Source organism: Eriocheir sinensis, chromosome 68 (genome assembly GCF_024679095.1).
Source record: "Eriocheir sinensis breed Jianghai 21 chromosome 68, ASM2467909v1, whole genome shotgun sequence".
Taxonomy (NCBI): Eukaryota; Metazoa; Arthropoda; class Malacostraca; order Decapoda; family Varunidae; genus Eriocheir; species Eriocheir sinensis.
Window position 1 is genome coordinate 2,128,946 of NC_066576.1, and position 72,089 is coordinate 2,201,034.

General features: G+C 44.2%; 1 protein-coding gene and 1 long non-coding RNA gene across 2 annotated transcripts; both read left to right on the forward strand.

The window, feature by feature from the left end:
• Positions 1-9,221: 9,221 nt before the first annotated feature.
• LOC126988284 (uncharacterized) lies at positions 9,222-36,607 on the forward strand (the record flags this gene model as incomplete). Its single annotated transcript, XM_050846346.1, has 7 exons — positions 9,222-9,365; positions 23,712-23,760; positions 29,824-29,939; positions 31,719-31,827; positions 32,897-33,008; positions 35,343-35,468; positions 35,796-36,607. Coding segments are annotated over 7 exons (768 nt in total), but the record flags the coding sequence as incomplete, so codon positions are not given.
• On the forward strand, positions 12,105-13,039 carry LOC126988113 (uncharacterized). Its single transcript, XR_007741464.1, has 2 exons — positions 12,105-12,383; positions 12,748-13,039. It is a non-coding gene; the product is annotated as an uncharacterized LOC126988113 (long non-coding RNA).
• Positions 36,608-72,089: the final 35,482 nt, after the last annotated feature.

Below are 72,089 nucleotides of genomic sequence, written 5' to 3' on the forward strand. Positions count from 1 at the left end.
CACTCTCTCCAGAAGAGATGTGTGGGTGGAGCCCCCCCACACGTGAGATGCATATTCCATACAAGGGCGGACAAGGTCCCTGTATATGGATAGCAACTGCGCGGGGGAGAAGAACTGGCGGAGACGGTACAGAACGCCCAACCTCGAGGAGGCTGATTTAGCGAGAGAGAAGATATGAAGTTTCCAGTTGAAATTTTGAGTTAAGGAAAGACCGAGGATGTTTAGTGTTGAAGAAGGTGACAGGTGAGTGTTGTCGAAAAATAGTGGATAGGTGTTTGGAAGATTGTGTCGAGTTGATAGGCGGAGTTTTTTGAGGCATTGAAGGACACAAGGTTCCTTCTGCCCCGATCGGAAATGATAGCAAGGTCTGAGGTTAAGCGTTCTGCAGCCTCCAGTCTGGAGTCGTGTACCTCATGTTTTGATGGTCATCTATTGAAAGAAGTTGAATAATGCAGAGTGGAGTCGTCGGCGTACGAGTGGACAGGACAGTTTGTTATGGAAAGAAGATCATTGATGAAAAACAGGAAGAGAGTGGGTGATAGGACAGAGCCCTGTGGAACGCCACTGTTGATAGGTTTAGGGGAAGAGTAGTGACCGTCTACCACCGCAGAGATAGAACGGCCGGAAAGGAAACTGGAGATAAAGGAACAGAGAGAGGGATAGAATCCGAAAGAGGGCAGTTTAGAAAGCAAAGACTGGTGCCAGACTCTATCGAAGGCTTTCGATATGTCTAGCGCAACAGAGAAAGTTTCACCGAAACTGCTAAGAAAGGATGATCAAGAGTCAGTTAAGAGAGCAAGAAGATCGCCAGTAGAACGCCCCTTGCGGAATCCATACGGGCGATCAGATAGAAGATTAGAAGTGGAAAGGTGCTTTTGAATCTTCCGGTTAAGGATTGATTCAAAAGCTTTAGATATACATGAAAGTAAAGCTATTGGTCGGTAGTTTGAGGGATTGGAGCGGTCGCCCTTCTTAGGCACAGGCTGTACAAAGGCATACTTCCAGCAGGAAGGAAAGATAGATGTTGATAGGCAGAGACGAAAGAGTTTGACCAGGCAGGGTGTCAGCACAGAAGCACAGTTTTTAAGGACAATAGGAGGCACTCCATCAGGTCCATAAGGCTTCTGAGAGTTGAGGCCAGAGAGGGCATAGAAAACATCATTTGGAAGAATCTTAATAACAGGCATAAAGGAGTCAGAGGGGGGATGAGTAGGATGAGTATGCCCAGAATCGTCCAAGGTGGAGTTCTTACAGAAAATTTGAGCGAAGAGCTCAGCCTTAGAGACAGATGAGACGGCAGTGCTGCCGTCAGGGTTAAGGAGAGGAGGGAAAGAGGAAGAAGTGAAATTAGAGGAGATATTTTTGGCTAGATGCCAGAAGTCACGGGAAGAATTAGAAGAAGCAAGGTGTTGACATTTTCTATTTATAAAAGAAGTTTTTTTTAAGTCGGAGAATAGATTTGGCACGATTCCGGGCTGAAGTGTATAGATCAAAGTTAGTGGGAGTTCGAAGTCTCTGGAACCTTTTGTGAGCTGCCTCTCTATCTTTATAAGCACGAGAACAAGCGTGATTAAACCAAAGCTTTTTAGCATGAGGAGTAGAGAAAGTACGTGGAATGTGTGCTTCCATTCCAGAGACAATCACCTCTGTGATGCGCAGAGCACACACAGAGGGGTCTCTCTCCTGGAAGCAGTAATCATTCCACGGGAAATCCGAAAAGTACATCCTCAGGTCGTCCCACCAAGCTGAAGCAAAATACCAGAAGCATCGCCTCCTCGGTGGGTCCAGAGGATGTACAGGAGCGATAGGACAGGATACAGAAATAAGGTTATGATTGGAGGAGCCCAACGGAGAGAACAGTTTGACAGAGCAAGCAGAAGGATTAGAGGTAAAGAAGAGGTCTAGAATGTTTGGCCTGTCTCCAAGACGGTCGGGAATAAGAGTAGGGTGCTGAACCAGCTGCTCTAGGTCGTTGAGGAGAGCAAAGTTGAAGGCTTGTTCACCAGGCTGGTCAGTGAAAGAGGATGAAAGCCAGAGCTGGTGGTGAACATTGAAATCTCCCAAGATAGAGATTTCAGCGAAGGGAGAGTGGGTCAAGATGCGCTCCACTTTAGAGTTCAAATAGTCAAAGAATTTTGCATAGTTAGTAGAGTTAGGTGAGAGATAAACAGCACAGATGTATTTAGTAATAGAATGACAATGAAGTCTTAGCCAGATGGTAGAAAATTCAGAAGAGTCAAGGTCGTTGGCACGAGAGCAAGTGATGTCGTTGCGCACGTAGGCGCAACATCCAGCTTTGGATTTGGATAGAGATGGTAGGAGGGAACAGAGTAGAGGTTGCTGTCAGTAGCCTCAGAAACCTGTGTTTCGGTGAGGAAGAGAAGGTGAGGTTTAGAGGAGGAGAGATGGTGTTCCACTGAATGAAAATTAGAACGGAGACCGCGAATGTTGCAGAAATTGATAAGGAGGAGGTTCGAGGAGTTATCAGGACACCTCTCAAGTCGGCAGCCAGAAGGGGAGTCCTCACTGGGGGAATTTATGCCCCCCCTCCCCAGGCGGGGACTCCGAGGCAGTTATTTTTTTCGCCATGTTGAACTCTGAATTTTGGGTAAAGGTGTGTGTGTTTTGTGAATGTAGTGTGGTGAAGAAAGAGAGAGGAACTGTCTTTAGAGAGAATGCTGAACTGCTCTCTGGTGTTGATGAGACAAAAGGGAAACGGTAAGTGAGGACATGGGAAGGGTCTTTGAAGGGCTTCAACACCCTCCTCGTTTCCCATATGTCCTCACCGGGAGTAGCTCCCGCCCGTTCGGTAGGTGTCTTCCTGTGAGCCGAGTATGCTAACCACTGCACTACGAAGCCCTCTAGGATGCAGAAGCAGAACATAAGAACATAAGGGGTTTGCAGGTGTAGGGGAGGCGGTGGCTGAATGGATAGCGTGACGGCGCCGTGTTCAGGCATTGACGTCTCGATAGAGAAGGCCTGGCAGCTTGCTGGAGTCTTTGGCGATGAGTCAACCAAGTAAGGCCGACTGTGTCCCGCGCACCTCAAATAAAATGTTTTTTTTGTGTGTATTTTAATGCATAGTTTTGTGTTAAATATATTTTTTCTGTGATAAATAAAAGTTTGCCAACATTAATATCTTATAAGCATCATCAAATTAGACACAGAAAAGCGGAAATAAATAAGATTTAACATAAGGAGAGGGAGAAATATTCAGATAAAAAATCATATAAACACATTGACAGTCGTAACAGAGTAGACCCCTATTATTTTGATTTGTCACCGTTTCTAAATATCTCTGACATTCCAAACGCTCTCGTTACAATTACTATATTCAACAAGCCGATCCTCCATCCCTATACTAGGCAACCAGTCACCTGCTATCTGGCAACGTCTTCTTCTTCTTCTTCTTTTGACCTGTAACGCCTAAGTCTATATATACCAAGTCAAGTCACTCTGCTTCAAAACTGCGACCGGTACGCGCAGGAGGCGGTTTGGGGGCGGAGCAACGGGATGACGTCACTCGTAGCCAAAAAAAAAAAAAAATACCCGCCAGTTCAGAGGTGACTAAAGTTGGGGCCGTATGTGCACTCTGGATGTGCATTCTCGCCTCCTTTTACAGCGCGTTCAGTCAAGCCACTGACGAAAAAATATGCCTTTTTATTGTGCTATTGCGTGACTGGAATTCCAATGACTACAAACGGCGGTGTGGGGTGTGAGGGAGGGCATGTTGAAGCGATTGATTTAAAATAGTACGCCTTTCCTCGTTTTCTCTAAATCCCTGTTTCTTCATTCTCTAGTTTGGCTAGCAGTGTCACGCATAAACCACGCCTCGGCCGTGTCTCCTCCCACAAACCTGCGTCTGACTTGACTTGCTATGTATAAAGACTTAGTGTAACGCTTTGTAACGCTTATCAGGTCCTCCTCCTAGCGTTCCTCTTTTCTTCTTATTCACACACGTTCCTTCTCAGTATTGTGTAACTTTCCTACCTGCAATAAAGTCACTTATTTTCACTTATTCACGCATTTGTTCTCGCATTTGTTCATTCTTCTTCTTCTTCTTCTTTTGACCTTTAAAGCTTTGTAGCACTTCTTAAATCCTCCTTCTCAGCACTTCTATACATGCTTCACACCATGCACTAGTCACTTCAGTGCAGACTTATACATTTCACCCTGAACCTAGGTGTTTTTTTGTTCTTTTCTTCCCGTGACTTTGCTTTTCTATGCACTTTTGTTGATTGTTTCCACTATTACGGGGTTGTAGCAGTCGTAGTTGCCAGATACCAGGTGACTGAGTTGTCTAGTATAGGGATGGAGGATCGGCTTGTTGAATAATAGTAAATATAACGACAGGGTTATGAATGCCAAAAAGAGATGTTTAGAAACGGTGACAAATCAATCTAATAGGAGTACCCAGCTACGACTGTCAATGTATCTATTTATATGATTTTTTATGTGAGTATTTATCCCTCCTTATACATATTTATTTCCTCCTTTTTATGTCTAATTTGATGATGTTTATAAGATATTAATGTTTGAAAACCTTTATTTATCACAGAAAAAAATATGCACTAAAAACACTCGCCTGCGCCAGAACGGGCTGGGCCGACCATCAGGCCCCACCGGGAAGAAGCCTTGGGCCGACCATCAGGCCCCACCGGGAAGAAGCCTTGGGCCGACCATCAGGCCCCACCGGGAAGAAGCCTTGGGCCGACCATCAATTCCCACCGGGAAGAAGCCTTGGGCCGACCACCAGGATCCACCGGGAAGAAGCCTTGGGCCGACCATCAGGCCCCAACGGGAAGAAGCCTTGGGCCGACCATCAGGCCCCACCGGGAAGAAGCCTTGGGCCGACCATCAGGCCCCACCGGGAAGAAGCCTTGGGCCGACCATCAGGCTCCACCCGGAAGAAGCCTTGGGCCGACCATCAGGCCCCACCGGGAAGAAGCCTTGGGCCGACCATCAGGCCCCACCGGGAAGAAGCCTTGGGCCGACCATCAGGCCCCACCGGGAAGAAGCCTTGGGCCGACCATCAGGATCCACCGGGAAGAAGCCTTGGGCCGACCATCAGACCCCACCGGGAAGAAGCCTTGGGCCGACCATCAGGCCCCACCGGGAAGAAGCCTTGGGCCGACCATCAGGCCCCACCGGGAAGAAGCCTTGGGCCGACCATCAGGCCCCACCGGGAAGAAGCCTTGGGCCGACCATCAGGATCCACCGGGAAGAAGCCTTGGGCCGACCATCAGGATCCACGGGGAAGAAGCCTTGGGCCGACCATCAGGATCCACCGGGAAGAAGCCTTGGACCGACCATCAGGATCCACCGGGAAGAAGCCTTGGGCCGACCATCAGGATCCACCGGGAAGAAGCCTGCCGGCGCAATAGGCCACGACGTAAAAAAAAAAAAAAAAAGGGGGTGGGGGGGGGGGAAGAGTGACGCCCCTTTTTGTGTTCCGCAGATGGATATTGTAGCTGCGGCCAAATCGAGTGCAAGACTGGAGGGCAGTGTATACATCAACAACATGTTTGTGATGAAACGAATCACTGCCCGGACGGCTCGGACGAGGACAGCAAAATATGCAAGGTAATCACTTGTCTCAACAACACTATAACAGTCTATACATTAGGACAACGCCACTCACCGTAGCCTAGTCCCAGCGACTCCACTTTCCCCTAAGTCTATATATACCAAGTCAAGTCACTCTGCTTCAAAACTGCGACCGGTACGCGCAGGAGGCGGTTTTGGGGCGGATCAGCGGGATGACGTCACTTGGAGCCAAAAAAAAAAAAATACCCGCCAGTTCAGGGGTGACTAAAGGTGGGGCCGTATGTGCACTCTGGATGTGCATTCTCGCCTTCTTTCACAGCGCGTTCAGGCAAGCCACTGACGAAAAAAAGATGTCTTTTTTTTATTTAGAGAAAACGAGGGAAGGCGGACTAATTTAAATCAATCACTTCAACATGCCCTCCCTCACACCCCACACCGTCGTTTGTAGTCATTGAAATTACAGTCACGCAATAGCACAATAAAAAGACATATTTTTTCGTCAGTGGCTTGCCTGAACGCGCTGTGAAAGAAGGCGAGAATGCACATCCAGAGTGCACATACGGCCCCAACTTTAGTCACCCCTGAACTGGCGGGTATTTTTTATTTTTGGCTCCAAGAGACGTCATCCCGCTGCTCCGCCCCAAAACCGCTTCCTGCGCGTACCGGTCGCAGTTTTGAAGCAGAGTGACTTGACTTGGTATATATAGACTTAAGGGAAAGTGGAGTCGCTGGGACAAAGCTACCGTGAGTGGCCTTGCCCAAATGAATTGACTAACGTCGTGTTTCAATATCTCTCAAGAAAATAATATTACTTTTTGGTTACAAAGGAATTGCAGCTTGTGATATAGACAGCCAAATATATATTTTAGTTCCCTGGCCGTCGAAAATTCGCTGCGAGGAACGTTTCAATCACTGTTGACAACACCCTTCAGATACAGGTTAATGAATAAATAACTGGATAAGTAAATATCTAAACTGTATTTTATAAGTTAAGAGTTTTTTCCTTAATATTCTTGAACGTTACAAATCTACTTCGTGATATCTTTACCTTACCTCCATTAGGCTAACCTCGCTTTCTTTGTTGTGGTGGATGTGAACAGAGCATTACACATTAAAAATATGTTATTCAAATTTTCTAGTGGTGGCCCCCAAGGAGCAGTAATTGTGTAACTAGACCTCAGCATCAAAGGTTCGACTACGCTGCGGGCTGCTACACCGTTCATCAAATGTGCACCGACAGGGTTAAGGCTGCAACCCTAGACCGAAGGATCTGTAAGGTATGATTGATTGATTGATAGTTTATTGTTGCAAGTAAACAACAAAGGAGAAGGTAAGACTTTTTACATGATTCAATTTAACCCGGTAGCAGCGACGGACCAAATTTGTGGCGTTACCGTATAGCAGCGACGGGCCAAATTTGTGTCATGATATAAGCCCCAAAAATAAATGATACATAATCTGATCGCAAAAGCTTTGATATATATTATGACATGGTTCGTGTGAGGGGTGATTTTTTTCTCATTTTTCTCGCTTGGAGGGACCATTAAGAAGCATGATCCCCGCTGTTACCACCACCGGGTTAAAATCAGAGTTCAGGTGATTTTGTTTTCGTCAGCCATGGATGATTTGCAGAAAGTTAAATTTTAATCACTGCGTGTAACACATTTCAAATATTGATAGATAAACACATGGTAGGCGGTAGGCGGTGGCTGAGTGGTAGCGTGCTGGGCCCACATTCACCACGTGATGGACGACGCGACTTTGAATCCCCACGCTATCACCTGTGATTTTTCAGTCACCGCCGAGTGGCTTAAAACTACCCACATGCTGTCCAGAAGACCACCCATCAACCCGAACTCTAGAGGAAACCGTCCAAGTGAATCAAGGAGTTCCGGGGGGCAGCATGAGCCAAAAGAAGATGGCGCCACTATAAACACGGGCCTGCGCCATGACGGGCTGGGGCCGAACACCATCCAGGCCCCTCAAGCAAGCCTACCGGCGCTATAGGCATAAACGTAATAAAAAAAAATCAATCCTGCTACTACCAACTCTCTTGCTCCAATGCTCACTCACCCTATTGATCCACTTCACAGGGTGTCTTCCCCTGACATCCCGTTCCTCAATCCTTCCCTCATACACTCTATTCACGAGTTCATTCTCCCCCATTCTTATCACGCGTCCAAACCATCTCAACGCACCACGCTTCACCCACTCAACCACTCAACACTCCCATATTTTCGCTGGCACACCCATACCAAAGCGCTCTTACACACTTTCATTACTTTCTGCATCCCATCCTGAAACACCACATGCACCTCTTATACGCATATCTCTCATTTCCACAGTAGGCCTATGTATCCTCGATTGCTGTGTTCCGTTCCATGTCCACGTCTCTGATGCATATGACAGAGTTGGCAGGATAATAGTGTTCCTAATTCCCCTCTTTACCCCCATGCTCACACTTCTCTTTCTTTAAAAACTTTCTCCAATGCATCTACTATACCTGTCTGCCCTTCACTACTCTTTCCCTCCCCTCACCTTCCATACTTCCATGCTTACATCAAACCGTCCCTAAATATTTTAACTCAGTCACTTCCTCCATTCTCTCCTCCCCTAACCTTATCTTACACTTCTTTGTATCCTCTGCTCTAACTCTGTACGTCTATTATATATGGATGTATTTTTTTTTTACGTGTACGCCTATAGCGCCGGTAGGCTTGCTCGAGGGGCCTGGATGGTGTTCGGCCCCAGCCCGTCATGGCGCAGGCACGTGTTTATAGTGGCGCCATCTTCTTTTGGCTCATGCTGCCCCCCGGAACTCCTTGATTCACTTGGACGGTTTCCTCTAGAGTTCGGGTTGATGGGTGGTCTTCTGGACAGCATGTGGGTAGTTTTAAGCCACTCGGCGGTGACTGAAGAATCCCAGGTGGTAGCGTGGGGATTCGAACCCGCGCCGTCCATCACGTGGTTAATGTGGGCCCAGCACGCTACCACTCAGCCACCGCCTACCCTGCTGAGAGGGAGTGCCAGAACAGGGAGAGATGGACACACTTCTGCCGCGGCCACCCCCTGGAGGGAAGTTCACCTCACCCACCCTACGACGCCAAGTCCGAGGGTCCTTCCGGGCCAATTTCCATGCATGTCCCCAGCAGGATCTATCGACTTGCTCAATCCACGAACTCCGTGGGCGTCCCCTTGGCCTCCTCCACTCAGGATTGCTGCCCGATGAGCAGGATAAGCTTCTGAGCAACGTGTCACGTGCCCGTATCGCAGTAGCTGGCGTTGACGGACTATGCAGGTAGTAGAAGTCCAATCGGTCTCACGGAGTAGTCGCCGGTTTGACACAAAGTCATTCCAGCGATATCCCATGATTCTGCGTAGACATTTATTACCAAAGGCATCAATCCGCCTCTCCAAGTCCCAATTAGTGTCCATGTCTCACAGCCATAGAGTAAGACAGGGAGCACAAGGGACTTCAAGATCCGGATCTTTGTCCTTCTACACAGGTACCGACAACGCCATATACTCGTGTTGAACGAGTCCATAACACCGTGGGCCAGACCAATCCGCCGTAAGACTTCCTGGCCAGACTCACCGTTCTTATGAACTACGATACCAAGTAAGATCTCAACATCCTCGACACACACATGAACAGACTGTACTGTTTGATCTAATTAGCCTCCAAACACCTGTACCTTGGTCTTGGCCCAGAAGACCTGAAGGCCCAAGGGCTTCGCCTCCTCGTGCAGTGCTTCGGGAGCCATCATCAAAATCTCCAGCGACTCCGCCAGGATAACTGCATCATCGACAAAAATAAGGTCAGTGACACTGTTATTGGCATTGAATGCTCTAAAAAAAATTTACAACAAAGGAGACAGCACATGGACACAAAAAAAGAAAACAATAATTAAAAAAAAGCCCGCTACTCGCTGCTCCCCCCCCAAAATCAAAAGAGGTGGCCGAAAGAAAGGTCAATTTCGGGAGGTGAGGTGTCCTGATACCCTCCTCTTGAAAGAGTTCAAGTCGTAGGCAGGAGGAAATACAGATGAAGGAAGGTTGTTCCAGAGTTTACCAGCGTGAGGGATGAAGGAGTGAAGATGCTGGTTAACTCTTGCATAAGGGGTTTGGACAGTATAGGGATGAGCATGAGTAGAAAGTCATGTGCAGCGGGGCCGCGGGATGGGAGGAGGCATGCAGTTAGCAAGTTCAGAAGAGCAGTCAGCGTGGAAATATCGATAGAAGATAGAAAGAGAGGCAACATCGCGGCGGAATTTAAGAGGTAAAAGACTATCAGTAGGAGGAGGAAAGCTGATGAGACGAAGAGCCTTAGACTCCACTCTGTCAAGAAGAGCTGTGTGAGTGGAGCCCCCCCACACGTGAGATGCATACTCCATAGGATGGCGGACAAGGCCCCTGTATATGGATAGCAACTGCGCGAGGGAGAAGAACTGGCGGAGACGATACAGTACGCCCAACCTCGAGGAAGCTGATTTAGCGAGAGAGGAGATATGAAGTTTCCAGTTGAGATTTTGAGTTAAGGATAGACCAAGGATGTTTAGTGTTGAAGAAGGTAACTGCTGAGTGTTGTCGAAGAATACGGGATAGGTGTTTGGAAGATTGTGTCGAGTTGAAAGGTGGAGAAATTGACTTTTTGAGGCATTGAAGAACACAAGGTTCATTCTGCCCCAATCGGAAATGATAGCAATGGCTGAGGTTACGCGTTCTGCAGCCGCCAGTCTGGAGTCGTGTACTTCCTGTTGTGATGTTCTTCTATTGAAAGAAGTTGAATAATGCAGAGTGGAGTCGTCGGCGTACGAGTGGACAGGACAGTTTGGTATGGAAAGAAGATCATTGATGAATAGCAGGAAGAGAGTGGGTGATAAGATAGAGCCCTGTGGAACGCCACTGTTGATAGGTTTAGGGGAAGAGCAGTGACCGTCTACCACCGCAGAGATAGAACGGCCGGAAAGGAAACTGGAAATAAAGGAACAGAGAGAGGGATAGAATCCGAAAGAGGGCAGTTTAGAAAGCAAAGACTGGTGCCAGACTCTATTGAAGGCTTTTGATATGTCTAACGCAACAGAGAAAGTTTCACCGAAACGGCTAAGAGAGGATGACCAAGAGTCAGTTAAGAGAGCAAGAAGATCGCCAGTAGAACGCCCCTTGCGGAATCCATACTGGCGATCAGGTTAGAAGTGGAAAGGTGCTTTTGAATCTTCCGGTTAAGGATTGATTCAAAAGCTTTAGATAGACAGGAAAGTAAATCTAAAGAGCGGTTGTTTGAGGGATTGAAACGGTCACCCTTCTTAGGCACAGGCTGTACAAAGGCATACTTCCAGCAGGAAGGAAAGATTGATGTTAATAGGCAGATACGAAAGAGTTTGACCAGGCAGGGTGTCAGCACAGAGGCACAGTTTTTAAGGACAATAGGAGGCACTCCATCAGGTCCATAAGCCTTCTGAGACTTGAGGTCAGAGAAGGCATAAGAAACATCATTTGGAAGAATCTTAATAACAGGCATAAAGGAGTCAGAGGGGGGATGAGTAGGAGGAATATGCCCAGAATCGTCCAGGGTGGAGTTCTTACAGAAAGTTTGAGCGAGGAATTCAGCTTTAGAGACATATGAGACGGCAGTGCTGCCGTCAAGGTTAAGGAGAGGAGGGAAAGAGGAAGGAGTGAAATTGGAAGAGATATTTTTGGCTAGATGCCAGAAGTCACGGGAAGAATTAGAAGAAGCAAGGTGTTGACATTTTCTATTGATGAAAGCAGTTTTGGTAAGACGGAGAATAGATTTGGCACGATTCCGGGCTGAAATGTAAAGATCAAAGTTAGTTAGAGTTCGAAGGCTCTGGAACCTTTTGTGAGCTGCCTCTCTATCTTTAACCCGTCCGCTGCGGGCGACGACACAGTGTCGTCGGTAAACAAATACTCAAAACTGCGGGCGACGCACCGTTTGCGTCGGCAAATTAAAATATTCATAGAATATTCCCAATGCGTTCCCGAGCGCTCAAATTTTGACAGAGTCATCCCTGAAGGCTGCCTGTGCTTTGTGTATGTGGATGCCATCTGGCGAGGCCTATCTCGTGACTCACGCCGCGGGCCACGTGTCCAGTGTTGCCAGGTCAGCCAATTTCTGGCTAGATTTAGCCGAATTTTGCTGCATGTAGCCAGAAAAATAATCATCTAGCCGATAGCCAGAAAGATAGCCAAAAACTCATAAGAAACAGCCAGTTTTTAGCCATTTTCTATCTGGCAGTAATGGTATATATATATATATATATATATATATATATATATATATATATATATATATACATATATATATATATATATATATATATATATATATATATATATATATATATATATATATATATATATATATATATATATATATATATATATATTGTTGCGACCCGAAGTTGAGGGAAGCCTAGCCGAGGTGGTTTGGGTATGTGTGTGTGTCAGGCGTGCGAGCGTAGCGTATCTAACGTGCGAGATGCAGTGGGCTGCTGTGAGCAGGGGGGGGGGCGCCTCCTCCTCACCGCTCGGCCCGGCACACTCTCAGTCCTCGCCCAAGTCCCAACCACTATTTGAGTCAGGCGTGTCTCCTCGCGCTCCTCAGCCTGTCCCTTGTTTGAGGAGTTTGCCCCTATTAGATCACTTCTTGACCTGGAGTGGGTCTTTGTCTAGGTTCTGGGACCTTCTGTTGTTTGTAGAGGCTGGAGGAAAGGGACACACTGCCTGTGAAGGGTAGTTGAGGTCGACTCGTAGTGCAGAGTGGCGAGCGAGGCTCAGGCTTGCTGCCGACGGTTGGCGGGCAGCAGCGGGGTGAGGTGGAGACCCCGTAATAGACCTCAAGTGCCGTATAGGCCTTGAAGGCTTTATTATTTATTTTTATTTTGTTTCTTTTTGTTTGCTGCCACTCAGCCGAATTGCCTGAGTGGGGGATTTGCGGGAGCGTGAGTGTTCCCTGTAGTTTGAAGGAAGCACTGTATCGGGGGGACGGCAGTGTGGACTCGTGACGTGTCCTCACTCCTCAGTCGGTATTTCGAAGCATTAGGAGTAGTACATCAGTGTATTTCATCGTAGTTGAAGAACTATATCTTTGTATTTACCATGTCATCACGTTTATCTTATTGTTTTTTATTACTTTCGCATTCGCATATAATCACTACGAACATGCCTTGCCAATTTGAGGTACTAAAACGTTATATACATGCAGTAGACAAAGTAAAACATAAATAGTGACCGATATGGCAACATCATCAGCTGGTATTCACCGCTCACCAGAGTAGGCGTAGAAAAAGCTTTGCTCAGAGACGTTTTCGCTTATAGCACAAAACTTTACATATACAACAGGTACTTAGAACCCATTTTCCTTTGGTTTTGGACCACAAGGATTCCATTTCCGCAATAAAAAAAAATAGCTCAAACCCCGCCGCACTGGCGGTACATGTTTTAAAAAACTATGCCGCAGCGGACGGGTTAATAGCACGAGAACAAGCATGATTAAACCAAGGCTTTTTAGCGTGAGGAGTAGAGAAAGTACGTGGAATGTATGCCACCATTCCAGAGACAATCACCTCTGTGATGCGCTGAGCACACACAGAGGGGTCTCTCCCCTGGAAGCAGTAATCATTCCACGGGAAATCGGAAAAGTACAACCTCAGGTCGTCCCACCGAGCTGAAGCAAAATGCCAGAAGCATCGCCTCTTTGGTGGGTCCAGGGGATGTACAGGAACAATAGGACATGATATAGAAATAAGGTTATGATCGGAGGAGCCCAACGGAGAGAACAGTTTGACAGAGTAAGCAGAAGGATTAGCGGTAAGGAAGAGGTCTATAATGTTGGGCCTGTCTCCGAGATGGTCGGGAATACGAGTAGGGTGCTGAACCAACTGCTCTAGGTCGTTGAGGAGAGCAAAGTTGAAGGCTTGTTCACCAGGCTGGTCAGTGTAAGAGGATGAAAGCCAAAGCTGGTGGTGAAAATTTAAATCTCCCAAGATGGAGATTTCAGCAAAGGGATAGTGAGTCAAGATATGCTCCACTTTAGAGTTCAAATAGTCAAAGAATTTTACATAGTCAGTAGAGTTAGGCGAGAGATAAACACCACAGATGTATTTAGTAATGAGTGGTCCACAACTCTGCCTAGTACCCAGCCCATACAAGTATTGAAAAGCGACGGGGCAGAAGAGCAGCCCTGCCTTGTTGGTGGTAGCGAGTGTTCTAAGTGCTAATCGGTTCACGGATAGGGAAAGTCATATCCGCCAGTGACGAAGAAGGAGGAACGAAATCTTCCCTGGTATGGAGGCGCCGTGGCAGACGATGATGCGTTGCGGTGTGTAGTGTTGTGCGATGAGTTGCGCTGTGAGTTCAGCTGGGGTGAGTTCAGCTGAGGTGTGTTGAGTGGTTGGCTGCTTAATAGATCCTGGAAGGATTGAATCCGCACTCCAAAATCGCGAACCACGTAGACGGGTCCTGAGCAGAAGAGTGGTACTCTGAAGGACACCGCCGAAGTAGAGGAAGAGTTGCATGTCATCGTCAGGCATGGTGAAGTCGAGCGGCGTGGAGATGGGCGAAAGGCACTGGCGTAAACGCGCCGGGGGCCACGGCAGTCAGAGTGTATCGAGGGAACTGCGTGTGAAGGCGCTAGCTGCCAGCGTGTCAGGGGCCTCGGCAGTCGGTGAGAGTAGAACGACTGCGAGTGTTAAAGGCGCCAGCTGCCAGCGTGTCAGGGGCCTCGGCAGTCGGTGAGAGTAGAACGACTGCGAGTGTTAAAGGCGCCAGCTGCCAGCGTGTCAGGAGGCCTCGGCAGTCCGTGAGGGCGTCGAACGACTGCGTGGTAAGGCGCTAGATGCCAGCTTGCCAGAGGCCACAGCCGGTTGAGGAGTGAGAGGCGCAAGCATATGCCAGAAGCCGCGGCAGTCGTGAGTGCGTCGAACGACTGCGTGGGAAGGCGCTAAATGCCAGCGTGCCGGGGGCCACAGCGAGTTGAAAAGTGAGGGGCGCTGGCATGTGCCAGGAGCCGCGGGAGTCCGTGAGAGTAGAACGAACTGCGTGTACTATAGGCGCTGGCACGTGCCAGGGGCCTCTGTGGCTCGGGGAGTGAACCAGTGTTCAAAAAGGCACTGTAACACAACACTATATGCTTAGTAGGTAACACTGTGACACTAACCGTTGCTGGGGACGTGCTGCACTGAACTATTGCTGGACACACTGCACTATATATGAGGATCCTCAGGAGAGTAAGGTAATCCAAGAGGGCGGTGGTAGATCCAGGAGGCGGTGGTTAATCCAGGGGGCAGCTAGAAATCCCAGTGGGGTGTCACACTGTGTTTGCGTGTCTCTCTGAGTCTGTGTGGTGTGTGGCGGCGTATACACTGAGTCTGTATGGCGTGTACACTGAGTCTGTGTATGGCGTGTACACTGAGTGTGTGGCACTGTGTGTGGCACTGTGTGCGCCGGGAGGAGCACCATGGGGCACAAAAGATGCCTGAAGGGCGCTGAAGATGCCTGGAGGAGGCGCACAAAGGTTGCCTGGAAGAGGCGCACTAGGGGCTGCCCGGAAGAGGCGCACAGAAGGTGACTGGAAGATGCGCACAGAGGGTGCCTGGAAGGGGCGCACTGAAGGTGCCTGGAGGAGACGCAGAAGGCGTCTGGAGGAGGGCACAGAGGGTGCCAGGAGGAAACGCAGAAGGCGTCTGGAGGAGGGCACCAGGAGACGCAAAAGGCGTCTGGCGGAGGGCACGGAGGGTGCCAGGAGGAGACGCAGAAGGCGTCAGGAGGAGGGCACAGAGAGTGTCTGGGGAGGGCGGGGGAGAACCCTGAAGGTGGCAACTACGCCTACGGCGTAATACTTCTCCCGGCCTGAGTGCTCAGCCCCACGAACCCCAAATGGAGGTGAGGATTTTTGCCCCAGGAGAGGGCGGACGAATGGACAAGTTACCCTGCCCAGGTCCTCCACTCTGGTATGGCACCGGCTATAAGCCACCTTGAACCATAGCAACACTGCAGGGTCACCAATTGTTGGTGGTAGCGAGTGTTCTAAGTGCTAATCGGTTCACGGATAGAGAAAGTCATATCCGCCAGGGTTACTTTATTGAACAAAAATCACAAAGGTCATTAGGACAAGGACAGCACATAGAATAGGTGTTTGTTTGTGTAAGCGTTTGTGTGAATGTTGTGAAGTGTGGGTGACATAGGTGTTGATGTGTATGTGTGGAACTATGTGTATAATTTGACAATAGAAGGACGAAGACAGACAGTGGAAGATAAACGAGGACAAGGAAAGTTAACGATGAAGACGCGACACGGACTGAGACAAGTACTGACGGTGAACATTTAACATGAAAACACTGATAATCTTAGTCTGTGTTTACAGCGCCCCATTTTCTTATGTCACTGAGGGGAAGGAGCACGGAATTCGAGCGGTGACTGCTACAGCCTCACTCCCCCATTCACGGGAAAGAAGCTGGATACGTCCCCCCTACACTTCACAGCACTCTCAGTTCCAGAATACAGACAAACCAATAGTCATTGCAGGAATCCCACTGAGTTGCAGGAGATCCCAGAATGCTTCGCGATGCACGGAGTCAAACGCCTTCTTGAGATCGACATAGGCTCCAAGCATCCCCTGTCGAAACTTACGTCGACGCTCCACCAGTACGCGAAGCGCTAGGATGCGGTCAGTTGTTGACTTACCAGGCGTGAACCCAGACTGTTCAAGTCTCTGCAGCTTCAGCAGCTGGCTGCGAATTTGCATCAGCAATAGGTAGGCAAGCATCTTGCCTGGCACAATGAGCTGTGTAATGACACGGTAGTTGTTGCAGTCCTGGCGGTACCCTTTCCCTTTCCAGATAGGGACGACCAGCCTCCTTTTCCAGTCAGGAGGAATGGTACCAGGTTGCCATACGGTAGTCAAAACCGCATGCAACCCGTGGATCAAGGCCTCACCTTCAGCTTTGAGCAGCTCCACACTGATGTTACATACGCCAGGCGCCTTTCCACCCCTCAACTTTGCCGCAGCCTCTCTGACCTCAGCCAGAGAAAGCGGGCTGTCGTCGTTGGGTGGATCAGCATCCGCCACCTGTAACCCAGCAACTGGAAGCTGCCCACGTGGAGGGTCCGCCATGTACAGTTGCTCAAAGTGCTCAGCCCAACGAGACCTCTGCCCATTCATTTCCGACACGAGGCAGCCGTCAGCTGTTCGGATAGCACTCACCTGAGAGGGAGACTTGGAGTGGAGCTTCTTCAGGGCTTGGATAGCAGGTCGGAGGTCATTCGCATTTAAATGGTCCTCAACTTCCTCAGCGAGACCCCTGACATACCTCTCCTTGTTTCTCCTCAGGAGATCTCTAGTCCTACGCGACAGAGCCCTGTATTTGACCCGGTTCCCAACAAGTTTGGCAGCGCGACTCTCCTCAATATTCTCCAGCGTTTCCACCGAGGCAAAGCCACTTCTAGATCTTGGGCGCTCTCCAATGCACTCTTGGCAGCTTGAAGAGTCTCACGTTTGAAGGTATCCCACAGTTCTACAAAGTCATCCAGGGTGCTGAGCACTTTGAACCGATTTGAGACCGTCACTGCAAACTCCTGAGCACATGCCAGGTCCTTCAGCCTCTCGAGATGTATTCCATCATTGCTGCATTTTGAGATTCTTCTTGACCTGACATGAAGCTTGAGTGTTGCAACAACAAGCCTATGGTCAGTTGCAAAGAACTCAGCACTCCGGTAATACCTGCAGTTCTGAAGGATCCTCCAACGAGTACTTACGAGGATATGGTCAATCTCCTTAGTTACCCCTCGCTATACCAAGTCCAGCGATGGAGCACTGGACTCTGGTACCAAGAACCCGCATCTCGGTAAGATCATACGTAAACACTGCAACAAGAGACATGAAGCCCAGTGTGTGCTTCAGCCTCACTCGCATTATACATATGCTCATCAGTCGGAGCAACCTCAACCATAAATGGCAGCAGTTGACTGGAGATGCCCATAGCTACCCCTTTGAGATGGAACCCATTGCCATTACTGATCTCGCCACAGCCAGGGCTCTTCGTCTCAGAAAGTGCCACTATGTCCACCCTCAACCTTCTGAGCTCATTTGATAGGCAGGGCAGTCAATCATCGTCCGAGAGGCTTCGCTCGTTCCAGGAGCCCACACGCAGAGCCCTCCAAAGGTTAACCCCGGGCCTAGTTCTGCGAAGCCTTTGGAACAACCCTGGCTGCCCCCAAAACAAAAAGAGGGGCCATTCAGTTCACCGCAAACCGACCGATTCAAATGAAGATCAGTGCCGGCGATAGTGTGGATGATAAAAAATGCCCAGCAGTGACAGCCCTGTTAACCCGAAGGGCCGCAGTGCAGATCAGCTCCCTCGCCGCCATCCTCTCTTTGCCCCCTTCACACAACCCTCCCTCTCCATTTTGTCTCTAGTTTTAGTTCTCCCCCCACACTCTCTCTCCCTTTAGCGTAGCCTATTTACTATTAGTTTATTGTATTTACCATTTGTATATTTTCACCCTAACGGCTGCCATACCTTAATAAACCTGTTATTATCATTATTATTATTATTATTATTATTATTATTATTATTATTATTATTATTATTATTATTATTATTATTATCTTTTATTATTATTATGATTAGTATTATTATTATTATTATTATTATTATTATTAATAATATTAATAATAATAATAATAATAATATTATTATTATTATTATTATTATTATTATTATTATTATTATTATTATTATTATTATTATTATTATTATTATTATTATTATTATTATTATTATTATTATTATTATTATTATTATTATTATTATTATTATTATTATTATTATTATTATTATTATTATTATTATTATTATTATTATTATATTATTATTATTATTATTATTATTATTATTATTATTATTATTATTATTATTGTTATTATTATTATTATTATTATTATTATTATTATTATTATTATTATTATTATTATTATTATTATTATTATTATTATTATTATTATTATTATTATTATTATTATTATTATTATTATTATTATTATTATTATTATTATTATTATTATTATTATTATCTTCATTATTATTATTATTATTATTATTATTATTATTATTATTATTATTATTATTATTATTATTATTATTATTATTATTATTATTATTATTATTATTATTATTATTATTATTATTATTATTATTATTATTATTATTATTATTATTATTATTATTATTATTATTATTATTATTATTATTATTATTATTATTATTATTATCCTCATTATTATTATTATTATTATTATTATTATTATTATTATTATTATTATTATTATTATTATTATTATTATTATTATTATTATTATTATTATTATTATTATTATTATTATTATTATTATTATTATTATTATTATTATTATTATTATTATTATTATTATTATTATTATTATTATTATTATTATTATTATTATTATTATTATTATTATTATTATTATTATTATTATCATTATTATTATTATTATTATTATTATTATTATTATTATTATTATTATTATTATTATTATTATTATTATTATTATTATTATTATCATTATTATTATTATTATTATTATTATTATTATTATTATTATTATTATTATTATTATTATTATTATTATTATTATTATTATTATTATTATTATTATTATTATTATTATTATTATTATTATTATTATTATTATTATTATTATTATTATTATTATTATTATTATTATCATTATTATTATTATTATTATTATTATTATCATTATTATTATTATTATCATTATTATTATTATTATTATTATTATTATTATTATTATTATTATTATTATTATTATTATTATTATTATTATTATTATTATTATTATTATTATTATTATTATTATTATTATTATTATTATTATTATTATTATTATTATTATTATTATTATTATTATTATTATTATTATTATTATTATTATTATTATTATTATTATTATTATTATTATTATTATTATTATTATCATTATTATTATTATCATCATTATTATTATCATTATTATTATTATTATTATTATTATTATTATTATTATTATTATTATTATATGAATCAATGAAGGTGACCCGCCGGAAAGCCCAAATGCTTCAATCCAAAAGGCCCAGCGGGCGACACTTCACCGATATCGGGAAATACAGGATGAAGGAGAAAGCAATGAACAGGAAGATGGGGAAAAATCTAGTAGGTAGCGATCTAAGAGAGAGGAAAGGCATTCACATGTACTTTAAATGTTTCACAAATACTAGAATTAATAATCACGTTTGGAAGTGTATTCCACAGTTTGACTGTCGCTGGGATGAAACACCGGGAAAATTGTGATGTATTGCATCGGTCGACAGACAAGGAACTGTCATTTATGGCCGTATTCTTAAACACTTTGTCGCTCAAGCACACATATTTGAAAAGGCTTTTGCAGAATTCTGGGGCATTTCCGGTGGTAGTTTGACCCGTCTGCTGCAATTGGAACGACTTTGGCTCTCACTGGTAGCCTGATAATATACAGTCCCAGGTCTTTCTCTGCCTCTGTGGTGGATAGTGGAGTGTTTCCCATGTGGTACTGGTATGCTGGATATCCCTTCACTGGTCGCCTGATAATATACAGTCCCAGGTCTTTCTCTGCCTCTGTGGTGGATAGTGGAGTGTTTCCCATGTGGCACTGGTATGCTGGATATCCCTTCACTGGTAGCCTGATAATATACATTCCCAGGTCTTTATCTGCCTCTGTGGTGGATAGTGGAATGTTTCCCATGTGGTATTAGTGTGCTGGATATCCCTTCACTGGTAGCCTGGTAACATACACTTCCAGGTCTTTCTCTGCCTTTGTGGTGGATAGTGGAGTGTTTCCCATGTGATATTGGCGTGCTGGACATCCCTTCACTGGTAGCCTGGTAACATACACTTCCAGGTCTTTCTCTGCCTTTGTGGTGGATAGTGGAGTGTTTCCCATATGGTATTGGTGTGCTGGACATCCCTTCACTGGTAGCCTGATAACATTCAGTCCCAAGTTTTCCTCTGCCTCTGTGGTGGATAGTGGAGTGTTTCCCATGTGGTATTGGTGTGCTGGATATCCCTTCACTGGTAGCCTGGTAACATACACTCCCAGGTCTTTCTCTACCTCTGTGATGGATAGTGGAGTGTTTCCCATGTGGTACTGGTATGCTGGATATCGCTTCACTGGTAGCCTGGTAACATACACTCCCAGGTCTTCTTATGCCTCTGTGGTGGATAGTGGAGTGTTTCCCATGTAGTACTGGTATGCTGGATATCCCTTCACTGGTGGCCTGATAACATACAGTCCCATGTCTTTGTCTGCCTCTGTGGTGGATAGTGGAGTGTTTGCTATGTGGTATTGGTATGCTGGATATCCCTTCACTGGTAGCCTGGTAACATACAGTCCCAGGTCTTTCTCTGCCTCTGTGGTGGATAGTGGAGTGTTTGCCATGTGGTATTGGTGTGCTGGATATCCCCTCCCAAGGTGCAGGACTTTACATTTTTCTTCATGGAATTGTAGCAGCCACTATATGTTCCATTCCTGTAGCTTGGTGAGGTCTTCTGGTAGGAAATTCGCAGTCAAGAGGGTAATGACGCTGGTGATAGTCTGACCCTTCCTCTATGCCGTGAACCTAAAAAAAAAACACTCATTAGAATCCGACTGATCTCCTTTTCGGGATTTGGAAATAGCTGGTGTGGGAAGGGTCAGTGAATACCGAGTTTAGCTCAAAGGAGTGTCGTGATGGTTGTGAGAGGGCAGGCAGACGACGGTGCAATGGGTGGTCGATATTAGACATAATTTTGAAAAAAATAAGACAATGATCCCACCAAGCGACGATGCCGAAGATTAATCTCGAGATTCGGAAGAAGAAATTTAATTTGGTTGAACACTCTCTCCAACAGCTTTAACTCGGTAGCAGAGACGGGCCAAATTTGTGGCTTTACCGTGTAGCAGCGACGGGCCAAATTTGTGGCTTTACCGTGTAGCAGCGACGGGCCAAATTTGTGGCTTTACCGTGTAGCAGCGACGGGCCAAATTTGTGGCTTTACCGTGTAGCAACGACGGGCCAAATTTGTGGCTTTACCGTGTAGAAGCGACGAGCCAAATTTGTGGCTTTACCGTGTAGCAGCGACGGGCCAAATTTGTGGCTTTACCGTGTAGCAACGACGGGCCAAATTTGTGGCTTTACCGTGTAGCAACGACGGGCCAAATTTGTGGCTTTACCGTGTAGAAGCGACGGGCCAAATTTGTGGCTTTACCGTGTAGCAGCGACGGGCCAAATTTGTGGCTTTACCGTGTAGAAGCGACGAGCCAAATTTGTGGCTTTACCGTGTAGCAGCGACGGGCCAAGTTTGTGCCATGATATAAACAACCCAAAATAGATGATACATAATGGGATCACAAATGCTTTAATATGTATTATGAAATGGTTTGTGTGAGGGGTGATTTTTTCTCTTTTTTTCTCGTCTGGAGGGACCATTAAGAAACATGATCCCCGCTGCTACCACCACCGGGTTAAGTTAAACTCAGCTGCAGAAATCCAAACGGAATGACAGTATACTCGAAATAAGGCATATGTATGACAGTAAAAGTATTTTTTTACAACATCATCAGAGGAATAAAGCTGACTGCACGCACGCAACAAACCAACTTTTTGTGAGACTGCCGACGCAAGTGAACGTGTTGGCGATAGTGAGTGTTCTAAGGCTAATTGGTTCACGGATATAGAAAGGCAATATCCGTCAGGGTTGCTTTATTGACAAACATCACACAGGTCATTGACATATACAATACACATAAAAGAGGTGGTTATGTGCATGTGCGTGTGTGTGAATGTTGTACCGTGTAGGTAACATTTATGTGTTTGTGTATATGTGGAACAATATTTAGAAGAGAACTGTAGCAAGACGAAGACAGACAGTGGAAGATAAACGAGTAACAAGAAAAGTTAACAATGAAGACGCGACACGGACAACAGGGAGACGAGGACAGCGACAATGAAAATACATAGACGGCACAGGATACACAAGACGAGGGGAGACGAAAACATTGCACACGAATACACTTAACGAGTCTGTGCTGCAGCGCCACATTTTCTTGAGTCACCGGGGAAGCAGAGCACACGGCTTTCAGCGGTGACTGCTACAAACGCAGGTGCAACTCAAAAGTGCTGAGTTTGGGATCAAGGGTACGTCACTTCCACCAACTTCATTGAGGAACAATTAAGGATCGGTATTCCACTGACCGTAATATCAGGGTGACGAGGAGAGGGAGTCCTTGACCTGCTAAGAACCAAACGGTGGGATTTACTCGGGTTCAGCTTCATACCCCGCCGACCACACCAAGACAGACACATCGCGAGTGAGAACATTGGCGATTCTCTGTCTGTCCTGAGGGGAAGGAATTACTGCATATATAGAGGTGCCGTCATTATTATTTTTAATATTATTATTATTATTATTATTATTATTATTATTATTATTATTATTATTGTTTTTATTATTACACACACACACACACACACACACACACACACAAAGACACACACACACACACACACACACACACACACACACAAACACACACATACACACAAAGACACACACACACACACACACACACACAAACACACACATACACACAAAGACACACACACACACACACACACACACACACACGAAGACAAAGACACACACAAACACACACACACACAAAGACACACACACACACACACACACACACACACACACACACACACACAAAGACACACACACACACACACACACACACACACACACACACGAAGACAAAGACACACACACACACACACACACACACACACACAAAGACACACACACACACACACACACACACACACACACACACACACACACACACACACACACCACTACCTGGACGGGGACATGATGAAAATAATAACTTTGATTAGACCAAGATTTATGTTTCCACTGATAAAGGTCTTTTTTTCTGAGAATGAATAGAAAATATTACTGGCATATCTTCATCAAAATTATCTTCTGCATGGACGTGGCACAAACGCGTGGACCTGCGGATAATTAATAGTCTTTACTTTCTGCTTCAGACTGCCCTCCAGCCCAAACTTGAGCCTCAAGAGGGAGGACTCAACACATGTAAGTGTTTCATACTGATTCACATAGTCTACCATAATAAGTTCTCTTGACCAGCACAGGTACAAACTTATAGTCTGGTAGCAGAACCCTGATTTTTATGTGGACCTTGCAAAAATACCCCCCAAGCAGGTTATGATTGATTTTGGTAGATGAAGTTATGCAGAATCAGAATCTGAATGATGCCAAGCTGGCATCATTGAGGAAATTGAGAAATTCAAGATGACGTCCAAGATGGCCGCCGCGAGGATCCAAAATCTTTAAATGGCTGTCATTTCGTCATTTATTGGCCAATTTTATAATGTAACATATCAATTCTAAGGTTTTTGGGGTCAAGGAATTCAATTTTAGCAATAAAAACACTGCAGATCCTCAAATTATTGAGTTACACATATTTTTTTTAAACCAGTTCCAAGATTTTGATTGGTAACTGATCCTAGGTGGTTGTTCTCCATTAGCCAAGAGCCTGACAAAGCAAGTAGTTAATGTGCTCATGTAATACACTTTTGCTTCATCTCAGGTACTCCTAATCATAGGACAGAAAGCAATAAAGACAGCTCTGGTTGAGGCTCAAGCATTGACATCAGACTGTGGTCAAAACTTCGTCATCATCACAGCCGACCAACAGTTGTACAAAGTCATCCTGGATAACATATGGTCATCTCCAGAGTTGTTTGGAAACATCTATCCCCGCTTAGGAGGATTCCACACAGTTATGAGCTTCTGTGGGTGTGTCGGCAAACTGATGATGGATTCTGGACTCCCAGACATTCTGAAAACGACCTTTGGTGGAGTGGAGAAAATGTTGTCTGGAAAGAAATACCCACAGAATGTGAGGGCATTCAGACTGCTTGCTGAAGAAATTCTTCGGAAGTATATCAAAGAAATAGACTCTTTTGAAGATTTGGAGACCTGGATGGCAGATCTATCAACCAAAAGCAAAACTGCGAAACTCTGGCTAGATGGCTTCATCCGACCAGTGCTCATCATTATGGCATTCACGCGTGCAGAACGGGAATCGGACTGGCCGCTTCATCTCTGGGCGTTATCCCAAATGTTGCCATACTTTTTTGCCGCTGGTCATGTAAACTACGCTAGATATGGCATGTACTATCTTCGCTCCATGGAAGCACTGCCACCTGAGATTACAGAAAAGTTTCTCAGAGGCCAACATACGATGAGACACACAGCTGGAGCATCAAACGCCACATGGAGTGACATGTACATTGAAAGCACATTCATGCGGTTTGGGCATAGTCATGGAGGTTTGACAGGACTCACAATGAACAGCAATGCCACCAAAAGATGGTCACTCAGTCTCCACAGCTGCAGCAGGCTTGCCCATGACATCCAAGCCATGCGAGACAACATTCAACAACCCTCAGTTTACCACAAAGAAGAGTCCCGAGCACAGATCCGATCAGATGCACATGACAGACAAAGCCTACAAAAAAAGTTGGAGCATTGTATCGATCCTCTCGATCCAACTGGTCACCCCAAGGAACTGTTCAACATTGCCACAGGAGAACTTGCTTCCTCGACGGTGAATGTAGACGAAGCCTTGGCACTGGGAAAACAGTCTGCAGAAGCATACGAAGCAAAGCTGCCAGATGGATTCCATGAAACAATCAGCTGTCCAGTAACTACGATGGCAACCAAACGAAAGAAGACAACACTACATGGGCGGTCTGATCCTACCTTTGACACTGAAGTTATCTTCACTAGGACTATTGGACTTATGGATACAGAAGATTTCAATTTGAGGGAACTCTTTGACTATGAACTTTCCCAAATTCCAACTTCCCTTTTCACAGACGAAGGTAACCTACGACCCGCTACATCAAAGTCGAAACTGAAGAATTCTTTGGGAGTTGAACGATCCTCTCGAATGACACCAAACCCAGAGGTAGTTGTGCTTGATGGCTGTGCAATACTTTGGACAATTCACTGGCCTGTTCCTGGAAGAATCATTGATCTCATTGCAGCCGTGGAAACATACTTGAGACAGAAACTGGTCCAAAGTGATGTGTATCTGGTGTTTGACAGATACCACGCGTATAGCCCAAAGGGTTGCACAAGGAGTCGACGGTCTTCAATTACAGAAAGCAGTCCATTCCATCTGACTTTGAACTCACCACTTCCCTCTCAAGCTGCGTCACTGTCTATTGTGGACAACAAAGTACAGATCATTAACTTACTGTGTGATGCTTTAGTGGATCGTTTTCAAACAGATAGAACTGACAAGGAACTAGTCATCACGGGACCAGATCCTGTGCCATATTCCATCCAAAAAGGAATGTGTCTAAGGAGGACAGATTTGAAAGTGACACACGAAGAAGCTGATGTTATTATTGTCAACCATGTAGTGGATGTCGCAAGAGGAACACAGAAAACGATACACATCATTTGTGATGACACAGATGTCTTTGTCCTGTTGGTTCATTTTGTTGCATCTGAAGGTCTCTGTAACAATATTTTCTTGGTTCCAACCCGTCCGTCAAGGAATGCCATAGACATTGGTGCGACAGCAAACCAGCATGCAGAAATAGCCAAGTATCTACTTCCGCTGCATGCCCTAACTGGCTGTGATACAGTGAGTACACTGTATGGAATAGGGAAAGTCACAGCATTGAAAGTCCTCAAACACGGGCATCCTCCTCCTTTGCTTGGAGACAGCGAAACAGATGAAAAGGACTTGGAAAAGCAAGCTGTTGCATTCATTGCTAAATGCTACGGCAGCAAGGCAACTGGCTCGATGTCAGAGGTTCGCTACAGCATGTGGCAGCACAAAACCGCAAAAAGCAAATCTCGGAAATTCAAACTAGCGACCCTTCCACCCAGCTCCAGAGCATTTGCTTTGCATATCAAGAGAGCCCAATATCAAGCATCTCTATGGAAAGCAGCACTGCAGTCTGATCCCCCAGCTTTGGCTGCCTCGGATTTTGGGTGGAAACCAGACCATGACAGCCAAACTCTTCTCCCAATTCCACTTCCACCCGACACAATGGCTGCTCCCGACAGAGTACTGAACCTTTTGTGCTGCAGCTGTCATTCATCAACAGACGTATGTTCCACTAGGAGGTGCTTGTGCCGCAAAAATGATATTGCTTGCAGTACCTTCTGCAATTGCAGTGTCGACTCCAGTCTAAACTGTTGCAATCCTCTTAACAAAGCCCTCCAGGATGCCGCTTTGGATGACACCGATGACGAAGACGACGACACAGAGAGTGAAAATGAGGACTCTCTCCCTTAAAATGAATGACTTCATGGTTCTTTAGTTACACCAACAAAGTGACTGCAAATTTAGAATGTGTTTGCTCACTAAAAAAGTGTCATTGTAGTTTTCTGAATTTCTAAATGCTGTCAGATAAATTTTGTTCGAACAGAATTATCATTTTATTAATTGAAAAAGTTGATAGCTCAATAATTTGAGGATCTGCAATCTTTTTATTGCTAACATTGAATTCCTTGACCCCAAAAACCTTAGAATTGATATGTTACAATATAAAATTGGCCAAAAAATGACGAAATGACAGCCATTTAAAGATTTTGGATCCTTGCGGCGGCCATCTTGGACGCCATCTTGAATTTCTCAATTTCCTCAATGATGCCAGCTTGGCATCATTCAGATTCTGATTCTATATAACTTCCTCTACCAAAATCAATCATAACCTGCTTGGGGGGTATTTTTGCAAGGTTGAGCCACCCAGCTACCAGACTATTAGTGAAGGGGCTGGTTTTCTGTCTCAAACACTCAAAAAAGTATCGTTACAGCGGGTACGACGAATTTCACACTGAGCAACCCGGTAATCTCGGCAGGGTTGGTAAGAGTGCGATCACCCCCACCACCGCAGCACAGGAGCAGGACAGGACCCACGTAAGGGAGGGATACAGAGGTGGGCAAGTGCGGTACTTAGTGCGGTAGTGCGGTAGTACCGCATCACAAAAAAAGTATCGCACTACCGCGGACCGCACTAAAAAATCGTGCGATACATTTTGCGGTACTTAGAAAACTATCGAAGATATTTGCACCGCGGCCTGCTCACAGAAATGTTTTTTTTTTTTTTTTTTACAGTGAATCGGACTCAATCAGTCAATTGGTATCAGTCATCAGAATCAGTGATTCAATCAGTCTGACATTTCAGTTATTATTCAAAATCAAATACGAAATGAATAACTCAGAGTAAATCTGTTCGTCACTCAACCCAAGGCCATGACTGCCTCTGACGATGACTGTACATGGCAGTGTACATACAACAGTACAAGCAAGCACTAACATGATCGCCGCTCAACCTCATGTCCCGTACAATTTTTTCTTTGATGCATAACTTAGACCATAGTACACACTATCTCTGTTTGTTTGTTTTTTAACCTCATTGTAACTTCTCTATTTTATCATTCTCTCTCTCTCTCTCTCTCTCTCTCTCTCTCTCTCTCTGTTCAATGTAGCCAAGATCAATATTGTTTGATTATAATAATAATAATAATAATTTATCATTATTATTATTATTATTATTATTATTATTATTATTATTATTATTATTATTATTATAATCAAACAATATTGATCTTGGCTACATTGAAAAGAAAAAGAACTGATCCTTGAGGAACTCCACTCTCTACTCTCCTCCAATTTGATTTTTCTTTTCTAATTACCTTTCTCATTTCTCTTCCTGTTAAGTAGTCCTTCATCCACCCGATGACCTTTCCTCCCATTCCTCTCCATTTCTGTAGTTTCCAGATTATCCTTTTGTGAAGAACCTTTTCAAAAGCTTTTTTTCAGATCGAGATATACACAATCAGCTCATCCTTCTCTCTCTTGCACCACGTATATTGCTCTTGAGTAGAAACATAGTAAGTTGGTGACACACGATTTCCCTTTTCTAAATCCACTGTCCCTTATTTATCATGTTTTCCTTTTCTAAATGTTGAACCCATTGTTTTTTTTTATTATATTTTCACATATCTTTCACATTACACTGTTAAAGAGACTGGCCTATAATTTAATGGTTCAGTTTTATCTCCACTTTTATAAATTGGTGCAATGTTCGCTCTCTTCCACTCTAAGGGCACTTTTCCCGTATTTATAGAGCATGTTATTATGTCATGCAGTGGTTCCAATAATTCATCTCTACACTCTTTTAGCACATGACCGGAGATGTCATCCGGTCCCATAGCTTTCCTTCCAGCTAAAGATTCCATCAGCTTCAACATTTCTCCTTTCTCAACCTTGACATAATTTAGCCTCTCTTCACTACAATTTTCGAGCCCCCAGTCAAAGTCGGTCTCTTTCGTCAACACTTTCATAATTTCTGCAATTTCTTCGTCCCTTTCGTAAAATACTTTTTTTTTTTCTGTGTGTGTGTCTGTGTGTGTGTGTGTGTGTGTGTGTGTGTGTGTGTGTAGGGACAAGCATGCATGGTTGGTTATATAACGTGTCTGAGTGGCTAACGAGACTATGAAATGAAAATAATCATTAGGAGCATCTGAAGTGCCAACAATTCATTGCATGTCCATCCAGTATCGTGAATATACGAGTCGTGATTTCTCATGTCAAAAGAAGGCGTTACCCTAAGTCTATATACACCAAGTCAAGTCACTCTGCTTCAAAACTGCGACCGGTACGCGCAGGAGGCGGTTTGAGGGCAGAGCAGCGGGATGACGTCACTTGGAGCCAAAAAAAAAAAATACCCGCCAGTTCAGGGGTAAGGAAAGTTGGGGCCGTATGTGCACTCTGGATGTGCATTCTCGCCTTCTTTCACAGCGCGTTCAGGCAAGCCACTGACGAAAAAATATGTCTTTTTATTGTGCTATTGCGTGACTGTAATTTCAATGACTGCAAACGGCGGTGTGGCGTGTGAGGGAGGGCATGTTGAAGTGATTGATTTAAATTAGTCCGCCTTTCCTCGTTTTCTCCAAATCCCTGTTTCTACATTCTCTAGTTTGGCTCCAAGCAGTGTCATGCATAAACCACGCCTCGGCCGTGTCTCCTCCCACAAACCTGCGTATGACTTGACTTGCTGTATATAGACTGAGGCGTTACCTGACACACAAACACTCCCGCAGGCAGTGAAGTAGTCGATTTCCTGAGCTTGGCCGTCAACTCTACCCAGCGGAAGTCAGGCTGCCCCATGCTGTACACGCGTGTCGGAAATGACTGCCTGTCCTTCATTCCGGCTAAGGTCAGTGTGACAACCATTTCCTCTGCGGCTTGTAACTTGCTTCTTCCTATAATTACATTTATTTCGCAGTCTCTGGAAAGTTAGCAGAATATGGAGTCGGGATCCAGGACTGCATTTAACTGGTTTTGTGGTAATGTTAGTAGCTTGCTTCTGGTTGTTCACGTAGCTGAGACACGCGTAGGTAATGGAGTATGCATCTCACGTGTGGGGGGGCTCCACTCACACAGCTCTTCTGGACAGAGTGGAATCTAAGGCTCTTCGTCTCATCAGCTCTCCTCCTCCCACTGATAGTCTTCTACCTCTAAAATTCCGTCGCAATGTTGCCTCTCTTTCTATCTTCTATCGCTATTTTCATGCTGACTGCTTTTCTGAACTTGCTAACTACATGCCTCCCCCCCTCCCGCGGCCCCGCTGCACACGACTTTCTACTTATGCTCATCCCTATAGGCTGGGTTCACACGAGACACTTTTAGTGGTTAGTGGCCACCACAAAAAGTGGCCGCCACAAAAAATGGTCGCCACGAAAAATGGTTGGTAGGTGCACCATGCACACGAACCACTCGGTGGCGGCCACTAATGAGGTCAGCACGTGGCGTTACGGATCTCGTAGAGGCAGCAGCTGTCTGTGCTCTCTTGGCAAAAAGCGCTGTAAAAAGTACTGCCATGGTTTCACCCCATATATACTTAGCAACAGACTACTGCGTGTAGCATTCCACACATTATTTACAGAGCTAAAAGAACACGATAATTTTTTTACTACTTCAGGAGGTCATAGGAAAGGTTTAATCATCTTATGACAATAATTGGTCCACGTAAAACACGGCAGGACATCAACATGAAGAATTATGTCCCAGTAGAAGAGAGAATTTTTATATAAGACTGAACATGAAGAATATTAAGTCACATTAGATGTAATTTATTGACATAATTCAGCAGTCTTTGCGGTTACCTAACATTTTCCCCTTTCTAGTTCCGGGTAAATAAAACAACCACATTCAGTAATTAATCCACACCAGAATCAATTAATAATATGCAAAATTGTGAAACGAAATGAAACATTAGTTGTGAAAGCATATAAGAGCTTATCCATTATATCCTGAACACAAGTTATGCGTGAAGGTCATACTTATACATCATTACGACAGTTAAAATTTAGGTGTTCATGTGTCAAGACAGAGGGAAAGCGGCGGGTGGCAGGGTGGTGGCCACCGATAGTGGCTCGTGTGCACGCTGCCATTTGAAACAACGGTATCTATCGCCGGCCACAGTGGCGTGGTCGGAAAATGGCTCCGCCCGCCACAACTCGCCACTGTTTTGTGGCGACCACAAAAAAAGTGGCCCGTGTGCATGCACCCATAGAGATGTGTGTGTTCTATTTTGACCATTATTTTGTGGCGGCCACTGACCACTAAAAAGTGGCTCGTATGAATTCAGCCATACTGTCCAAACCCCTTATGCAAGAGTTAACCAGCATCTTCACTCTTTCATCGCTCACGCTGGTAAACTCTGGAACAATCTTCCTTCATCTGTATTTCCTCCTGGCTATGACTTGAACTCTTTCAAGAGGAGGAAATCAGGATACCTCTTCTCCCGAAATTGACCTCTCTTTCGGCCACCTCTTTGGATTCTTTTTATAGGAGGAGCGAGTAGCGGGCTTTTTTTTATTATTGTTTCCTTTTTTGTGTGCCCTTGAGCTATCTCTTTTGTTGTAAAAAAAAAAAATCAGTTTTAGCAAAGAATCATCATCATAATACCTCCTCGTCGTCCTTTACCTCACAGTTATCGTGGCCCGAGGCTCGACACTTTTGCCGCAGCATCCACGGTGACCTGTGGTATTTGAAAGACATTGCAGCATATAGCGCTTTGTTAGCCTACATGAAAAAGGAACGTAAGTCAAACATATATTGTTGAATAAATTATAAGATACTGCGGTTGGATATTGTTGTTACATATATAATTAGCTCTATACTAAAACTCGTTGCAACTTATCACAAGTGAATGTCACCAATCTAAGTCTATATATACAGCAAGTCAAGTCATATGCAGGTTTGTGGGAACAGACACGGCCGAGGCGTGGTTTATGCGTGACACAGCTTGGAGCCAAACTTTCGTCAGTGGATTGCCTGAACGCGCTGTGAAAGAAGGCGAGAATGCAGATCCATAGTGCACATACGGCCCCAACTTTAGTCACCCCTGAACTGGCGGGTATTTGGGGGGGGGGCTCCAAGTGACGTCATCCCGCTGCTCCGCCCCAAAACCGCCTCCTGCGCGTACCGGTCGCAGTTTTGAAGCAGAGTGACTTGACTTGCTATATATAGACTTAGATGTCACCAATAACATGAGACAACAAACACGTCTGCACACACACACACACACACACACACACACACACACACACAGGCCAGGGTGACGGAAGTAACAACAAAACGCAGAATCCTAAGTCTATATATACCAAGTCCAGTCACTCTGCTTCAAAACTGCGACCGGTACGCGCAGATGGCGGTTTTGGGGCGGAGCAGCGGGATAACGTCACTTGAAGAAAAAAAAAATAAATGAAACGCCACTTCAGGGGTGACTAAAGTTGGGGTCGTGTGTGCACTCTGGATGTGCATTCTCGCCTCCTTTCACAGCGCGTTCAGGCAAGCCACTGACGAAAAAATGTATTTTTATTGTGCTATTGCGTGACTGTAATTTCAATGACTACAAACGGCGGTGTGGGGTGTGAGTGAGGGCATGATGAAGTGATTGATTTAAACTTGTCCGCCTTTCCTCGTTTTTTCTAAATCCCTGTTTCTACATTCTCTAGTTTGGCTCGAAGCAGTGTCACGCATAAACCACGCCTCGGCCGTGTCCCCTCCCACAAACCTGCGTACGACTTGACTTGCTGTATATAGACTTAAGCAGAAACATAGTGAGGAGCGTGACAGACACGTACTTCTTGCCATTGTCTCTTGCAGGACTCACCATGGACTACTGGATTGGTGGCCGGTTCGACCTTGACACCAACGCCTGGTCGTGGCCGTTTGATAACTCCGCTATGCCTCTCGGCTCCCCTTACTGGACGCTGAAGTAAGTCTTACTTCAACAGGCAGCTGGGCGTATGAGCCTCCCCAATTGTTACTAGTGTTAGCAATTTTTATATTATTATTATTATTATTATTATTATTATTATTATTATTATTATTATTATTATTATTATTATTATTATTATTATTATTATTATTATCATCATCATCATTATCATTATTATTATTATTATTATTATTATTATTATTATTATTATTATTATAATCAGCTTCCTTGAGGCTGGGCGTTCTGTACCGTCTCCGCCAGTTATTCTCCCCAGCACAGTTACTATCCATATGCAGGGGCCTTGTCCGCCCTCGTGTGGAGTATGCATCTCACGTGTGGGGGGGCTCCGTTCACACAGCTCTCTTGGACAGAGTGGGGTCTAAGGCTCTTCGTCTCATCAGCTCTCCTCCTCTTACTGATAGTCTTCTACCTCTTTAAAAAATAAGCTCGACCGTCACTTCCTTCAACTTAAAATCAACTAGAGTAGAAATGCAACGTTTTGGAGTCTTTTAATTTCCGCCGCCATGTTGCCTCTCTTTATCATCTATCGATATTTTCACGGTGACTGTTCTTCTGAACTTGCCAACTGTATGCCTCCCCCCCTCCCGCGGCCCCGTTGCATACGACTTTCTACTCATGCTCATCCCTATACTGTACAAACCCCTTATGCAAGAGTTAACCAGCATCTTCACTCTTTCATCCCTCACGCTGGTAAACTCTGGAACAATCTTCCTTCATCTGTATTTCCTCCTGCCTACGACTTGAACTCTTTCAAGAGGAGGGTATCTGGACACCTCTCCTCCCGAAATTGACCTCTCTTTCGGCCACCTCTTTTGATTCTTTTTATAGGACCAGCGCTTAGCGGGCTTTTATATTATTGTTTCCTCTTTTTGTGCCCTTGAGCTGTCTTCTTTGTTGTAAAAAAAAAAAAAAAACGAATGTGAAAGCGGCCCTAGTCTAAGCGGTCGCTCTGCACATACAGAAGTGGAGAGACTTGACTGAAAAGTGTCACTCATCCGTAAGAACGTCCAGTCCAGTCAAATCTAGCCCAGTAGGGGGCGTGGGATTATTGCCTTCGTGCATAACGGCTCCCATTGTTGTTTTTCTTTTAGTTGTCGGAATCTTTTCTTCTTATTTTCCTGCTTCTTAATTTCTACTAACCCGTCTGCTGCGATTGGCATGGATTTGGCTTTCATTGGTAGCCTGGTAACATACACTCCCAGGCCTTTCTCTGCCTTTGTGGTGGATAGTGGAGTGTTTCCCATGTGGTATTGGTGTGCTGGATATCCCTTAATTGGTAGCCTGGTAACATATACTCCCAGGTCTTTCTCTGCCTTTGTGGTGGATAGTGGAGTGTTTCCCATGTGGTATTGGTGTGCTGGATAACCCTTCACTGGTAGCCTAGTAACATACAGTCCCAGGTATTTCTCTGCCTTTGTGGTGGATAGTGGAGTGTTTCCCATGTGGTGTTGGTGTACTGGATATCCCTTCATTGGTAACCTGGTAACATACACTCCCGGGCCTATCTCTGCCTTTGTGGTGGATAGTGGAGTGTTTCCCATGTGGTGTTGGTGTACTGGATATCCCTTCATTGGTAACCTGGTAACATACACTCCCGGGCCTATCTCTGCCTTTGTGGTGGATAGTGGAGTGTTTACCATGTGGTATTGGTGTGCTGGATATCCCTTCATTGGTAGCCTGGTAACATACACTCCCGGGCCTATCTCTGCCTTTGTGGTGGATAGTGGAGTGTTTACCATGTGGTATTGGTGTGCTGGATTTCCCCTCCCAAGGTGCAGGACTTTACATTGCCCTTCATTGAATTGTAGCAGCCACTTTTTGTTCCATTCCTGTAGCTTGGTGATGTCTTCTTGTAGGAAATCCGCAGGCAAGGGGTTAACTCATTTTTCTTTTCTTTTTCACTTGCTTTATGTATTTATTCTTTTTACACTTTTAGTCTCAAGATTTGCTACTTACCGGAACATAAAGTTTTATAATTGCTTAATTTTCCTGTTATTAGTTTTGTTGTTTGATTTTCATGTCCATCACTCTACTTGCACAGATCTTGTTTTTTTCGTTGTTGTTTTCGCACTTGAAGATATTGTTTTCACACCACTTCTACAGCCTTCACTTTCTTTGCTCTTTTATTCCACAGTCTTTTCATATAATTTTTCCTGTCTTCTATCTGGTTGTTGTTGAGTGCTGTGAGTGCCAGTATGCTGCCAAGTTTTGATCTTTGCCCGGCCGGTCCCACTTGTGAAGCAAAGATCTTAGGCAAGCCTCCTACGACCCGCACCTGTGATAAATGATGTTCCTCTCCCCTCCCTTCAGGCAAACAGAATCATGTGTTCTCCGCGGCCCGCCACACACCGACCCATTCTCGGACCCACCCAAGGCATCGCCTGGAAACCCCTGTTATCGCACCGAGATATCCCCCGAGAATAGATCCCCGGGCTGGTGAGTCACTCCTTTTAACAGTGTAGCAACGACGGGCCAAATTTGTGGCTTTACCGTGTAGAAGCGACGGGCCAAATTTGTGCCATGATAAAAACCCCCCAAAATAGATGATACATAATCTGATCACAAATGCTTTGATATATATTATGAAATGCTTTGTGTGGGGGTGATTTTTTCTCATTTTTCTCGCTTGGAGGGACCATTAAGAAACATGATCTCTGCTGCTACCACCAGATTAACGCTCCGGAGATAAGGCAGGCGTGGATACAACTCGACAGGAAGATTCGTCATTTCTAGAAGCTTGATCTATATATTAATTGTCGACAGGTGTGCAGCAATGACCCACGAGAACTACTACTTTTGGTCTGATGAGGTGTGCAAGGAAGTCTTCAGCCCTCTGTGCATCTACACTGGTCCCAAAGACATCGACATCGACTAAGAGGATATTGCTGCACCGTGAACTAGGACGTCACACGAGCCACTGCTTACATTGCTGCATGCTGCTGAGTCTATATATATATATATATATATATATATATATATATATATATATATATATATATATATATATATATATATATATATATATATATATATATATATATATACCAAGTCGAGTCACTTTCTTCAAATCTGCAACCGGTACGCGCAGGAGGCGGTTTTGGGGCGGAGCAGCGGGATGACGTTACTTGGAGCTAAAAAAAAAAAAATACCCGCCTAGTTCAGTGGTGACTAAAGTTGCGGCCGTATGTGCACTCTGGATGTTCAATTCTCGCCTTCTTTCACAGCGCGTTCAGGCAAGCCACTGACGAAAAAAATGTCTTTTTTTGTGCTATTGCGTGACTGTAATTCCAATGACTACAAACGGCGGGCTGGGGTGTGAGGGAGGGGATGTTGAAGTGATCGATTTAAATTAGTCCGCTTTTCTTCGTTTTCTGTAAACCTCTGTTTCTACATTCTCTAGTTTGGCTCCAAGCAGTGTCACGCATAAACCACGCCTCGGCCGTGTCTCCTCCCTCTCCTCCTCCTGCGTATGACTTGACTTGCTGTATATAGACTTAGGCATGCTGTTTAACATATCTGCAACGCTTGTCAAAATACAGTATATTAAGCTGATTAAATAAACCTTGATGCCTATAGTGAATGTTTGACGCCGAGTGGTGACGCCAATTGCCTTGTCCCTCCCCACCCTGCACTGATCCGTGACTTCCAGATCATCTCAACTTTTAATAACAATTCAGGGAGTATTTTCATCTCTATTTTAACGTCAAGAATCCTGTAAAACCAATGCTACGCAGGGATGAGAGGGGAAAAAAGTTGGAAAGTTTCGTTTAATGGGCGCAACATCTGTGGTCATATGCCGGAGAGAGACAGGAGGGGAAAGAATTATAGGGGAAGGGAACAGACCCCAGGAGACAGGACACAACCCCCGATTAATACCTGGTACCCATTCACTGCTGGATGGACAGGGGCGTAGGGCAGGGCTACTCAACTATTATAAGCAAAGGTCCGGTTAGAAAAATTCAAATGTATGCAGAGGTCCGGATAAATATTGACTGGCTCCACGAGTAAAAAAATATAATTAAACAACATGAAGGTCCTGGCGATGGATTCTTCCAAGTGCATTTCTTCGACTGATTGTGGGGCCTACAGTCAGTTGAGGAAATACACTTGCAAGAATCCATTGCCAGTACCTTCATGTTATTTAATTATATTTTTTCTACTCCTTGGAGCCTGGGGTCCAACCACAACACTCAGAAGGTCCAGATTCGGACCGCGGGCCGCCAGTTGAGTAGCCATGGCGTAGGGTATCGGAAAAGCCGCCCAAATTTTTCCACTCCGCTCGGGAACTGAACCCGGGCTCTCTCGGTTGTGACCCGAGTGTGCTAACCACTGTACCACGAAGCCCCGCGGGATAAGAGGGGACTGCAAGAGGGCAATCGGCCCATTGGCCTACACATAGCAGCTGTTGTGAACCAGTTTCTCAACATCTTCCCTCCTCATTTATTCTTCCTTTTTGCCTTCCCTTCATCCATTATCATCCTTTACTCGATATTATATTCCTAACTTAGATCGATTCCCGGGCGGAGTGGAAAATTTTGGGCGGCTTTTTCCGATACCCTACGCCCCTGTCCACCCAGCAGTGAATGGGTACCAGGTATTAATCGGGGGTTGTGTCCCTTCCCCTGGGGTCTGTTCCCTTCTCCTCTAATTCCTTCTCCTTCTGTCTCCCTCCGGCATATGACCACAGATGTTGCGCCCACTAAACCAAACTTTCCAACTTTTTACGAACTTAAATGGGGTCGCTAATGTAGACGAACCTCCCAAATTTGGTCTGCTCCGTACTATTAATAGCTCATTCACACTTTTTTTCTCATTCATCTAATATCTTCTCACTGAAAAAAATAACACGTGTTGACCCTCGCGCTGACGCTGTTGTCTCCTCACCACCGTGTTTACAGAGGCGTGTTTAGGGGAGGCGGTGGCTGAGTGGTTAGCGTGAGGGCGTGGTGAGCTCGAGGACCTAGCGTGGACTGGGTTGGAGCCTAACTCTATATATACCAAGTCAAGTCACTCTGCTTCAAAACTGCGACCGGTAAGCGCAGGTGGCGGTTTTGGGGCGGAGCAGCGGGATGACGTCACTTGTAGCCAAAAAAAAATACCCGCCAGTTCAGGGGTGACTAAAGTTGGGGCCGTATGTGCACTCTGGATGTGCATTCTCGCCTTCTTTCACAGCGCGTTCAGGCAAGCCACTGACGAAAAAATATGACTTTTTTATGGCGCTATTGCGTGACTGTAATGTCAATGCCTACAAACGGCGGTGTGGGGTGTGAAGGAGGGCATGTTGAAGTGATTGATTTAAATTTGTCCGCCTTTCTTCGTTTTCTCTAAATCCCTGTTTCTACATTCTCTAGTTTGGCTCCAAGCAGTGTCACGCATAAACCACGCCTCGGCCGTGTCTCCTCCCACAAACCTGCGTATGACTTGACTTGGTGTATATATATATACTTAGGTTGGAGCCCCCACCGAAACACACTGATTTTTCAAGTCATCGCCGAGTGGCGGAAGATAGCCCTCATGCTGTCCGGATCTTCAATCAACCTTAACTTCAGCGACTTCGGTCAAGAGGAGCACCGAGGGGCGGGCAGCATGGGCCCAGCAAGAGTCATACATCACGGCAGTCACTCTAAAAAGAATTAGTCTACGCCACTAACGGGCTGGGGCCCTCCATAACGTCCCTTAACCCGGTAGCAGCGACGGGCTAAATTTGCGGCTTTACCGTGTAGCAGCGACGAGCCAAATTTGTGGCTTTACAGTGTAGCAGCGACTGGCCAAGTTTATGCCATGATATAAACCCCCCAAAATAGATGATACGTACATAAACTGAACACAAATGCTTTGATATATATTATGAAATGGTTTGTATGAGGGATTATTTTTTTTCTCATTTTTCTCGCTTAGAGGGACCATTAAGAAACATGATCCCCGCTGCTACCGGGATTTGGGTAAATATTCATGAGACAAGACCTTCACCTCCCATGCCAAGTTCTGCGGGTGGCGAAGGCGGCGGCGACAAAGAGTAGTAGGGGTCGTATTGTAAGACATTTCGTCGCCCAAGAACACATACTTGACAAGCCTTTCGTAGGAGTTTTGGGCATTTCCAGGAGTAGTTTTATGGCCCTGGTGGTAGTTTGACCCTTCCTCTGTACCGTGAACCTAAAGAAACACCTATTTGACAAGGCTTTCATATGAGTTGAGGGCATTTCCAGGGGTAGTTTTATGGCCCTGGTGGTAGTTTGACCCTTCCTCTGTACCACGAACCTAAAGAAACGCTCATTATAACCCGATTGGTCCCCTCTTTGACCTTTAGAAATAGCTGATGTGAGAAGGTAAAGTATCCTATAATACCGACCTAGGTGTACGTCGAGCACCAGGTTGACTCTGAACTACTGACGAGAAGCAGCATCCTCCCTCCCCTTGCTTTTTTCAAGACCGCCTGCTCTCAGGGCACCGGGAAGAAAGGCAATGTGGTGGAAGGGTTGCAGATGTTTTGACAAGTGATCGCATATAGAGGCTACTATTACACTGGGAGAATTTTCCGTGGATCTTCAGTCAAACCACGATTTCCGCTGGCGTGGTCTTCATATTTCCGTGGGTTTCTGACGGCTCCACGATCTTCCAAAGCTACGGTAGATTGCACCGAAGGACGACGGTATTACTCACCATCATCAGCAGCAGCAATATCAAGAAACAGATGAGAACCACGCTAGCGGACATCGTGGTTTGACTGAAGATCCACGGAAAATTTGCTCAATGTAATAGTAGTCCTTTAAGGATGTAGAATCGATAATCTAATATTCAGCATCGCAATTTATTAAGTAACTAACTAACTTGCATTTTACCATCAGTCACAATTAAGCCATCAGTCCACCACAACCAAGCTTCATTTCACCTCAACTAACCCCGGACGCAGAGCCCTTCCCTTCCCCCCCCCCCTATCTCCACCCCCCCCTCTGACCCCATCGGCAAAACAAATAACAAAAAGGGGCCGCCAATAAATGCAAATGCTCGTCGTTATGTGCAGCCAATACATAACAGTAGGAGTTTTCAGTGAGGCCAAGCTAGCGTAAATCGTGGTTTGACTGATGATCCACGAAAAAATTGCCCAGTGTAATTGTACCCCCTTAAGTGAGACAATATTTTACTGACATAGACAATCAGCTGAGGCTCCAAACACGTCCATAAATACTAATAGTTATAATTACACCCAGCTGAAGCTTAACCCGGTAGCAGCGATGGGCCAGATTCGTGGCTTTAAAGGTGGTCGGGCTACAAGCTGAGAACCACAACTACGTACAGCATGTGCACCAAATCTTATGCTGAACGCAAGTATAAATCAAATCATCTTACTCTTCACACCACACACACACACACACACACACACACACACACACACACCACTTCTACAAAAAAAAAAATCCATATTCAAAATTCATGATGGCTGATAGTAATACATATATTGCCTCGAAGTTTCCATCTGAGGGGGTCCATAATTGCCCCAATGAATGGATAGCGTGACGGCGCCGCGTTCAGGACGACGCGAGTTTAATCCCCGCCCGGTGCCACCAAGCTGGGATATTTCAGTCGCCGCCGAGTGGCTTAAAACTACCCACATGCTGTCCAGAAGACCACCTATCAACGCGGACTCTAGATTCTAAGATTAAAGATGAGCTCTGGGAGGGCAGCATGAGCCAGCATGAGGCAGAAATTGAAAAAAAAAGTTTTTTTTTTTCTGCAGCAGCAGAGTCCACTAGAGCAGTGTTGTCCAAACTGAGGTCCGCGTACCCCTGGGGGTACACAACATAGATCAAAGGGGTATATGAAAAGACTATGAACACACACACACGCACAACATAAACTACCCATGTTCTATGAAGGAAAAAGGGAGGGAGGGACTGGTATCTAGGAAAGACGCGTAATGTACGTGTACCTAACTATAATATATAATATAAATATAATGTAATATAATTGAGTTTAATCAACCTTGGGGGTAAGTAACAGTAGGATAAGATAATGAAGGGTACAATAGGCGAAAATTTTTGGACATCACTGCACTAAAGTGACGAGACGGAAGGCCCATTGGAGGGAATCCTGAAACCGTGTATGGCCAAAGGTAAGCAAAAAGGTTTCTTTGAACGTGAAATACTTGTCAATAATTTTAGCACTGAGAAATGTTGCACCCATAAGGTCGCAGGCAAGGGAATCAGGAGCAATGAGGGATCTATCAAAAGAGATTTTGTCAGCATCAGAGGTAACAGTGCTGTCAACCATGGCATCTTGGAATTTGGGTTTGGAAAAGCAAGTGCGGACAAAGATGGATCCTCACCGGAGAAAAGTTTGACAGAAGGTGTCTGGTGTAGCAAGTTAATAGTAGGGTTAGGAGTAGAGGAGGAGAAAGTAGGATCATCAGGCATGTTGACAGGTTGGGTCTGCTAGCTTGCAAATGATGACCTGATTGAAGGAGCATAAGAAGCAAAGCTGGGCAAATACTGAATTAGTAAGGAAAGTCAACATGAAGAAAAATAATAACAATCACAATTATGAAACAAGTGAAGGTACCTTAGCTGGAAGGCAAATGGGTAAATACTTAAACAATCAACAGTATAAATTATGACAATTAAATTTGTGAAAAGAAATAGCCTACGTTACTATAGTGACGACAAAATCACACAATAACAATGGCGAGTATGGTATCATTGAACGTAAGGCAAGTACTGTCAATGAATTACAAAAGACAATTAGCACAAATGATAATTCTTACCAAATTTGCATATACAAAAAAATGTGCAAAGCAACAAAAGCAAGCCAATTAAATAAACATGTGTTTAGCAGCCAACTGTGATTAATATGACGAGGTTACTTTAACCTGATCTAAGCTTAACACAGAAATGACAAAGTTGCAAATAACTAGGCACACAGGCAAACATGAAGGTAATAATGAAAGACAAAAATACACTCACGACGGATGAATGACAATAGACCGTGATTCTGCTGATACGAGGCTAAACAGCGAATACACACATTATCTGCCGGTACAAATAAACTTAGTAAATGTACACAGGAAATGAATCAGCTCATCAGCCGGGCTGTTGTTCAAGTTTACGCAGTGTGGGGTGTACCACAGACTTAAGCTACGGTTACACTAGTCATTGTTACCCCTGGGCTGGAAGCCAGCCGTAGGGCTGGTTTACAACGCAAGTGGTCACACAGATGTATACAAAGCACAACAACCATGGGTGTGGGAAGCGAGGAAGACTGGGCCAATATTGTTAAGGCCCTGATTTTTTTTTTTTTTTTACAACAAAGGGGACAGCTCATGGGCACAAAAAAGGAAACAATAAGAAAAAAAAGCCCGCTACTCGCTGCTCCCACAAAAATATCAAAAGAGATGGCCGAAAGAGAGGTCAATTTCGGGAAGATAGGTGTCCTGATACCCTCCTCTTGAAAGAGTTCAAGTCGTAGGCAGGAGGAAATACAGATGAAGGAAGATTGTTCCAGAGTTTACCAGCGTGAGGGATGAAAGAGTGAAGATGCTGGTTAACTCTTGCATAAGGGGTTTGGACAGTATAGGGATGAGCATGAGTAGAAAGTCGTGTGCAGCGGGGCCGCGGGAGGGGGGGAGGCATGCAGTTAGCAAGTTCAGTAGAGCAGTCAGCGTGAAAATATCGATAGAAGATAGAAAGAGAGGCAACATCGCGACGGAATTTAAGAGGTAGAAGACTATCAATAGGGGGAGGAGAGCTGATGATACGAAGAGCCTTAGACTCCACTCTGTCCAGAAGAGCTGTGTGGGTGGAGCCCCCCACACGTGAGATGCATACTCCATAAGAGGGCGGACAAGGCTCCTGTATATGGAGAGCAACTGCGCGGGGGAGAAGAACTGGCGGAGACGATACAGAACGCCCAACCTCGAGGAAGCTGATTTAGCGAGAGAGGAGATGTGAGGTTTCCAGTTGAGATTTTGAGTTAAGGATAGACCGAGGATGTTTAGTGTTGAAGAAGGTGACATCTGAGTGTTGTCGAAGAATAGGGGATAGGTGTTTGGAAGATTGTGTCGAGTTGATAGGTGGAGAAATTGAGTTTTTGAGGCATTGAAGGACACAAGGTTCCTTCTACCCCAATCGGAAATGATAGCAAGGTCTGAGGTTAAGCGTTCTGCAGCCTCCAGTCTGGAGTCGTGTACTTCCTGTTGGAATGGCCTTCCATTGAAAGAATTTGAATAATGCAGGGTAGAGTCGTCGGCGTATGAGTGGACAGGACAGTTTGTTATGGAAAGAAGATCATTGATGAATAACAGGAAGAGAGTGGGTGATAGGACAGAGCCCTGTGGAACACCAGGGTTGATAGGTTTAGGGGAAGAACAGTGACCGTCTACCACCGCAGAGATAGAACGGCCGGAAAGGAAACTGGAGATAAAGGAACAGAGAGAGGGATAGAATCCGAAAGAGGGCAGTTTAGAAAGCAAAGACTTGTGCCAGACTCTATCGAAGCCTTTCGATATGTCTAGCGCAACAGAGAAAGTTTCACCGAAACGGCTAAGAGAGGATGACCAGGAGTCAGTTAAGAGAGCAAGAAGATCGTTAGTAGAAAGCCCCTTATGGAACCCATACTGGCGATCAGATAAAAGGTTAGAAGTGGAAAGGTGCTTTTGAATCTTTCAGTTAACGATTGATTCAAAAGCTTTAGATAGACAGGAGAGTAAAGCTATAGGGCGGTAGTTTGAGGGATTGGAACGGTCACCCTTCTTAGGCACAGGCTGTACAAAGGCATAATTCAAGCAGGAAGGAAAGGTAGATGTTGAGAGGCAGAGACGAAAGAGTTTGACCAGGCAAGGTGTCAGCACGGAAGCACAGTTTTAAGGACAATAGGAGGCACTCCATCAGGTCCATAAGCCTTCTGAGAGTTGAGGCCAGAGAGGGCATAGAAAACATCATTAGGAAGAATCTTAATAACAGGCATAAATGAGTCAGAGGGGGGATGAGTAGGAGGAATATGCCCAGAATCGTCCAAGGTGGAGTTCTTACAGAAAGTTTGAGCGAAGAGTTCAGCCCTAGAGACAGATGAGATGGCAGTGCTGCCGTCAGGGTTAAGGAGAGGAGGGAAAGAGGAAGAAGTGAAATTGGAGGAGATATTTTTGGCTAGATGCCAGAAGTCACGGGAAGAATTAGAAGAAGCAAGGTGTTGACATTCTCTATTGATAAAAGAAGTTTTGGTAAGTCGGAGAATAGATTTGGCACGATTCCGGGCTGAAATGTAAAGTTCATAGTTAGCGGGAGTTCGAAAGCTCTGGAACCTTTTGTGAGCTGCCTCTCTATCTTTAATAGCACGAGAACAAGCATGATTAAACCAAGGCTTTTTAGCATGAGGAGTAGAGAAAGTACGTGGACTGTATGCCTCCATTCCAGAGACAATCACCTCTGTGATGCGCAGAGCACACAGAGGGGTCTCTCTCCTGGAAGCAGTAATCATTCCACGGGAAATCGGAAAAGTACATCCTCAGGTCGTCCCACCGAGCTGAAGCAAAATGCCAGAAGCATCGCCTCTTCGGTGGGTCCAGAGGATGTACAGGAGCGATAGGACAGGAAACAGAAATAAGTTTATGATCGGAGGAGCCCAACGGAGAGAACAGTTTGACAGAGTAAGCAGAAGGATTATATGTAAGGAAGAGGTCTAGAATGTTGGGCCTGTCTCCAAGACGGTCGGGAATACGTGTAAGGTGCTGAACCAACTGCTCTAGGTCGTTGATTAGAGCAAAGTTGTAGGCTTGTTCACCAGGCTGGTCAGTGAAAGAGGATGAAAGTCAAAGCAAAGTCGTGGGCACGAGAGGAAGTGATGTCATTGCGCACGTAGGCGCAACATCCAGCTTTGGATTGAAATTTAGGATAGAGATAGTAGGAGGGAACAGAGTAGAGGTTGCTGTCAGTAGCCTCAGAAACCTGTGTTTCGGTGAGGAAGAGAAGGTGAGGTTTAGAGAAGGAGAGATGGTGTTCCACGGAATGAAAATTAGAACGAAAACCACGAATGTTGCAGAAATTGATAAGGAGTAGGTTCGAGGAGTTATCAGGACACCTCTCAAGTCGGCAGCCAGAAGGGGAGTCCTCCCTGGGGGAATTTATGGTCCCCCTCCCAGGCGGGGACTCCGAGGCAGTGTTATTTTTCGCCATGTTGAATTTTGAATTTTGGGAAAAGGTGTGTGTGTTGTGTGAATGTAGTGTGGTTTAGAAGGAGGGAGGAACTGTCTTTAGAGAGCATGCTGAACTGCTCTTTGGTGTTGATGAGACAAAAGGGAAACGGTTAGTGAGGACATGGGAAGGGTCTTTGAAGGGTTTCAGCACCCTCCTCGCTTCCCATATATCCTTACCGGGAGTAGCTCACGCCCGTTCGGTATGTGTCTTCCTACCTACTCCTACCGAGTAGGAGTGTTGGAGTAGTAAGAGTGTTGCATTTCGAGATTCTTCTTGACCTGACATGAAGCTGGAGTGTTGCAACAACAAGCCTATAGTCAGTTGCCAAGAACTCAGCACTCCGGGAAACCCTGCAGTTCTGAAGGATCCTCCAACGAGTACTTACGAGAATGTGGTCGATCTCCTTAGCTACCCCTGCGGCGTCGCTATAACAAGTCCAGCGGTGCAGCTCTGGCCTTTGATACCAGGAACCCGCAATTCTAAACCTTCTGGATTTTGCAAAATTCAGGAGGAGAGAACTGTTGATGTTCTTGGTACCAGCTCCATGGGGACCAACACATAGCTCGTAGCCAGCCCTGTCAGTGCCAGTGGTAGCACTCCTCTAATAACTCATTTCCACTGCCTGCACTCTAGACCTGTGACTTTCATTCCAGGCCCACGTTTCACTTGCATATTTGAGGGTTGGTACTATTATTGTATTTTTCAAATCCCTCTTTACCTCCATGCTAACACTTCTGCCATTCATGATTCGTCCCAAAGACCCTACCACCCTTCTTCCTTGCAATGCCCTTTGATTAAAATAATTCCAGCATTAATAAACATCAAATTAAAAAAAGCAAATTTCCACTTATCCTCCGATCGGAACGAACGTGGATGACTGACATCTTTGATGTCAAAAATAATTCCCGTAACGGTTAACAGTGGTATGTCAAGCAAAGGGTAAGTAAGACTTCTCTGCTTACGTCCAAAGCTGACAGATTTTCACATGCTGGTTACAATGAAAGTTAGGGACAGCATCTGCTCAAGTGTAGTTAAGTCTGTCTGTGCAGAGAAAAATGTCTGTTTCAAGCAGAAGCACATGAGACTCAAGGTTAAAAAGTACCTATCCCTATGTTAGTCTACACCCTCGATTATCACGGTCCCAAACAACTAAGGAGAATGACTGCCCTACATCAGCTCAGCAAGAAAAAGTAAATAGTGAGTAAGAGTGAAAAGTATTACTCAAGCACTCCCCTCTCGCATGAAAAAAAAGATGCAGGCAAAAGCTCAGGAACCAAACATAAATTAGTAATTGCGAGGACGCAGGTTACAGTCGTGTGATGGAAAGATAGACAAAGCATCGTCAGGCTGAGGCAAACAGGCGTTTCTCGCTGGTTCAACTAAAGTTGAACTAGTTAAAGTAAACTAAAGTTCAACTAAAGTTGAATCAAGGACCTCAAGCTGGGCGTCTGTCTTTTTGAGGCGATCACTATGCACAATTTCATATGAATTAAAAATGAGGTCATAAAGCTCAAATTTGTGACCACCTAGTTGTCTAACTATCTGGCGTGGGCCCACGAATTTAGGGGACAACTTCGAATGTCTCTCTGGGACTCGAAGCATAACAAAGTCACCCACTTTCAAGGAAACAGGGGCGGCACGCTTGTGTTGCTGCAAGCACATAGCCTCAGATGTCGCCTGTAGTATCTGACGTTTCTATGAATATCTGTGAAAACTTTGAGTTGAACCTTAGAATAATCATCTACATTATATACAGGTGAATGAGAACTACTAAGCAGGTAATACGGGAGTCTCTTCTCAACCCCAAAAATTATGTAGTGGGGAGATTGTCCCGTTGACTCACAAACACGGCTGTTTATGCTTGCTGCAACATATGCTAGCCAGTCCTCCCAGGTATGCTGAAGTCCACCAACGACCGGACGCAAGACATCTAAAATCTTCCTATTTGTGCGTTCAACAAGGCCGTTACTGGCTGGGTGATAACTGACTGTGTTATCTCACCTACTACAATCAACTTGTGAAGCAGGCCACGGTAACACCGGTCCTGTGACGAGTGAGATAACAGTTCGCTCCTTAAACTTAACACCTAACACCAACTACTTTAAAAAGTAAAAACGCCTTAAAAACGGTTAACATAATGGTGGCAACGATTTACGGACCTCTCCGAAGTGTTAAATAGGTGTTATATCTCTCTCTCAAACATATTAACAGAAGCAAGTGTCGTCAAGGGGCAGACAGAGAAGGGAGTGCAAGAACGCTGACACAGCCCGTGACCTTTGCTGCCCCGGTGAGTCGAGTCAGCACACACCCGCACCCGGGTGCAGAGCCACGCTCCGCCGCGTGACTCCACAACGCGCCGCTGCACGGGGTCTCGTTACCAATTCCGAGACGCCCACTTGTCTGCCCACGACACAGCCTGTCGTGGGTCGGCGCTTACGGCCATAGTGTTAGATTTCCCCATTCCCATCCCATCCCCATCCCTTACCCGTGGCCATAAACCGTAGTGTAAAGCGTCTCCATGTGGTTGGGGTTGTTTTACGCTACCCCGTAAGGGTGCGGATGGGGTGGGAAAAGTGTTGACTCCGCGGGGCAGAGAGCAGGACATCTTCGGCATTTCCTTCGTATATTTCATGAGTAAATAGTGTTCTATTTGTTATTATAGAAGGACATATATTGAAAAGCATCAGAATATTTGTATGACTGATATTATATCGCAAACTTTGCTAAAGTTAATATATATTTTTTAGTTTGTAAAGACTCTGGTGTTTCCATTTGATTGTAAACGTACAGTTATTTCTGAAGATTCATTTATAATTGTCCCCAAGAATGGTAAAAGACGGCAGATTGATGACTAAATATGGCATTATTGTGGGAATACTTAACATATACCATAAAAAATAGCATTTCTTAGCAACCACCTTGATTTAAGACAAAAATGTCATAAATGACACGACCTGGCAACCCCGGTGTGGCTGCCCAGGTGTGTGACGAGTCATGGATACCAACCTGTCTCATAATTTAACTTACCCGCGTTACTTGTTATTTAATTGTAGATCAACAACGCTATTGTTTTGTTTTATGATATATAATGTATATGAATACAATGGTGTGTAAAAAATGCATTATTTATTTCGTTTTCTGTAATTATTGGTTTGAAAGTGCTGCCAACATTATTATGACGTGCGGATTGGTCCCTCATATCTGTCCCGGGGAAGGGAAGGGCACGGGGCGGCTTGTCCATACCCCAGTCCCGCGTATGGGGATGGGGACGGGTAGGGAATGGGGAAGACTAACACTATGGCCGTTACATTCGCCAGACCAGGGCAGACTTTTGGCGGCGACCTTTGGAGGGGCGTGGTTGCTCCCCCGGCCATTCATTCCACCGCTGCCACCATTATGTTAACCGTTTTTAAGGTGTTTTTACTTTTTAAAGTAGTTGGTGTTAAGTGTTAAGTTTAAGGCGCGAACTGTGATTTCACTCGTCACAGGGCCGGTGTTACCGTGGCCTGCTTCACAAGTTGATTGTAGTAGGTGAGCTAACACAATAGCCTTTACTTAAGTGAGGTGTGGCCGAGCGGTAGCCGTCATAAGTTCACTTTAGTTCCCTTTAGTTATCTCTCTCTCTCTCTCTCTCTCTCTCTCTCTCTCTCTCTCTCTCTCTCTCTCTCTCTCAAGGTTATTAAAAGGTGAACTGTATTTCTAACTATATTAAGTTTTACACAAAGTTTACAGTTTACGTGAGCAGTCGCACGCACACTCCGAGCAGTGATCTGCTCGGCCCGCCGCCCACTGTCTTCTGTCGGCTTCTCCCGGCTGCAAGAACAATCTGGTGCCAAAGGCTTGTTGAATCAGCACCGTTCCCACGGCAAGAAGCACCTCCTAAGCACAACCTAGCACCTACGTGATATTAAACATCCTGTGCGCGGCACTGCCATGGTGTTGCGACATACAGTCACACATTCACATGTATATTATAATATACACATTACATATTCCGCCGCAATGTTGCATCTCTTTCTATTTGCTATCGATATTTTCATAGTGACTGCTCTTTTGAACTTGCAAACTGTATGCCTCCCCGCCTTCCGCTGCCCCGCTGCACTCGACGTTCTACCTCTAGAATGTCCAAACCCCTTTTTTTCTTTTCTTTTTTTTACAACAAACGAGGCAGCTCAAGGGTACACAAAAAAAGAAAACAATAATAAAAAAAAGCCCGCTACTCGCTGCTCCCAAAAAAGAATTAAAAGAGGTGGCCGAAAGAAAGATCAATTTCGGGAGGAGAGGTGTCCAGATACCCTCCTCTTGAAAGAGTTTAAGTAGTAGGCAGGAGGAAATACAGATGAAGGAAGATAGTTCCAGAGTTTACCAGCGTGAGGGATGAAAGAGTGAAGATGCTGGTTGACTCTTGCATAAGGGGTTTGGACAGTATAGAGGTGAGCATGAGTAGAAAGTCGTGTGCAGCGGGGCCGCGGGAGGAGGGGAGGCATGCAGTTAGCAAGTTCAGATGAGCAGTCAGCATGAAAATATCGATAGAAGAAAGAAAGAGAGGCAACTCGGCGGCGGAATTTGAGAGGTAGAAGACCATCAGTATGAAGAGGAAAGCTGATGAGACGAAGAGCTTTTGACTCCACTCTGTCAAGGAAAGCTGTGTGAGTGGACCCCCGCTACACATGAGATGCATACTCCATACGAGGGCGGACAAGGCCCCTGTAAATGGAGAGCAACTGTGCGGGGGAGAAGAACTGACGGAGACGGTACAGAACGCCCAGCCTCGACGAAGCTGATTTAGTAAGAGATGAGATATGAAGTTTCCAGTTGAGATTTTGAGTTAAGGATAGACCGAGGATGTTTAGTGTTGAGGAAGGTTATAGCTGAGTGTTGTCAAAGAATAGGGGATAGTTTGGAAGATTGTGTCGAGTGGATAGGTGGAGAAACTGTGTTTTTGAGGCGTTGAAGGACACCAGGTTCCTCTTGCTCCAATCGGAAATAATAGTAAGATCTGAGGCTAAGCGTTCTGCAGCCTCCAGCCTTGAGTCGTTAAGTTCCTGTAGGGTGGGTCTTCTATTAAAAGAAGTTGAGTAATGCAGAGTGGAATCATCGGCGTAGGAATGGATAGAACAGTTCGTTTTGGAAAGAAGATCATCAATGAGCAGCAGAAAGAGAGTGGGAGATATGACAGAACACTGTGGGACACCACTGTTAATAGATTTAGGGGAAGAACAGTGACCGTCTACCACGGCGGAAATAGAACGGTCAGAAAGGAAACTGGAGATAAAGGTACAGAGAGAAGGATAGAAACCGTAGGAGGGTAGTTTGGAAAGCAAAGATTTGTGCCAGACCCTATCAAAAGCTTTTGAAATGTCCAGCGCGATATCAAAGGTTTCACCTAAACGGCTAAGAGAGGATGACCAAAGTCAGTTAGGAAGGCAAGGAGATCACCAGTAGAACACCCCTTGCGGAACCCACACTGGCGATCAGATAGAAGGTTAGAAGTGGAAAGGTGCTTTTGAATCTTCCGGTTAAGGATTGATTCAAAAGCTTTAGATAGACAGGAGAGTAAAGCTATAGGGCGGTAGTTTGAGGGATTGGAACGGTCACCCTTCTAAGGCAAGGGAAGGAAAGATATATGTTGATAGGCAGAGACGAAAGAGTTTGACCAAGCAGGGTGTCAGCACAGAAGCACAGTTTTTAAGGACAATAGGAGGCACTCCATCAGGTCCAAAAGCCTTCTGAGAGTTGAGGCCAGAGAGGGCATAGAAAACATCATTTGGAAGAATCTTAATAACAGGCATAAAGGAGTCAGAGGGGGGATGAGTAGGAGGAATATGCCCAGAATCGTCCAGGTTGGAGTTCTTACAGAAAGTTTGAGCGAAGAGTTCAGAGAAAAGAGGAAGAAGTGAAATTGGAGGAGACATTTTTGGCTAGATGCCAGAAGTCACGGGAAGAATTAGAAGAAGCAAGGTGTTGACATTTTATATTAATAAAAGAAGTTTTGGTATGTCGGAGAATAGATTTGGCACGATTCCGGGCTGAAATGTAAAGGTCAAAGTTAGTGGGAGTTCGAAGGCTGTGGAACCTTTTGTGAGCTGCCTCTCTATCTTTAATAGCACGAGAACAAGCGTGATTAAACCAAGGCTTTTTAGCATGAGGAAGTACGTGGAATGTATTCCTCCATTCCGGAGACAATCACCTCTGTGATGCGCTGAGCACACACAGAGGAGTCTCTCTCCTGGAAGCAGTAATCATTCCACGAGAAATTGGAAAAGTACATCCTCAGGTCGTCCCACCGAGCTGAAGCAAAATGCCAGAAGCATCGCCTCTTCGGCGGGTCCAGAGGATGAACAGGAGCGATAGGACAGGATACAGAAATAAGGTTATGATCGGAGGAGCCCAACGGAGAGAACAGTTTGACAGAGTAAGCAGAAGGATTAGAGGTAAGGAAGAGGTCTAGAATGTTGGGCCTGTCTCCAAGACGGTCGGGAATACGAGTAGGGTGCTGAATCAAATGCTCTAGGTCGTTGAGGAGAGCAAAGTTGTAGGTTTGTTCACCAGGCTGGTCAGTGAAGGAGGATGAAATTCAAAGCTGGTGGTGAACATTGAAATCTCCCAAGATGGAGATTTCAGCGAAGGGAGAGTGGGTCAAGATGTGCTCCACTTTAGAGTTCAAATAGTCAAAGAATTTTGCATAGTTAGTAGAGTTAGGTGAGAGACAAACAGGACATATGTATTTAGTAATAGAATGACAATGAAGTCTTAGCCAGATGGTGGAAAATTCAGAAGAGTCAAGGTCGTGGGCCCGAGAGCAAGTGATGTCGTTGCGCACGTAGGCGCAACATCCAGCTTTGGATTGAAATTTAGGATAGAGATAGTAGGAGGGAACAGAGTAGAGGTTGCTGTCAGTAGCCTCAGAAACCTGTGTTTCGGTGAGGAAGAGAAGGTGAGGTTTAGAGGAGGAGAGATGATGTTCCACAGAATGAAAATTAGAACGGAGACCGCGAATGTTGCAGAAATTGATAAGGAGGAGGTTCGAGGAGTTATCAGGACACCTCTCAAGTCGGCAGCCAGAAGGGGAGTCCTCCCTGGGGGAATTTATGGTCCCCCCCCAGGCGGGGACTCCGAGGCGGTGTTTTCGTTAGCCATTTTGAATTTTGAATTTTGGGAAAAGGTGTGTGTGTTGTGCGAATGTAGTGTGGTATAGAAAGAGAGAGGAACTGTCTTTAGAGAGCATGCTGAACTGCTCTCTGGTGTTGATGAGACAAAAGGAAAACGGTTAGTGAGGACATGGGAAGGGTCTTTGAAGGGCTTCAGCACCCTCCTCGCTTCCCATATATCCTCACCGGGAGTAGCTCATCTCCATTCTTCCATCCCCTTCACTGGTAAACTCTGGAACAGCCTTCCTTAGTCTGTATTTTCTTCTGTCTATGACTTGATCTCTTTCAAGAGGAGTGTAACAAGACTACCGCTTCATCCGAAATTGACCTCTCTTTTGGCCACTCTTTACTGTAACCTATTCGGGGTGTAACGCTTCTCGTATGGCTCACACCAACACACACACACACACACACACACACACACACACACACACACACACGCATGTAAACACTGGTTAACTCGCGCTTCACTTTTCGAGCGATTCAGTCTCACGAGGTCTCGAATGATGTTTTGGGCCTGCTCCTGCCCATGGTTTTCAAGAGTTCCCTCGCTTCACGAGGCAACAAATAATGTATCGGGTCAGGGGCCGAGGTTATAAGAGGAGGGCACGGGGTAAACAAATTTAGTGGTCTCTCACCTGCTGCATTGACTACAGGTGGTTGGCCCTCCTGCCTCTTTCGTTCCTCGGCTGTGACTCCTCCAAGTAAGGTATTGTGTTGTGAAACTTAAAACGTCCTTGGTGGTATTGCTGGACAACTCATTTCTATGTAAAACGTTAATATTAAGGTAGGATAAGGATTTATTGTTATTGCAAATTAACTGGACTGTTTCTAAGTTAATCATATTCATTATAAGTAACTGGGCTTATTCTTGCCTTTATTCATTTACATGCTCTAATATCTATCTGTTATATTCCTTGGAGAAAATTGTGTTGAGTATATTGTTACGATTTGGCAGTCTTTCCCTAGACTCATCACTTCTCCTAACTGTCAATCGTAAGATGGGCAACGATTATCGGGCTTTTTTTCTACACTTTCTTTTGTTGAGTTGTTTCATGTGCTGTAAAAAAAAATTTGTCTGCCTACATCGATTTTTTTTTGGGGGGGGTTGAATGTAGCACCTAAGTCGTACTCTAGGAATCAACAAGGTCGTCATTGGCAGATACTACTTACAGAGATCTTGGTGAAGATGTAGAGGAGTAGTGATAGTACAGCTAAGTACATTTGGATCCGTTGACCGCCAAATCTTTTGTGCATGTATTCCGGCACCGTTCGTACCTGTCAGGGGCAGTGAGGGTTAAGGAATGGGTAGAGCATGGTTATGTCACAGTACCTGTCGAGAAACGTGTGTTTTTCCTTACTCATAAAATGTTTGATTTAGATTTTAAAAAAATATAATAATGACCCTTTTAAATGGTTTAACAATGTACATTTGTGTAATGTTAGTTTATATGATTGTTTCTGAAGTGTTATTATGAATATTTTAAAGATTTTCTGATCCTATAATCACACATATTGCTCAGGTCAAGCTGTTCCTTCTTTGCTCTAAAGTATTTTGTCCAAATATCACTTCAAAGTCCCTGTGGGAGACTTTTTTTCTGAAGCATTGGTACTTTTTTTCCACAATCTGTAAGTCCACAAATAATGGTGGAAAATAATGTTAACAAACAGACTTATTCTGCAGAGTATAAACATATTTCTTGAAAATGGAATACTTACATATCAAAGGAAGATAAAAGTGGCATATAATATTATAACCATTAATAAAGGGACATTATTGCAGGAAATTCAACCTTTTCGATATATCTTTGTTTCCTGTCATCTTAATCACAGGCTAATGTTTCTATGTACTTAGTAGAGAGCCCACAGGCCCACATTAACACTTTTGGACACTAAAAGATTGATGTTGATCGGTTGATACTAAAATGGGAAGTTCAGCTTTCTTGGGGCTTAGAGGGGGGAGGTCCTCAAGCCCCCCGAAAAAAATAGGCCTATTTTTACACTTTGAAATTAACATGGAGCAATACCATTGTACTACTGAGTTTAAGTATGTAACTTAAGAAAAAAAATCAAGGTTTCCAATAAAGAAGGGTTCCTTTGAAAGGTTCATTAAAGTATTCAATTAGAATTGGGTGACAAAGTTGAAAATCACACTGAGGAATGGCCTAATGAATGGACCTGATGGAGTGCCTCCTATTGTCCTTAAAAACTGTGCCTCCGTGCTGTCACCCTGCCTGGTCAAACTCTTTCGCCTCTGCCTGTCAACATCTACCTTTCGTTCCTGCTGAAAGTACGCCTTCATACAGCCTGTGCCTAAGAAGGGTGACCGTTCCAATCCTTCAAACTACCGTCCTAGCTTTAATTTCTTGTCTATATAAAGCTTTTGAATCAATCCTTAACCGGAAGATTTAAAAGCACCTTTACGCTTCTGACCTTCTATCTGATAGCCAGTAAGGGTTCCGCAAGGGGCGTTCTACTGGTGATCTCCTTGCCTTTCTAACTGACTCTTGGTCATCCTCTCTTTGCCGTTTCGGTGAAACCTTTGCTATTGCGCTGGACATATCAAAAGCTTTTGACAGGGTCTGGCACAAATCTTTGTTTTTCAAACTACCCCTCTACGGTTTCTATCCTTCTCTCTGCACCTTTATCTTCAGTTTCCTTTCTGACCGTTCTATTTCTGCCGTGGTAGACGGTCACTGTTCTTCCCCTAAACCTATCAACATTGCTGTTCCGCAGGGTTCTGTTCTATCTCCCACTCTCTTTCTATTTTTTATTGATGATCTTCTTTCCAAAACGAACTGTCTTATCCATTCTTACGCCGATGACTCTACTCTGCATTACTCTACTTCTTTTAATAGAAGACCCACCCAACAGGAACTAAACGATTCAAGGCTGGAGGCTGCAGAGCGCTTAGCCTCAGACCTTACTAATATTTCCGACTGGGGCAAGAAAAACCTGGTGTCCTTCAATGCCTCAAAAACTCAGTTTCTGCACCTATCCACTCGACACAATCTTTCAAACACCTATCTCCTATTCTTTGACAATACTCGGCTATCACCTTCTTCAACACTAAACATCGTCGGTCTATCCTTAACTCAAAACATCAACTGGAAATTTCATATCTCTTCTCTTACTAAATCAGTTTCCTCGAGGCTGGGCGTTCTGTACCGTCTCCGTCAGTCCTTCTACCCCGTACAGATGCTTTCCATTTATAGGGGCCTTGTCCGCCCTCGTATGGAGTATGCATCTCACTCACACAGCTCTCTTGGACAGAATGGAGTCAGACGGCGGAATTATGAGTCAATCTCTTCCCTCTTCGTCGAAGCGTCTCTCAGAGAGTGTGTTTCCGTTGGAAGGTATTCGCAAACGCTCGCTTCTCTTTCTCCTTGGAAGGTATGTTTCCGTGTAGTGTTGGTACTACTGCAAATCAAACAAACGTTGAAAACCGAAACATTAATGCATTTTAGGTACATTTCTATAATGGAAAATATTGTGTGGCTAATACTTATGTAAACAGTGCTTGATACCGTGACATACACTGTATATAGCAAACAAAATATATTGAAGCGTTAATTTGTTGGTGCCGCTGATCTCTATTATAACTGGATTGGTTGACTCCGTGCAAATCCTGAAGCCCGCAGCCGCCATCTTAAGGTTCCCTAGGGCCGAGGCAGACATGTAAGGAAACCGGCACCAACGCTCGCTGAGTGGCAGTAACATGTGGTAAAACACTTCATTCCGAAGTTATTAATTTATTGAATTTTTCTATCCCTAGCTACTAGCTTCTTATTGGCTTATGGAAAAAAAACACTCGTTACCTAGTCTCAATATTTCGCACAAAACAATTATTTTCCGCGTTATTTGACTGTTACATCCTCTATATAGCATGTATGATATGTGTTTCCTTGCAAACAACTTTTTCAGTGGATTGTGAAATAACAAATGTTAGACATCATGAAATAAAACAGGAAAATTGAGGTTATTTTCATATATTTCTTTTGGTTACCCATTAAAAGAATTGTCCATATTCTAAATCTAAGATATAAACAGAAAACGAATCTATTTGATAAGTAATTAAAGCAAGTTCAACTAATTAACTAACTATATATAATATTAATATACGTAGTGACGTACATTGTTTTTGCTTCTCTTGCGAACTGTAATATTTATGTTGACTTCATTATATTCGTCATTTACACAAAACCTTCAACGTGGCCAACACTATAGATTGGGTTCAAGAATCAGTAGGTACAGGTGATTGGTAGCCTGTTATTGAAGTTATATGCATAGCCCACATCACCCTTTTTCCAAATAAGCATGAGGAACAAATTTTGAAATTACTATGTTTTTTTAATGCTGAGCCTAATACATTGATACAAGCACCCTGGCTGGCAGCTACCGGACATTGTAAAAACTGCAACACGCTTATGAGAACTGCAGTTGAGACTGTGTTGAATGAAAGAATCACAGTGTTGGCCGCGTTGAAGTTATTTTTTGTGACATGACAAATATAATGCAGTCAACATATATATTACAGTTTACAAGAAAAGCAAAAACAATGTACTGTACGTCACTACGTGTATTAATATTATATAGTTAGTGAATTAGTTGAGCTTGCTTTAATTACTCATCAAATAGATTCGTTTTCTGTTTAAATTTTAGATTTAGAATATGGATAATTTTTTTAATGGGTAACCAAAAGAAATATATGAGAAAAACCTACATTTTCCTGTTTTATTTCGTGATGTCTAACATTTGTTATTTCACAATCCACTGAAAAAGTTGTTTGCAAGGAAACACATATCATGCATGCCATATAGAGGATGTAACAGTCAAATAACGCGGAAAAGTATTGTTTTGTGCGAAATATTGAGACAAGGTAACGAGTGTTTTTTTTTCCATAAGACAATAAAAAAGCTAGTCGCTAAGAGATAGAAAAATTCAAATAGATTAATAACTTCGTAATGAAGTGTTTCACCATGTGCTACTGCCACTCAGTGAGCGTTGATGCCGATTTTCTTACATGTCTGCCTCGGCCCGAGGGAATCTCTGACTGACAGAGGTGGGAGGAGGAGGCTAAGCTCCGTAAGCCAGGAACGTTCGAGGGGCGGCGAAAGCATTCTAAAACACGGCACTGCATCCGTCACGCCGAACAGGCGACAAGACGGGAGGTAGTGCAGTGAGGCTTCAGAAGCCACGAAAGGCCTGAGAAGCCCTGCAAGACAACGAATTCCCGCCCTTTATCCGTTTCCCGACCAGTCCACAGAGAGGGGAGAAGAGAGCGAGGCTCCAGAAGCCGCGAATGGCTGAGGAGGAGGAAAACCGAACGTAGAATCAGACATAAATCCCAACCAAAATTGAATGGATCAGTCAGGGCCACGAGGAGAAAGGAGTTTATAAGAGGACCTCCTTTATAAGGAAACATTTTAAAGGTCAGCGACTGCCCTCCAGAGCAAGGCGAGGAACGTCTCCCTCGGGAAGAAGGGCTCTCTCTCTCTCTCTCTCACTCTCACTGAATGAAATGAATATTTACCCAACCGCCACCATGAGATTTTCCCCCTCGGAAAAAAATCCAACCTGGCAACTCTGCGCTCGTTTGGCCAGGGAAGACCACGAACCGCGTCATAGATGGTTTTATGCGCGTGATCTGAACATACGGTTCTGAAACCATACCGCGTCATAGGAAACCGCGCCTTACGAATCCGCGTCATACGCGACTTGACTGTACTTCCATTTCATATTTTCATATGTAGAATATTCAACATCACTGGATGGGCCACCACCGCCCCCGTCACGAACCCAAAAGTTAACTTGGATTCATCTCTGCCTGGGCCGACGGAGCTCCACGCGCGGGCCCGGGTGGACCCCGGTTCCCACTGTCCCCGCCGTCGATGACGTCACTGACGGTCGACGGATCCGTGAAAACGGAATAGTGGGAACCACACCTTAAGGCGCGTCCACACTAGGCCTCACGAGGCGACTCATGAGGCGACTCGTGTATGCCCCTGGACTCACAAAAACAACAGAATACGGACGGGCATGAGGCCGCTGCAGGCAATGGACATGTTTCCGGTTCTGGGAAGAGCCTAGAAATGCATTGTGCCACGTACCAATGATAACGTAGTGCACATATTACGTCCTATAAATCGCTAGTTGACTGGATATTGGAGAGATATCTCAAATTCTTCTCATCTCACGGGGAGAAGCCACCATTAGCTCGTGACGTCATCAGGCTGAAGCGGAGTACAGCAGACGACAGTACCAGTGTTGTGTCCATTGTTTTTTTCATCAGCTATGGCCACTCCAGCTCCAAACTGCTCCCAACAGGTATGTTATAGGTGCTTACAGAACACCTTACGAGTGTTGGAAATATGCTATATTACTAAAAGGGGAGTGAAATCAACCGATTCGCCTCTGCTCTGCAGAAAATAGTTGAGTTCACGATTAAAAGTTAGTCCGAGGGGAAACTATAGAGAATAATCAAGGTTGAATTTATATTAATATTTTGAAAATTTACCTAGCCTAACATAGAGAAAACAATGGCTCTGGAACGTCAGAGAGAGAGAATCAACGCCTGAAGATGAATAAGAAGAAAACGAATGCAGACCAATATTCTATAATCAGAGGACGTGACAGTAGAGAGAATAGTTGAGTTCACGATGAAAAGTTAGTCCGAGGGGAAACTAAAAAAATTACTGCAGGATTAATAATAACTTTATTTTCCACAAAAAAAGTGGTTATTCTAAACATCAAAATAGACATGGTAGATTATACATATAAATATACATGGTGGATTAAAACGTGGAGTACTTTTGTCCATATATATATATATATATATATATATATATATATATATATATATATATATATATATATATATATATATATATATATATATACTCTTGCACATTGGCACGAATCACCAACGACTGGGGGTTACGTCTCCAGGCAATGCTAGCCACTAGAAACACACCACAACACGAAATCTAGGAGTAACACAAAGTTGGCGGCCTGCTGACTGCATCGTGACGTCACGACCAATCAGCACCCAATTCCAGGTCACGTGATTTTTCCTTAACTTTAATCCATATTTTATACCACATTTACTATTTTACACGAAGGAAAATAGCACCATAGCTGAATTTAGGGCCAATTTTATCCATACAGACAGAATTTGAAATAAATACGTTGACCGGAAACATGTCCATTCTGGCGAGAGGTATTTTTGGGGCAGGAGGCGTGAACATGTCAACATCAGCTGCGTGCTGCTCTCAGATCAAAGCTGAAAACGTTGAGGACAACGTTGAGTGAACTCGGGGCAACACTCATATGATGATTGATATTCTGAAACAGCACCCCCCCCCCCTCTCTCTCTCTCTCTCTCTCTCTCTCTCTCTCTCTCTCTCTCTCTCTCTCTCTCTCTCTCTTTCCATTCCTCCCTCTCTCCTCTCCTCCCTCACGCCCCAAATCTCTCTCTCTCTCTCTCTCTCTCTCTCTCACTCACTAATTTGCTCTCTCCTCCTTACCAAGATGGCGCTAAAGAAATTAGCGCTAGACTTGCACAGGAAACTTCTCAGGCCGTTTCTTCTCAGGACGATCGACCGTCTGCAAGATCTGCCTGTTGACACAGCAGATGGAAACGAGACTCCTTCAACAGGACGAAAGGCTGACGGCTGGCGAGAAGAAGATCACCGAACTAACACGTACTGTTGATACCTTGCAGGAGTTTATCCAGGCCAACATCGTCGCCCCTGCTGCAAGTGACGCCTCATCACCCTCAGCACCTGTTATCGATGCCCAGCCACCTTCCGAAGAAGACACGTCACAGGGGAACGGTATAGCTGCACCTGACGCTGAAGGCTTCACTCCCGTGAGAGGAGGAGCCAGACCCGCCCCTAGAGCCATTTATCCTACTCATTGCTACAACAGATTTGCCATACTGGAGGAGAAGGACGAGGAACAGAGCACCTTCTTGGTCGGTGACTCTATGATTCGCCATCAGGTGGTTGAATTCTGTGGCAGAGTCCCCCGCCGTAGGCGTAACTACTGTTATCCCGGAGCTGGAGTTGACGACATCACAGCTGCACTGGACGAGGTCTCCGCTGAGGCTTCTAATGACTCACTCTTTGTTCTCCACACAGGTACAAACGACGTCACCACGACCCGGTCTGAGGAACTGCTGGACAAGTACCGTAGGCTCATCTAGCAGTATAAGTCTAAATCCCCTAATATTTTGATTTCAGGAATTCTACCACGGACGTGGGATGAGAGCGACTTCTTCAGTAAGGCCTTCAGCCTCAACAACCGCTTACAGACTCTTTGTGGAGAGCTTGACGTTGAGTTCTTTGACACCTGGGAGAATTTCTACGGCCTGAGTAAACTCTTCCACAGGGACGGAATACACCTGTCCCCCATCGGGACAGCCAGATTCGGAAGGCTCCTCAACGACGCAGTACGTGATACCCGATCAAAAAACGACACTCAGCCACGTAACCCCCCCCCCGTGTAAATAAACGCCATTCATCGCAACAAACTCGTAACCTTCAACCCGCCAGTACCTCCACCTCTATTACCAAGCCTCAAGATAACCTAAGAGTCCTTAGTTTCAATGCGCGTAGCCTAAGAAACAAGTTTGATGAACTGAGATGTCTTGCTCTGACAGAAAACTTTGACGTAATTGCTATAACCGAAACATTTATCGACACCACAAATATTGATTTAAGATCCGAATACAACATAGATGGCTACAGATTCTTCAAAAAAGATCGTGTAAACCGTAGAGGCGGTGGCGTCACCCTTTTTGTCAAAAGCTACTTGCAACCCACTGACAGAACACCAGGAGACAGTAACGTAGAACATTTGTGCGTGCGAGTAAACATTGCAAAGGTCAATTTAAATATATCTGCCACCTACAGGCCTCCGGGGCAATCACTCGATGCCGATCTTGAAATGTACAGCGTCTTAAGGCAGTCACTTAATAACAACGACTCACTGATATTAGGAGACTTTAACCTCCCCCATATCGACTGGGCGACACTGTCAGGTACAGAAGGCGAGTCACATAGAATGATCGAATTTCTAGAAGAAAATTATCTAAGCCAAATGGTTTCTGAACCAACTCGACTAAATAATATACTCGACCTTGTTATAACGACCCAAGATAACCTAGTCAGTAGTGTCACGGTAGGAGAACACCTCGGTTCTTGCGATCATAAATTAGTGCGCGTCGACATTAGAGCTCAATCATCAGTGACTGAAAATAAAGTAAAGGTGCCCAATTTCAAAAGAGCTAACTTCATAGAAATCCGACAAAAACTAACAGAAATACAACTATCAGATGACGGCAACGAAGAGGAAGCCTGGCTAAGCTTTAAAAATCATTTACTCACTCAGCAGAACACATTCGTCCCCTTGTGCGAGAAGCGAATTAACACTAATAAAAGTCCACCTTGGTTTAATAGCGAAATTAAACACTCAGTCAAGGAGATAAAATTGTCTTACAGGTTAAAGAAAGAACAAAGCACGCCCGAAAACATTAGACTTTATCATGATGCCAGGCGACGAGTAAACAGATTAGTGCGTCAGGCAAAGCGTAGATATGAAGAAAATATTGCAGCCAACTGTAAAAATAATTCGAAATCTTTCTTCAGTTACATAAACAACAGAAAGGCGATCAGAAGTGGTATTGGACCCTTAACAAACAGCGGCGGTGCACTAGTGACTGACAGCCAACACGTTGCAAACCTCTTAAACAATTACTTTTACTCGGTGTTTAATACTAACAGTCTTCCTCCCACTACCACCAGCACCAGTACTAATGTAAATTTCGAGCATGCATTGCCTAATTTTGAAAAAACAACCGATGAAGTCCTTAAAGCTCTCCAATCACTTAAAACAAATAAAAGTCCCGGACCCGATAAAGTATATCCTATACTGCTTAAAGAAACAAAGAGCGAAATACTCTCCTCCCTCACAACCGTATTCAATATGTCCTTGCGACAAGGCATCGTCCCTTCAGATTGGAAAAAGGCTAACGTGACACCGATTGTTAAGAAAGGAGACAAAAAAATACCAGGTAATTACAGGCCCATTAGTCTACCTTCAGTTGTAGGTAAGCTACTTGAGGGCATAATTAGAGACAAAATTGTGAGTTACCTCGATCGAAAGCTAATAATTAATTGGGGATTCACAACATGGCTTCCGTAACAAATAATCCTGCCTATCAAACCTATTAACTTTTTATAACGAACTCTTCTCATTTTATGACGTAACCAAATCACTGGACGTAGTCTATCTTGATTTACAGAAAGCGTTTGATAAAGTTCCACATCTTAAATTACTTTATAAATTAAAGCAAATAGGCATTGACGGTCAAGTAAACCAATGGATCGCGAATTGGTTGAGCAACAGACAACAAAGAGTTGTGATTGACGGATTTAACTCAGAGTGGGCGCCGGTCACTAGTGGCGTCCCTCAGGGCTCGGTCCTTGGCCCAGTGCTCTTCATTATTTACATCAACGACGTGGATGTTGGACTCAATAATCGCATTAGTAAATTTGCAGACGACACAAAGATTGGTAACTCGGTTCTCACTGACGAAGACAGGCAAAGCCTCCAAGAGGATTTGCACAAAATTTCAGCTTGGTCGGATAAATGGGAGATGCTCTTTAACGTAGACAAGTGCCAGGTCCTTCAAGTTGGAACAAAAAATAAGAAGTTCGATTACGAAATGCGCGGCGTTAAACTCACAAGCGTTCAATGCGTTAAGGACCTGGGGGTCAAAATTGCGTCAAACCTCAAATTCTCACAGCAATGTATCGATGCAGCAAATAAAGCGAACAGAATGTTGGGCTTCATTAAAAGAAACTTTTTATTCAAGAATAAAGATGTAATATGTGCGGTACAGTTTTGGTCTCCCCACCATGCAAAGGACATTGCTAAATTAGAAGGTGTTCAGCGTCGGGCAACGAAAATGATCCCTTCCTTGCGCAACAAATCCTACGAAGAAAGGCTTTCCACCCTTAACATGTTCTCTCTTGAGAAACGTCGCCTCCGAGGAAAACTGATCGAATGTTTTAAAATACTTAATGGTTTCACGAATGTAGACAGATCAAAATTGTTTATGATCGATGACACCTTGCGAACGAGGAACAATGGCATAAAACTCAAATGTAGACAAGTAAATTCAGACTGCACCAAATTTTTCTTCACCAACGTTGTAGTGCGAGAATGGAACAAACTCCCACCATCAGTGGTCCAGTGTAACACGATTGACTCCTTTAAAAACAAGCTCGACCGTCACTTCATTAAACTTAATATCAACTAGAGTAGAAATCCAACGTTTTGGAACCATCTGATTAATGTAGAATCACTTAGGTTTAAGGACAGACCACCTAGTCTGGACCATGGGGTCTGTGTGGTCTGACTTTCATTGTAAATCTCTCTCTCTCTCTCTCTCTCTCTCTCTCTCTCTCTCTCTCTCTCTCTCTCTCTCTCTCTCTCTCTCTCTCTCTCTCTCAGGCTCAGCAACACACACAACAACACTTACCTAACCCTTCCTCCTCCTCCTCCTCCTCCTCCTCCTCCTCCTCTGGCTGGGGTCACATGGAGGGGCGGGGTGTCCAGGGTGGGATGTGGCAGGGAGGTGTGGCCTGAAGGAGCTGTGTGGCGTCAGTCTCTGCTTCCTAAGGGCGGCGGGATGTGGCTCTGACAGGCCTGGAAAAGGGGGCAGAGTCAGCGGTCAGCTTCAAACACACACAGACCTTGTTGAAAATGGCAATAACAGAGGAACGAAGAGGAGGAGGGACGTGAGGAAGACAGGAGGAGAAAGGGGGAAGATTGAGCTACATTTTGGTATACTGGAAAAGAAAACAGGAGAGGAGGAAAGTGGAGAAAGACTGAGGCGAACTTGAGGAAGGTGAAAAAAATGCCAGAATCACGCACGGAGAATAACACAGACCTTGATAAAAATGGAAATAACAGAAACACGAAGAGGAGGCGGGACATGAAGAAGACAGGAGGAGAAAGGGGGAAGATTGAGCTACATTTTGGTATATTGGAAAAGAAAACAGGAGAGGAGGAAAGTGGAGAAAGACTGAGGCGAACTTGAGGAAGGTAGAAAGAAAATGTCAGAATCACGCACGGATAATAACACAGACCGAGGGTATTAAAGGAGTTAGGTGATGTAATCAGTGACCCACTAACCGACATCTTTAAGATGTCGGTAAATACTGGCTATGTGCCAAGCCTATGGAAAGTAGCTAATGTGACGCCGATTTTTAAAAAGGGGGATAGGTCAGTTGCTTCAAACTATCGCCCAATTAGCTTAACATCGGTTATAGGGAAGATGCTGGAGTCCATAATAGCCAGGAACATTCGAGAGCATTTAGAGAAACATAGCTTAATTCACGACTCGCAGCATGGGTTCACAAAAGGTAGGTCATGCCTCACCAATCTCTTGTCCTTCTACAATAAAGTATTTGAGGCGGTTGACAGGGATGAAAATTATGATGTAATCTATCTTGATTTTAGTAAAGCGTTTGACAAAGTTCCTCACCAACGACTGTTGCTTAAATTCAAACTTTCAGGGTCTGTTTAAAATCTAGGTGCCAAGATTGGGTCAAAATTTGAACATGCTAGTGCATAGCGTTATGATGTTATGAATGTATGACGTCATACGTTAATCCAAATTAGACATAACTGTCAATACGCGTCTAGAAATAGCTGTCGAAATTTGCATAAGTTATGACGTCCTTCCCTATTCCCAAAAAATAGAATTGTGGCGATGTAGACAATCCCTTCATGTATATATGGAGCATTTTCAAGGAGCTGCAATGTTTTTCTATTTAGCATTTTCTTTTAAAATTGTAAATTTGATGTTTTGAGATAAAGGCGTTTAAGATTTGATTTATTTTCACACAAAAGTCCCTCACATATACTGAATAAAATAACAATGAATCACCGTACAATATCAATATTTAATGTAGTTACAAGAACGAAATTTGTCCAGAACTTACCCACGAATCCTGTCGTATTTATTTTTGGTATCTTATTGTTGTCTTCTTGTGCTTTTATCGGTAAAATACCTCACTGCTGGGGTGTTTCACAGTGCCAATCACTGCAGAGGGTTTATTTTTACCAGCATACATTTTTTCCCACAACTGCAATACGCAAACTCTTCACCCATTGTAGAAGGTTTCCTCATCTACAATCACATATTTTGTATCGATATTGTCACTCTTCTTCTCTTCTTCTAGTGCAGGAACATTATTCAGTTTGAAGCCTGAACTGGTAACGTGTTGTGGTGGTGGTGGTGTCCCAGGCGGTGATGAGTCACGGCGTTCTGCCCGGCTTCTTGAATCTTTCTCTTGTTCGAGTGTTGACAACAAGACAACATAAGAGGGGTGAACGATCCGTAAAGAAGGCGAGTGTTGTGGCGATGGAGCGTGACACAATGCACTCATCAGTGTTTACGAGGTAACTGATTGGCCGTGACCGCCTGGATCTGCTCGCAAACACACCAGCAAGTGGAGCGCATGAGGGCGGAAAACAAGGAAAAAGAAGCGAAACTAACCATAAACGGCGGGTGTATAGAGTTTAAAGTCCCGCGGTGCTTAAAACATTTTGAGGAAAAATCTTTACATCACTGTTTTCTTATATATTTTACTATTCAAATCAGCAAAAAAATTAAATTACAGGCTCACGGAGTAGAGGGTAAAGTTTTGAACTGGGTCAAGGCGTGGCTTAGCAATAGGAAGCAAAGAGTGCAAATCAATGGTAAAAGATCTGACTGGGGATGTGTTACGAGTGGGGTCCCACAAGGTTCGGTATTAGGTCCACTTTTGTTTATTATTTATATCAATGACTTAGATACAGGAATTAGTAGTGATGTTAGTAAATTTGCAGATGATACCAAGATCGGTAGAGTAATTGAGTCGGATCAGGACGCTAGTATTCTCCAAGGTGAACTCAACAGATTATGACTGGGCGGATAAATGGCAGATGGAGTTCAATGTAGGGAAGTGCAGTATTCTGAGTGTAGGTAGGAACAACCCCTCACATAACTATTGCTTAAATCACACTCTCATAAGTAGGTCTGGGTGCGAGAGGGATTTAGGGGTCTTAGTGAGCTCTGATCTCCGTCCAAGGGCACAATGCATTCAAGCTAGAAATCGAGCTAATAGGGTACTGGGATTTATTTCAAGGAGCGTAAGCAACAGAAGCCCCGAAGTCTTCCTCAAACTATATATAGCATTAGTTAGACCTCATCTTGACTATGCGGTTCAGTTCTGGTCACCTTACTATAGATTGGATATCAAAATGTTAGAATCGGTGCAGAGGAGAATGACTAAGATGATTCAGGGGTTGAGAAACTTGCCATACGAGGGAAGACTCAAACAGTTAAACTTGCATTATCTAGAAAGGCGAAGGGTGCGTGGAGACATGATCGAGGTTTATAAATGGATGAAGGGCTTTAATAAGGGAGACATTCATAAGGTTTTGTTGGTAAGAGAACCGGGCAGGACACGAAGTAACGGGTTTAAACTGGATAAATTCAGATTCAACAGGGACATAGGCAAAAATTGGTTTACTAACAGGGTGGTGGATGGGTGGAATAGGCTTAGCAGTCATGTGGTGAGTGCCAATACAATTGTCACATTCAAAATTAGACTAGATAAATTCATGGACAGCGATATTAGGTGGGGTTAGATACACGGGAGCTTAGGGTCAAAGGAGCTGCCTCGTACAGGCCTACCGGCCTCTTGTAGACTCCTGCGTTCTTATGTTCTTATGTTCTTATGTTCTTGATAAAAATAGAAATAACAGAAAAACGAAGAGAAAGAGGGACATGAATAAGACAGGAGGAGAAAGACGAAAGATTGAGCTACATTTTGGCATATTGGAAAAGAAAAAAGGAGTAGAAAAAATTGGAGAAAATGGAGGACAAAAAGATGGAAGAAATGAACGAAACTGCTAACAATCACGGCGGACAAAGACACAGACCTTGATGAAAATGCGAAGAACAGAGAAACGAAGAGGAGGAGGGACGTGAGGAAGACAGGTGCCCTCCCATGCAGGCATCCAGCACATTGAGAAGGCAGACTGCCTTGCTCGTCAAGCCCTTCAGGATGACACAGTGGACCCTGGCACTGACTATACGCTTAGCTATGTTAAGAATAGACTTAGGCATTATTCACGTGATAGCACTGCTACCCAACTCAGACACTGCTGTGACAATGGCAGCGCCAGCAGCCTCCACTATGTTAGTGTCTCCCAGCGCTGTGTTTACCCTTATGGGCGACACAGTGCCCCTCAGGATGTGGTAGCAATGTGGCTTAGGCTAGGCTATAGGTACTACTGGGAGGTTAGTAACTCCCCTGGTGTCTGCTGCACGCTATGTGCCAGGCTGAGGGGCAACACTATATCATGGAATGCCCTCTCATTGCCAAGTTTAAACCACGGGACTGCCTTGACCTGGCCCAAACAATCTGCTGGCTCCTGAACCATGATGTCCTCCCCGCTATCCTCAAAGAACACCCTCAGTTTGCACCAAGGTGATGATGCCGTGTGTGACAGCCTGAACTGCTGCTGTGCTATACAAGGCTGTGATTTCTGCAGTATTTTACTTTAAGGACTAGTATTTACTCTATCTCTGTATTCATTCCCATCTAGTGCTTGGGCAATGTCCTTCTCTGTCCCCACATTTTATTTTCTTCTTGTCCAGGGGGAGGCTGGCTGGTACCGCCCCCTCCCTTGTTGTGCATTCCTTCCTACCATTGATTCTTTTTAGTTTCATGGTGCTACCTACACATGTATTAATATTTGTATAATCATACACTGTCCTGCCTGGGGGTTGGGATGGCATGTTCCTCCCTTCTCCCTTGTTGTTTACCTGCAACAATAAATTATCAATCAATCAACAATAAGGAACAGAAGAAGAACAAAAAGCGAACAAAACTAAAAGACAACAACGCCAATCAACAATCAAGACTCAAAAATAAGACATAAGCCGTTACAAAGGCAATCCCACGCCTACTACTGGACTGGACTGGACCTCTTGCACGCCACATGCTCTCCAGGAACTCTTTCACTGCCTCAATCACTCGTCCACTCGTCTCTCCACTGAGCAGCACCATCCACTCCCTTACCGTTCACTCCACGCCCCATCTCACTCAGAAACACCTGCATCATCTTCGTTCTCTCTCTGTCATACTTCTTACATTCCAGCACTACATGTCTCGTCTAGACCCCTGTCACACATCTGGCACACTTTGCTGCGGGACTCAGACCATCTATAGTTGCCCTCCTCTAGTGTAAAGAAAGTATCCACGTCTAAGTCATCGCAATCTAAAAACATTTTATATAGCTCTATCATATCCCCCCTTAGACATCTCCTCTCAAATGAAAACATATTTAGCCTCTTGTTCACTTTATTTTTTTCCTATGTACTCACCCTACAAATTAGATCCCTGTCCTAAGCAATGTAGAGTAAATAAATATATATTTTTTGCTTAAATTTGCTTAATATTGTTTATTGAGCTTTTTTATCCTGGGGGAATAATGAAAGCACCGCCCTGATTTTCTTTCTCTTTTCTTTTATGCACATCCTTAGGCCCCCCAGTGATCAGAGGCCCTGTGCAATGATTGTACTGAGCACATAGGAAGGGCTGGCCTTGATTAACCCGGTAGCAGTGACGGGCCAAATTTGTGGCTTTACCGTGTAGTAGCGACGGGATAAATTTGTGCCATGACATAAAAACCCCAAAATAGATGATACATAAACTGATCACAAATGCTTTGATATATATTATGAAATCATTTGTGTGAGGGGTGATTTTTTCTCATTTTTCTCGCTTAGAGGGACCATTAACCCCTTGACTACGGATTTCCTGCAGTCAGAACTCACTAAGCTACAGGAATGGAACAAAACGCGTCTGCTACAATTCAATGAAGAGAAATGTAAAATCCTGCACCTTGGAAGGGTATCCAGCACAACAATACCACATGGGAAACACTCCACTATCCACCACAGAGGCAGAGAAAGACATGGCGTATAGTTACCAGACTACATGCAGTGAAAGCCAAATCCGTGCCAATCGCAGCGGACGGGTTAAGAAACTTGATCCCCGCTGCTACCGGGTTAAACCAATACACAGGTGCAGGAGAGGGACAGGTGTAAATGGGAAGATGAATTGGCAAATGATGCCACACAGTGTACTGCAGCATAACTACTTTTATTTCCTAAATCAGCTATATGTGAATTTAGCTTGTTTATAGTGTACAGTTTCATATTCATAAACCTTGTATTATAAAAGGTTTGGTTAGATTATGAGGTAAGAGAGGTTAGGTAATTTGAGTTAATATCTGTTGAACTTTACTTACCTAACCTAATCTAACCTTTGTTGCCTAGAATAATCCTTTACAGGTAAACAGCTTTTGAAGGGAGTTGGGTATTTATCTGTGGAAATACTAATATTTTTTGTACATGAAGCTGTGACTGTAACAATGCAATGCTTCCCAGCAGCTGTGTATTTCTGCCACTTAATAGATAAATAACTAGAGTTTTGTTAACATAATAAAATTCAGAACAGGTAAAAAATGTTTGCATCCAGAAGAAATGATGCAAACCTCTACTAAATATTTACTGAAGGCTTAACTTCGGGAAATAAACCCTGGAACTAAGAGGCGGAAGCCTTAAAACTCTTTGATCTTCTTAACCCCTTGACTGCAGATTTCTTACAGTCAGACATCACCAAGCTACAGGAATGGAACAAAAAGTGTCTGCTACAATTCAATGAAGAAAAATGTTAAGTCCTGCACCTTGGGAGGGGATATCCAGCACACCAATACCACATGGGAAACACTCCACTATCCACCACAGAGGCAGAGAAAGACCTGGGAGTATATGTTACCGGGCTACCAGTAAAAGCCAATTCCGTGCCAATCGCAGCGGACGGGTTAAGAGGGAGAGAAAGTGAAGGAGTTACAAATGCATAGTTACGTGACACATGAAACTCATACAGTAGGTGGCAAAAAAAGGATCCATCCATCACATCTCATTAACATAACTCTAGTCTTGATATTTCAACAGATGTTTGTCATTTGTCACAGACCACTTTGCCTACAGGCACTACATAGACAGGTATAATTACCGACATACAAGGGGTGTAGGTTACCTCATTTATCACATTTACTGGCATACAAGGGGTGTAGGTTACCTCATTTATCACATAGTCTGCCCCCATACTATCTCATTAACACATGGAACAGCTTGCGTGAAGAGGTGGTGGAGGCGAAGTGTCCAACAAATGATGGAAAGGCAGGATGAATGTAGATATGGAGAAGGGACTATTAGAGACTAGCTCGGGCCCGGTAAACTACAAAACTACAATGGTGACCTTCTCCCTTTCAGCTCTGTTTAGCCCGCTGTCATGTGGGACACTGACCTCAACTATCATAGCCACTTTTTCTTTCCTGTTCCACACAACCAGGTCCGGTTTCACTGCAGCATTATCTAGGTAGGTAGCTGTTGGAATTACCTGGTCATAGTAGATGGTGTGCGTCTCATTTCCGGTGATTTTCTCAGGCTGATGTTCCCACACTTTGCTAGAGCAGTTGATGTTCAGGCTGTTGCAGATGGTCCAGTGTAGGTAATTGCACACTTCATCATGCAAATAAGGTGGCTCACACTTTCCACCTGATCTGCAGCTGCCAGACTCTGCTAGCCGATGGCTACTACACAGTCAGGCATGCGAATTTACAGTAGTAAATTCATCTTCCCATTTACACCTGTCCCTGTCCTGCACCTGTGTATTGGTTTAACCCGGTGGTAGCAGCGGGGATCAAGTTTCTTAACCCGTCCGCTGCGATTGGCACGGATTTGGCTTTCACTGCATGTAGTCTGGTAACTATACGCCATGTCTTTCTCTGCCTCTGTGGTGGATAGTGGAGTGTTTCCCATGTGGTATTGGTGTGCTGGATACCCTTCCAAGGTGCAGGATTTTACATTTCTCTTCAGTGAATTGTAGCAGACACGTTTTGTTCCATTCCTGTAGCTTAGTGAGTTCTGACTGCAGGAAATCCGTAGTCAAGGGGTTAATGGTCCCTCTAAGCGAGAAAAATGAGAAAAAATCACCCCTCACACAAATGATTTCATAATATAAATCAAAGCATTTGTGATCAGTTTATGTATCATCTATTTTGGGGGTTTTATGTCATGGCACAAATTTGGCCCGTCGCTACTACACGGTAAAGCCACAAATTTGGCCCGTCGCTACTACACGGTAAAGCCACAAATTTATCCCGTCGCTACTACACGGTAAAGCCACAAATTTGGCCCGTCACTGCTACCGGGTTAATCAAGGCCAGCCCTTCCTATGTGCTCACTACAATCATTGCACAGGGCCTCTGATCACTGGGGGGCCTAAGGATGTGCATAAAAGAAAAGAGAAAGAAAATCAGGGCGGTGCTTTCATTATTCCCCCAGGATAAAAAAGCTCTATAAACAATATTAAGCAAATTTAAGCAAAAAATATATATTTATTTACTCTACATTGCTTAGGACAGGGATCTAATTTGTAGGGTGAGTACATAGGAAAAAAATAAAGTGAACAAGAGGCTAAATATGTTTTCATTTGAGAGGAGATGTCTAAGGGGGGATATGATAGAGCTATATAAAATGTTTTTAGATTGTCAATCCAGGAGGAGCTGGCGGATTGGGGGGT